At 58.5% G+C, this 67811-nt stretch overlaps 5 protein-coding genes across 7 annotated transcripts in view; 3 read left to right on the top strand and 2 right to left on the bottom strand.

The window, feature by feature from the left end:
* Positions 1-1861, top strand: part of SOX18 (SRY-box transcription factor 18) — a 1867-nt gene extending 6 nt beyond the window's left edge. The window contains exons 1-2 of the mRNA XM_045528148.1: positions 1-466; positions 662-1861. The exon at positions 1-466 is cut by the window's left edge and continues 6 nt beyond it. Coding sequence (XP_045384104.1) covers positions 118-466; positions 662-1458 — 1146 coding nt within the window. The 5' untranslated portion in view covers positions 1-117 and the 3' untranslated portion in view covers positions 1459-1861. The remainder of the gene's footprint in view (positions 467-661) is intronic.
* An 8074-nt stretch (positions 1862-9935) lies between these two features.
* Positions 9936-12751, bottom strand: C17H20orf204 (chromosome 17 C20orf204 homolog). The gene is made up of 4 exons (XM_045529424.1): positions 12647-12751; positions 10775-11050; positions 10499-10651; positions 9936-10319 (listed from the first exon to the last, which is right to left on the bottom strand). The coding sequence occupies exons 1-4, from the start codon at positions 12647-12649 to the stop codon at positions 10182-10184; spliced, it is 570 nt and encodes a 189-aa protein (XP_045385380.1). The 5' UTR covers positions 12650-12751; the 3' UTR covers positions 9936-10181.
* A 2888-nt stretch (positions 12752-15639) lies between these two features.
* PRPF6 (pre-mRNA processing factor 6) lies at positions 15640-50476 on the bottom strand. Its single transcript, XM_045529420.1, has 21 exons — positions 48789-50476; positions 47082-47250; positions 45292-45410; positions 43575-43653; positions 42911-43087; positions 42530-42685; positions 40104-40198; positions 39297-39453; positions 38398-38560; positions 34028-34146; positions 32694-32912; positions 30600-30722; positions 25666-25787; positions 23936-24074; positions 22650-22769; positions 22228-22404; positions 20912-21045; positions 20167-20258; positions 18844-18958; positions 16587-16713; positions 15640-15899 (listed from the first exon to the last, which is right to left on the bottom strand). The coding sequence occupies exons 1-21, from the start codon at positions 48857-48859 to the stop codon at positions 15747-15749; spliced, it is 2826 nt and encodes a 941-aa protein (XP_045385376.1). The 5' UTR covers positions 48860-50476; the 3' UTR covers positions 15640-15746.
* A 57-nt stretch (positions 50477-50533) lies between these two features.
* SAMD10 (sterile alpha motif domain containing 10) lies at positions 50534-54976 on the top strand. 3 transcript variants are annotated; one of them, XM_045529421.1, is made up of 6 exons: positions 50737-50793; positions 51416-51548; positions 52532-52713; positions 52795-52966; positions 53295-53435; positions 53595-54976. In XM_045529421.1, exons 1-6 carry the CDS (start codon positions 50785-50787, stop codon positions 53615-53617), a joined length of 660 nt encoding a protein of 219 aa, XP_045385377.1. In that variant the 5' UTR covers positions 50737-50784; the 3' UTR covers positions 53618-54976. The 3 variants fall into 3 exon arrangements, with proteins under 3 accessions (XP_045385378.1, XP_045385379.1, XP_045385377.1); XM_045529422.1 differs by lacking the exon at positions 51416-51548 and having other exon boundaries at positions 50534-50793; positions 53295-53395; XM_045529423.1 differs by lacking the exon at positions 51416-51548 and having other exon boundaries at positions 50535-50793.
* Positions 54977-57656: 2680 nt separating this feature from the next.
* Positions 57657-65665, top strand: ZNF512B (zinc finger protein 512B). Its single transcript, XM_045529412.1, is given in 18 exon segments — positions 57657-57716; positions 59599-59745; positions 60041-60183; positions 60539-60667; positions 60761-61419; positions 61512-61738; positions 61832-61903; positions 61989-62132; positions 62251-62375; positions 62458-62550; positions 62712-62810; positions 62891-63061; positions 63428-63622; positions 63833-63934; positions 64274-64336; positions 64832-64930; positions 65316-65441; positions 65443-65665. Coding segments are annotated over 17 exon segments (2697 nt in total). The 5' UTR covers positions 57657-57716; positions 59599-59621; the 3' UTR covers positions 65569-65665.
* Positions 65666-67811: the final 2146 nt, after the last annotated feature.

The raw sequence follows: 67811 nt of genomic DNA, 5'->3' as shown, positions 1-67811 counted from the left end.
CGCCGTCCCCAGCGCCAGCGCCCGCCCGCCCTCCGTGCCAGGCCCACGGTGCCCGCCGCCCGCCGCCCGCCCTCCGCGCTCCCGCGCTCCGTTCCGCCCAGGTCGCGCCCAGCTGGAATGCAGAGATCGCCGCCCGGCTACGGCGCACAGGACGACCCGCCCGCCCGCCGCGACTGTGCATGGGCCCCGGGATCCGGGGCCGCCGCTGAGCCGCGCGGCCTCCCCGCCGCCCCCGCCGCGCCCGCCGCGCCCGCCTCGCCGCCCAGCCCGCAGCGCAGCCCGCCGCGCAGCCCCGAGCCGGGGCGCTATGGCCTCAGCTCAGCTGGCCGCGGGGACCGCCAGGCAGCCGACGAGTCGCGCATCCGGCGGCCCATGAACGCCTTCATGGTGTGGGCAAAGGACGAGCGCAAGCGGCTGGCGCAGCAGAACCCGGACCTGCACAACGCCGTGCTCAGCAAGATGCTGGGTGAGCGGCGGGGAGCGGAGGGGACAGGGAGCGGGGCAGGGGGCCGCGCGGGGGTGGGTCAGGGCGGTCCAGGGACCCGGGGCCGGGAGGGGGGTGCTGTGCCATACCCTCGCAGAGCGCCCCGGGGCACGCAGGGCTCGCCTGGCCGCCTGCCTGCCCGACGGCGGCCCGCTGACTGGCGCCCGCTGCCCGCAGGCAAAGCGTGGAAGGAGCTCAACGCGGCGGAGAAGCGGCCCTTCGTGGAGGAGGCCGAGCGGCTGCGCGTGCAGCACTTGCGCGACCACCCCAACTACAAGTACCGGCCGCGCCGCAAGAAGCAGGCGCGCAAGGCCCGGCGGCTGGAGCCTGGCCTCCTGCTCCCGGGCCTGGCGCCCCCGCAGCCGCCGCCCGAGCCCTTCCCCGCCGCGCCCGGCTCGGCTCGCGCCTTCCGCGAGCTGCCCCCGCTGGGCGCCGAGTTCGACGGCCTGGGGCTGCCTACGCCCGAGCGCTCGCCCCTGGACGGCCTGGAGCCCAGCGAAGCTGCCTTCTTCCCGCCGCCCGCGGCGCCCGAGGACTGTGCGCTGCGGGCCTTCCGCGCGCCCTACGCGCCCGCCGAGTTGCCCCGCGACCCCGGCGGCTGCTACGGGGCTCCCCTGGCCGAGGCGCTCAGGACCGCGCCCCCGGCCGCGCCGCTCCCCGGCCTGTACTACGGCGCCCTGGGCGCGCCAGGCCCGTACCCCGGCCCCCTGTCGCCGCCGCCCGAGGCCCCGCCGCCGGAGGGCGCCGAGCCGCTGGGGCCCGCCGCCGACCTGTGGGCCGACGTGGACCTCACCGAGTTCGACCAGTACCTCAACTGCAACCGGACTCGGCCCGACGCCGCCGGGCTGCCGTACCACGTGGCGCTGGCCAAACTGGGCCCGCGCGCCATGACCTGCCCCGAGGAGAGCAGCCTGATCTCCGCGCTGTCCGACGCCAGCAGCGCCGTGTACTACAGCGCGTGCATCTCCGGCTAGGCCCGCCCGCCCTGCAGCCGCCGCCCGCAGCCGCCGCTCCGCTGAATCTCTGCTCTGCTCCGTCGCAGGTGTATGTTTTGGCGACGTGTAACAACAGCCCCTTAGGAGCCAGCGAGGCTACCGGCCTCGCGCCCCACCGCCCCTGCCACCTCCCCAGGCTTCCGGGCCACCTGCCCTCAGGGGACTCCAGGAAGGTGACCAGGGCGGTCCCACATGTCCAGGGCTTTCCCAGGAAGCCCCGGCCTAGGACCTGTTGGCTGGCCCCGCCAGGGTTAAGTTTTTGAAGCGCCTAATCCTTTTTCTTCAGTATATTTTCTAGAACCAGATTGTATTTTTTACTTTGCCTTTTTTTTATATACATAATACAGTATATTTAATTTTTAATTAAACTTTTAAACTTTTTCTTCCGAGGAGTTTCAGTGATCCAAAGCATCACTGTAGCAAAGGCTTTTTAACTATGAGAAATAATGACGTTTGTTTGCTGTAAGGGAGGATCCCGGAGCTGGGTCCCCTGGGCCAGGAGCGGCCACGCCACAGTAGAGCCTGGGCCGTTCCTCCCCAGGCTCCCTGAGTGGTGGCCGGCAGGAGGGAGAGCAGTTCCCACAACGAGCCCTGGACGCGCTCTTCCCTCCCGCTCTCCCACAGCCTGGCTCCCAGCTTAAACCCACCGCACTCGCCATCCTCCCGGGACACACGCCCGGACCCAGGGTGGGAGGCGTGGGGTCGACACCACCCTGAGGCCCCTGCTCCCCTCCTGTACAGCCCCTCTTTTAACTCAAGCCCACTGGGGCAAGGACAGCAGTCCACCATCCCCACTGGGGACCATCGTCCTCACCTCCTCCTTAAAACTTCCTCCACGCCCAGGGACCACCCAGAACCACCGCCCCGTGCACCGCGCCACTCCCACACTGCTGCCAGGGGTGAGTTGTTCAGCCTTGTGCAGAGATAGTGCCTGTGACCAGGCAGGAGGGCCCAGGCCTCACACCTCAAGACCTCAACTCTGAGGACCCATCACAGTAGCCCTGTGCCCCCTCCAGGAGGACTGGACACCCTCCTTCCACACCGACCCCTCGGTCTTCCCTACCCTTGCTGAGCAGTCCCCTCACTGCGCGACCCTCTGTGTTCAGGGCAAGCTGGAATAATCAGCCCCAGAAGTGAACCCCTGCACACGCACACGCCCCAGGCCAAGCACGTCTTCTGCACCAAGAGGAGGGGCTATGTGTCTCCCTCTTGGGGGACGGACAGTGTCCTGCCCCCCCACTCCCCCCAAGCATGTGCCCTGAGGGTGGTGCAGCTGGTCCTCACAACCCTGATGTGGAAAATCACTCACCACTCAGTCCCCCCCCCCCCCCCGAGAACATGGGTGTCTCTAGTTCTGCCTGTGTGTGAGTGATACGCCCAGGGTGGCCACCCACACGGGTGACTGCATGCGTGGCACACGGACATGCAGCAAGCCTGGGGCTGGCTATGCGTGTGCCAGTGTGTCCATATCTATGGCTCCACTGCCCGGAGGCACGGTGACCTCTGAACCAACATGAGCCCCACACCTCAAATGGTGGAGCAAGGGGGGTGCCCCTGGGTCCCCCTTCCCTATGCCATCAGCAGCAGAGCACAGAGAACTCAAAGGGACAGAGACACACAGAAAGGGACAGGAACAGATAAGCTGAGGAGGGCAGGAGAGGTACTCAGAGGTGCAGAGAGATGCACCAGATTGCGGAGGGACGGGGACAGAGGAGCAGCCCACAGGACGCTGAGGACAGGAGCCACTCCTCCAAAGCACACAGTAGGGAGGCAGGGAAGCCGAGACTGAAAGGGACACAGACAGGGTGGTCCCGTCCAGCCACATTTGGAAGGTGGGGGTCTGAGGCACCAGTGCTGACTTCCTGGGTTCATGCAGTGGGAGAAGCGCACACCACCCCTGGGTGTGCAAGCCCCACCCAGCTCCCGCGGCCCCAACTCCAGCTCTGGGCCATCCCCTGGAGCCCCAGGGTCAGCAGGCCCAAGGAGCATCCCTTCCGTGGGAATAGCTTCAGCCAGAGGGTGACCCAGCAACCAAAGTCTGCAAGTGGCAGCTTCAGGTGTGGGACCATCCCCCACCCAACCAGGGCAGGAGACAGAAGATGGGCACAGTCTGTCCTGCTGCCTAAATTCACCTGAACAGCCCCGAGGGCCCCCCTGCTTAGGCTGGGGCATCTTCCTTCCTGCTCCTATCCCAGAAGCACCCACAGACGCACAAACAGGAGTGCCAGACAGACAAACACAGCCTGGTGCAGGCCAGAGTGACCACCAGGACACTCCCCCTGTGGGCTCCTCACTCCATCCCACCCCAAGGGTCTGCCCCTCCAGGTCAACAGGGGTGGGAGGCAGCACAGGCCCATTGTCTGTGGGCGGAGGGGACAGAGCGGGGGTGCTCTGGAAGCCCCTCCCCCAAGGGCCAGGGTGGGAGGCCAGTAGGGGGGCCCAATGTGGCGGGAGTCCCAGCCCAGGGGCCGGAAGTACCCAGGAGCAGGACCAGAGGGGACATGAAAGGGGCCAGGGCAACTGGTTCTAATAGTAGCTTCTCAGCAGCAGTGGGCAGGCACTGGGGGGGAGGATCTCACTGCAGGACCCTTCCCAGTGCCCTGCCTGGGGAACCCCCTGTATCCCCCAAGAACTGAACAGCACTCCTAGGCAGGACCATAGCCCCAGGGCCAGGTGGCTCCCACGCTGGGCACCAGCTGCTCCTGCCGGGTCAGGCCTTAGTTCCTGGAAGTTCTAGAGGCCGGCCTGGCACTAGCCACAGCTCCCTCTGCTCCACTGCCTGGCCCCTGCCTGGCCCTGGAGTGACCTACCTGGGTGAGGTGCTCATCCCACCCCAGCAGGGCAGAACCAGAACGTGGGGGCTGGGAGTAGGTGTGGAACACCCCTGTCCCCGGCAGATACGGTCACCACCTTGGACACCCTTGGGGACACCAACACAGCCACACACCAGATGAAGAGACACACCTGACTCCAACAAGGCTACGCTGGGGCAGGCAAAGAGGGCACGTGTGGAGGGGGACCTACGTTTCCCTCTCACTCAGCTGGACAAACACCCTAGAAAACCCAACTGCTTAACTTACATTCTACAAAACCTACATAAAATTGTAAGTGTACAATTCAGTGGTTTTGGCATATTCACAGGGTTGTGAATCATCACCACTATCTAATTTTGGAGTTTTTTTCTTTTCAAGACACTGTGTTGCCCAGCCCGGTGGGCAGCGGCTGCTCACAGCAGGGCCGTGGTGCACTGCAGCCTGGCTCCAGCCGTCCTCCCCCCGCGGCCTCTGAGCAGCTGGGACTGCAGGCACAGCCACCACGCTGGCTTTAGTTTGAGACCTTACTCATCACCCCCCCAGCAGACCTTTCACTCCCCATCCTCCCTGCCCTGCCCCCAGTCTCCACGGATCTGCCTGTTCTGGGCTTTTCTTACAGATGGGATCACCCGGTTCGTGGCCTTTTCTGTCTGGCGTGGCTCACTGAGCTCGGTTTGCGAGATTCATCCACACTGTGGCGTGTGTCAGAACTTCACACCTTTCGTGGCTGAATAATATTCCATCATTGTATGGACATGCCACATTCTACTCATCCATTCGTTCATCCACCAGTGGACATTTAGATCGTTCCTACTTTTTGGCTAATAATGCTGCTATGAACATTAGTGTATAAGGTTTTGTGTGAACGTGTTTTCGTTAAAATTACAAATATTTGTATCTCTAATGACCACGTCTGAACAATTGGTTGAGGACCTTGAACCACATGCTAGAGTAGCTGCCCCCCAAAGGGGAGTCCAGAGAGGCTGACCTCCAAACCCAACAGGTCCCCCCAAACTAAAGCTGGGCAGGGATTGGCTCGATCCTCTACCCAGCCCACCCACTGCTTCTGCCCCAGGCAAGGGCGCTCTGGCCACCATGGGGAGAGGGCGGTGGCCCAGGACCTGGGGAGGGCCGGCTCAGAGTGCAAGCTTCCTCCTCCTCGCGTCTCAGTCTGCTCCGGGTCTGCCACCCCGGGCACCTCGGCTCCCAGGGACGCCCCACGACCCCGCCCCGTCTCCCACGACCCCGCCCGCGCCCCACGACCCCGCCCCGTCTCCCACGACCCCGCCCGCGCCCCACGACCCCGCCCGCGCCCCACGACCCCGCCAGCGCCCCACGACCCCGCCCGCGCCCCACGACCCAGCCCCGTCTCCCACGACCCCGCCCGCGCCCCACGACCCCGCCCCGTCTCCCACGACCCCGCCCCGTCTCCCACGACCCCGCCCGCGCCCCACGACCCCGCCCCGTCTCCCACGACCCCGCCCCGTCCCCCACGACCCCGCCCCGTCCCCCACGACCCCGCCCGCGCCCCACGACCCCGCCCCGTCTCCCACGACCCCGCCCCGCGCCCCACGACCCCGCCCGCGCCCCACGACCCCGCCCCGTCCCCCACGACCCCGCCCCGTCTCTCACGACCCCGCCCCGCCCCGCGCCCCACGACCCCGCCCCGCCCCGCGCCCCACGACCCCGCCCCGTCCCCCACGACCCCGCCCCGTCCCCCACGACCCCGCCCCGTCTCTCACGACCCCGCCCCGCCCCGCGCCCCACGACCCCGCCCCGTCCCCCACGACCCCGCCCCGTCCCCCACGACCCCGCCCCGTCTCTCACGACCCCGCCCCGCCCCGCGCCCCACGACCCCGCCCCGTCCCCCACGACCCCGCCCCGTCCCCCACGACCCCGCCCGCCAGCGCCAGAAAACAGGAAGCGGCGCGCGGCGGCGGCGCTGCAAGTGCGGAAGCGGCCGGCGGGCGCGGCGCTTATCTCGGGCCGCAGCCCCGACCCCTGGCCTCACGCCGGGCAGGGGGCGCCAGGGGCGGCCCAAGGACAGGGCCTGCTCACCTGGCGGGGAGCCCTGGCCGCCTCTTCCCTGAGCCACAGCTGTCACGATCAGCCGTGGGGGGGCTACAGGGCCTGCGACAGGACCCCACTGAGCCAGGGGTTGTCCCCCCTCACACTGGAGCCGAGGTCCCAGCGACAGCGACAGCGACAGCGGGAAGTGGCCCGGGAGCCGGCATCCGACCCCAGGAATCCCCCTCCCCCGCAGCACGGCAGGCCCCTCTGCCCTCTCCCAAGGCCTGAGCACCCCATTTCCCCCCAAAGAAGGACTCACTTCCCCCCGCAGGTGCGAGCTCCCTGCTGGTTCTTCCCGGATTTTAATGGGGGGGGGCAGGGAAGACGGAGCCATAGTTGTTTGTTTCTGTGTTTACAAAGCTGGGTCTTTTCCTGGGGAGGGGGCAGGATGGGGGCTGTCCCTGGGCCTCCCCAAGGGTCTTGAAGGCCACTGACAATGGGCCCCAGCACCTGGCACCACCTCCCCCCAGTGAGTGTGCGCTTCCTGGGGTGGGGGGGCTTGTTTGTCTCCAAGTCAGCCACAGCTGGAGCAGGGCCCCCCTGCGCACTTCAAGGCTCCAGACCTCACAGGGCCAGGCGTCCTCCAGGTCTGGGCACAGGTGTTTCCTCCTGGGGTCACTCACACGCTCCCCTGCCCTCTCCCCAACCTCAGACACAGGTCTGGCCTGTCTCCCCTGGGGCCTGGGCATGGCCAGCAGACAACACCGGCTCTTCCCACCTCCCTCCTGCTCAGCTCAGCCCAGTCCCGCACAGTTGGGGGGGCGGGGGGGGGGGGGCGAAGGTGCTGTCACCTCTGCGGAAGGAGAGGTGCCGTGGTGGGAGAGAGGAGCATGGGGGCAGGGGTGAGGAACACACAAGTGGCAAAGGCAGGATTAACTTTTGGTTCTGCAAATCCAGAGACTAGTTTGCCGGGTGCCCGAGTTCCAGATGTTCTTTCAAAGGCTCCCAGTCTGGGGAGGCCGTGGGACCCAGGCTCCCTTCAAAGCCTGCCTGGCCCCTCCTGTCAGCACTGCACGTGGGAGGGCCTGGCTCCTGGGCTGCGGGAGGTTGCACAATCATGGCCAGTGCCCTGCAGGGCCCATCTGCCACCCTGGCACAGCCCCTCCTTCTGGGCCACAGCCCCCACCTCTCTGGAAGAGCTGAGCCCTGCAAAGGCGAGAAAAGGATGGGAGGGGACATTACTGTGTAGGCCCCGACCTAGAAACATGTTTTGCAGAGGAAGAACCAGGCTCGAGCCACACAGGGAAAGCACCACCAGTTAGTCTGTGGACATGCAGGCTGGTTCGTGGCGTCTGCCCCTGTGGCCCTATGACTCTGTCCCCATGAGTGAGTGTCTTCCCATCTTTGGATTGGCCTGCTCAGTTCCAGCCAACACATACATACTGAGCAGCTCGTGTGGGACCTGGGCCAGGTGCTTCCGCCCTCACGAAGCTACAGAGGAGCTGTGGGGACGCATCCAGCTGAGTCTGGAGCGAGCACCTCAGGGTCGGAGCAGCCACCCGCAGCCTCCCTTCTAGTCTGTGGCTCCTGGTAGCTCTGAGCCTCTTCATGGAGTCTGCACCTGCCCCCAGACCTAGCCTGGCTGGCATGTGCCCACTCTGGACAAGCGAACTTTGTCCCAGAAGCCCAAAGCCCACCCCGCTCCCATCCCTCGTGCGGCAGGACCACAGGGCCAGGATGCAGGGGGTTCCTGCCCATCCATGTGGTCCCGGCCCAGGACTCGGAGTCCACATGTGTTCCCAAACTCTGAGGCCTCCTCCCGCCCCCAAGAGGCTGTGGTTTCTGTTTGAAACTTTCTCAGTGGTGGCTGGTGGGGGGCTGTCCCTGTTGCCCACCCACTTCTCCAGCCTCTGACTGCTCTGAACAGCAGGAAGGGAGCACTGTGGGTGGGAAGCAGACTTCGAAAGGCCCAGGAGGTCGTCCCCAGGTGCCAAGAAGAGAGTAGTGCTCTCCCCACGGCCCCGCACCGGGGCAGGTGCAAGGACAAGGAGCCAGCTGGCCCTGGGGAAATGGGGCAGTGGGAGGCTTCATGGAGGGCCTGTCCCCTCCTGCCCCTGTACCCAGGCCTGACCCCTGGACTCTGTCATTGACCCCCAGCCTCCAGCTCAGCTGCCCCTGCCAGCCCTTTTTTGCTGCCATACACCTTATGTTCCCAACCACGTTGGATTTTTTCCCTCCACCTGGACACCTGGCCAGACCCCAGCATGCCCAGAGATGTGAGCCATGCCCAGTCCATGCCCTCGTCTCCCAAGCTCCCTGGAGTACCTCAAATACACCTCCACTCCCTGTTAGCACTTCCAAAGTTCAAGATGAGGACGCACCCAGGTACTCAGGCCAGGACCCTGGGGTTGCCTGGACCTCCCCTCACCCCTTCATGCTCAGGAACACCAACCTCCTGGTACTTAGTGGGGGCCACAGCCCCTCAGCCTCACCTCACCCCCACCCACCACGCAGCCCCCCAGTCCACACAGCCGCAGGAATCTTTGCAGATGCCAACTCTAACATCCCTCTTCCCCTGAAGACCCTCCACTGCCCGCACGGCCTCAGGACAAGTCCAAGCTCCTCCCCCTCGTGCTTTGACTCCACTGGGGCCCTTGCACCCTGCCTGTCCCCTTCGCACCTCCCACACCTGCCCACACCGCCCCCCTGGAGCACGCAGTGCAGGAACTAGACCCACTAGGTGCACGTGCGTGGGACGTGGCCGGGGAGACTGCCAGGAGGGCTGAATCTGCAGGTGAGACAGGTTCTAAAGTCCAGGGAGCTCAGCTCTCCATCCTCTGGGCAGGGAGTGCGTGGCAGACACCACGCTCTGATCCTGTGACTCGAGGCAAGTCTTGAAACCTCCCTGTACCTCAGTTTCCTCATCTACAAAACAGGGACAGTCGTTCCTGTTGTGCAGACTAAATGCATTAACACACATGAGGGAGGAACCGTGGAGTGGAAAGCAGGGTCAGGATCAGCTTCTGTGGTTATTTCTTGCTTGTGCCGCTGGCCTCAGTGCCTCCTGGGCCCCTCTTTCTGGGGAGGGGCCAACAGGTGTCAGGTGTTCGACTTGCTCTACTCTCTGCAGCTGTGGATGCGGGGGTCAGTCCCACACCCTGCCCAGCAAATGTGGGGTTCCAGGGACCACACGGCAGATCCCGGCCGGCCTGGCCAGCCCTGCAGAGGGGGCTGGGCCGGTCCCTGGAGCCCAGGCCCTGGCCACCCCTTCTGAGGCAGCAGGAAATGGCCTTGCCGGGCTCCAGCTTCCCTTCAGGCCTGTTTCCTTTATCCGGTTGTTTTGCTCTTAATTCGCCAAGTTCAGCCTTCCCCTCCCCTCCATTTCCACCCCCTCCCCTGTTAGGTCCACAGCGGAGCAGGACGGATACATGACGTTTTAGGGGCCCCAGGAGTCCCCCGCCCCCAGCTCGGAGCCGACCCAGCCTGGGCCGCGTGCAGCGTCCCGCGCCCGCCCCCTGCCGCCCGAGGCTGGGAGGGCGCCCCGCCTCTGCCCAGGTGCGCGGGAGTGCCGCGCCCCCACCCGCCCCATCGCGGCGCAGGCCCACGGCCACGCGGGCGAAGGGAAGAAGAACAGGACCCGCAGCACCAGCTCCGTTTATTGAGGTCTCGCCCCGCGCGTGGAGGGCGAGCCACCTCCGGGACCCAGCCGCGGCCGGCGGGGCTCACGGCTCCGCATCCCGGGCCCTACGGGGAGCGCGGGCTGCGTCGAGGGAGGGGCTGAGGTCGCCCAAAAGGCGTCAACAAAACGAGGCTCCTCTCCAGGCTCTGCCGCAGCAGCCCCGCTAGTTCTCCGCCCGCGCAGGGCCCGGACGAGCCGCGCTAGGGTACCCCGGTGGCCGCGGCGCGCAGCGCGAAAAGCTTCTCCCAGCAGGTGGCGACGGCGTCCAGGGCGCGCAGCAGGAGCTGCCTTTGGCCGCCGCGACGCCGGGCCGGGCGCGTCTCCAGCCGCCGGATCCGCTGTCGGGGACCGGGCGGTCAGCGAGTGCGCACGGCCCCCGCGCCCACCCCCTGGGGAAGGGAGTCGCAGCAGGGCCGGTGGGTCCGACATGAGCCCCCAGGCCGTGGAGCCAGGAGAGGCGCAGCGGCCCTGCGGGGTCAGGGGAAGGTCTGGACTGGCTCACACCCGGGACGCACACCTGGCGCAGCGTCCTGCAGTGGCGCCGCATCACCGCCTCGGTGCGCACAGCCACGGTCCAGGCTGCTTTCTCCAGGGCCCCGCGGCGGCCCCCGGCCGCCGCCCCGCGCAGGGTCCGACCCAGGGACGCGATGGACAGGAGGATACTGTGCTCCTGGGGAGGGAAGAGAGGAAAGCGGGGGGAGGGGAGTGAGGGCGGGAGGGGCTGGGAAACGAGCCCCATCTGGAGGCCCCAGGCAGGGGCAGGCGGGCGTGGGCGGGTGCGCCTCCCCCGTACCTTCTGGGCGCCGCAGGAGACCCCAGGCCGTTCCTGCCGCCCTGAGCCCCCGGCTCCTGTCAGGTCTTTCCGGACGAAGTGCAGGTGTCTAGAGCCTGGCGAGATCCCTGTGGGCCCCGGCCCGACCCGCCTCATGGCGGCCTGCAGGTCCTCGAAGATGACCGCGCGATAGTGGCGGAGCACGTCGGGGACGCTGCAGGAGCGGGGCCGAGCCCGGCCTGGCGCGGTCCCCAGCAGCACCAGCAGGAGCGCCCAGAGCACAGACCTGGGGGGCCCCTGGAGGAGACGCCACGTTGGCCTCCCAGCACAGGGAGCAGCCCGGCCTGCATTTTGGTTCAGCCACCGTAGAAGGTGCACCCCGTGCCCGCACGCCGGGGATCTCAGTTGCATAAAATGGAACTGTCACAGCCCAGCAAGGGCTCCAGGCATAGGCCAGAACGGATAAATCCCTGAGACAAGAGATAGGCCTGCAAACCGGACAGCTCCATGCTCTGTGCAAAGATTTGCAGGGTGAGTGATGAGGGGCTGGGGAGGCCATTTCACTGAGACCTAAAGAGCCCCCCTCAGGAGACAGAAGGGACAGGTCCAGTAGCAGGAGGGCTTGACTCTGTGGTCTGTGTGCCAGTGAGGCCAGCAAGGGACGCTGTACCCACAAAACTGCCCAGGGCAGGGCCCACCTGGCTCTGTACAGCTGGAGTGGGGCCAGCTCTTAGTGGGGTACAGCAGGAAGGCCCCCCCAGTACAGCCTCACTCCTGGCCATGCTGACCCAACCCCGCAGCTCCCAAACACACTGGTCCCCTCTGGGTGCCCAGAGCACAGGCTGCACACGCGGGGGCTGGGGCAGACCCTCACTGCTCCTCTCTGTGGCCGGGCAGAGCCCACCACCAGCAACTCATCACAATCAGCTCACAGAGACGGGAACTGGGGTCTTCCTGCACCCCCGAGCCAACTGAGGCAGGGGCAAGGGCTCAGAGCTCCAAGCCACATACCCCACTGGAAGGGGAAGGCTGGGGAGACCCCAGAAAAGACAGGGGAGGAAGGGAGTCACGACATGAGGTCCCAATTTCAAAAGCCGCCTGCCCCTGTGAGCACCCACCCACCCAGGGCAGAGCGGACTGGATCACACAGGAAGCCCAAACACCAGGTGACAGCTGACTAGCCCCAGGTTCCCAGCCACTCCAAAGGGGCCAGCCCCCTAAACCTGCCCCAGGGAAGAGGCAGACAGCCAATCTGGGGCTGGAAAATTAATCATGCGAACCGACCAAGATGACAGGACTCGGCTTCCCAGCCCAGGCAGGGGAGGTAAACAAGCAGCACCCCAACCCTCACCTAGAGCCGAGTGTTTGGGGGGAGGGTCCTGCCCAAGCACGAAGCAGCTGTGGCTGGAAGAGCAGATACGGTTTGCCGTGGCCCCCTTCTTGTAACCTGCTCCCCCCAACACATAACGGCCAATTTGGTGAGTTCAAGAATTGCCACGTCACCCCCTCTGCCTGCTGCAGGTCAGAGGTCACAGTGAGAACAAGAGGCTGACCCTGAGCAGCCCAGCTGGCCTTGCTGAAGGGACATCAGCACCTGCAATGCCCCAGGTGGGCAGGTTGGCTGCCCGGGGAGTCCCAGAGGTCTTGTCTGCACCGCCCCCCCAGAGCTCAGCCTCAGCACCCTGAGGGAGGAAAGGGTGCCCAGCACCAGGAGACCCCTCCCGCAGTGCCGGGAAGGCCAGGGCACATGCACCCACAGCCGGCCTCGTGATGGGAACCAGCAGGGGATTTCCCAGCGGGGCGCAGGGGGACAAGCAGCGTCTCCTGGGCTGTGCTTGCTCCCAGCCACTCGGCCCAAGTAAGCCCCCTCCCCAGAGGCCCGCGGCCGCTCACCATAGGCCTCTCGGGGTCTCACCCGCCCTCACTCCCGCCAGCGGGTCACGCACATGATCCTGGGGTCCTCGGACGGGGGAGTGCGGCCACACCAGGCCCCACAGCCAAGGCCAGGCAATGCAGCAGGCGGCTTTTGAAGTTGGCTCCTCCAAGCAGAGGAGGGAGGGAGCAGGAGAGGGAGGAAGGGCCACGCAGTCTCAGCCCTGCCCCCTCTCTCTCCCCACCTCCTATCCAATCGCTTCAATTAATTTGACCCTGAAGCCCAGCAGCCACCTGTCCCAGAGGATCCAGGGCTGCTGTGGGTCTCGGATTCAGTCGCCAGCCCCAGGGAGACCCTGCTCTGCCAAGGAGCAGGTGGGGTGCCCAGTGGGCAGAGGGCAGTGCAGGGTCCAGTGGGGGTGGGGAGCCAGGTGAGGCTAGGGCCTGCCCAGTGGCAAGTACTGCCTCTCCCAGGCACCTGGCTGATAGGTAGAACCTAGCAGGCAGGCACTAACTGCTCACCCCACAGCTGGCAGGCCCTGCACCTTGCCAGGCCCTGCACCCTGACATTCAGGGGGTCCTGCCCCAGCAGGGCCTGAGATTTGGGACTTCTTGGGGTCCTCCCACTAGCCCAGCCTCACCACTCCTGGGCTGAGGGAGTCTTTGACCAGGGGAGGCCACATCCCGAGGTTGGTACTATGATGCCTGCCGTGCCACAGTGCCTGGGTGTGAGCACTGGCCCTGGTGGGCGGCAGAGAGAAGATGCCGCAGAACAAGAGCAACACTGGAACACAACCAGCTGAGGAAAAGCTGAGGTGTGCTCTCTCAGGGAGAGAGGCTGGTGATCCACACAGCACAGTCACACACGAAGGTGGTCCTGAAAGATTATAATCCTGGACTGGGCGTGGTGGCACACACCTGTAGTTCCAGCTACTGGGGAGGCTGAGGCAGGAGGATGGCTTAAGCCCAGGAGTGTGAGGCTGCTGTGAGCTGTGATCGCACCACTGCACTCCAGCCTGGGCGACAAAGAAAGATTATAATCCTATATTTTACTGTGTTTCTAAGTCTCAATGCACAAATACTGTCCATTGTGTTACAGCTGCCTACAGTATTCAGTGTGTCACACGCCGTCCAGGCTTGTAGCCTAGAAGCAGTGGGCTGTGCCACAGCCTCGGTGTGCAGTGGCCCAGGTGTGCGGCAGGCCCAGGTGTGCAGCACGCCATGCCATCTGGGTTTCTCCAAGTGCACTCACTCTACGTACAGTGTTCACACAAGAACGAGATCACCTAACAACTGTCTCCACTGTTAAGTGACATGATTGTAGTTTGACCACCTCAAAGTATTTGAGAAAAACCCCCACAGATGAGTACAGGTGCCCTGGAACGTTCCAAGGGCCCTGCAGGAGGCCTCATCAGAACGTGGCCTGACATGCTCTTCTCCCTGTGACTCCTCGACACCCACCGAGCATCAACCCTGCTTGGCCCATGACGGAAGCCATGCCAAGAAGCCAGGCCCAGGCGCAGGGCACAAAAGGCCACCAGCAGCCCTGGGGGCTGCAGCCAAGTCACTGCCCCTGCCTGGGCCTTAGTTTCCACATCTGTAAAGGGACATACTGGTTTTCAAACTCCAAAAGCTGTAGGACTCATTCTTCAGAGAAAATTCAAAGACTCCCTCATGCCCCTCTCTCTCCAAGAGAGATCAAAGGCAACTCCTAAGTTTCAGTCAAACATCCACGAAGCTCTGGCAGCCACTCCTGGGGGGTGGGGGGCAGGGAGGATGGACTTCCAGATCCAGACTATTCATTTGTGAGTTGGACCCATCCCAGGTTACCTGTCCAGCACCGACCAACCAGCAGTTGCTGACCCCACACAGGGGAGGCTGGTCCTTTGCCCTTGGGCTGGCCATGTCCTCAAGGTTTGCAGAACCACAGAGAAGGTGGACCCCACCTTCCAGTACACGGGGCCCCACCCCAGGTGCTGACGGTGAGGTGAATGCTCCTCTCGTGGGCACCCCCAGGGCTCCCCCAACCTCTGCCATTCTCATCTGTCCGTGGCAGGGCAGGGGCCACAAGGCCTGGGACAGGCCCCCCAGTGTAGAAGGTCTGAGCTGTGGGTCCGTGACTGACTGCCACTGCAGGCCCCGCCATCGGTACCACAAGACACACTGGGCCTCTCCAGGGCTACTCTCTCACAACGAGTGTCCGCGACCAGGGACTCCACCGGCTGGCCAGCCTCCTCTTCATCCCACCTGGCGGCAACCCCTGCCCCCTGGGCAAGCTGAAAAACTGTCCACCCACAGCCTCTGGCCCAGCCGTGACCTCCAGCCAGACCGCTCCAGCCGTGGCCCCCTTCCGAGAGGCTGGCTCCCGAATGAACACAAGCATGGATTCGAGGTCTGAGGAAGTCCTTTATCCTCACACAGCTCAAAGGCCGAAAAGAAGCCAAGTCGCCCAGACAACACAATTTTCAACCTAGAGATGAGGACAATTACAAATGCTTCAGGACAAAATCGCTGATTATAAATTGGCAAAAAGAAATTCACCTGCAAAAGTGAGAAAACCTCTTACTAGTGACGTGTTCATTCCACACACACTGGGGGGGCCTGTCGGGGGTGGAGAGGCACCCCCAGGCAGCAGTGGGCTCTGCTGTCTGCACTCAGGCCTGGGGGAGGCCCCAGCGGTCCCAGATCAAGATGGGGGACATTCTCTGCAGGTGGCAGTGGGGGCTCCTGCTGGCGCCTTGGGGCTACAGTTTGGTTCTCATGCGCTTCTGACCTGGTGGCTGCAGACCTGGGGCCTGGCGCCCCCACTACTCCCGTGTTCCCACACAAGGCTTTCACCGAGAGCGCCCGAGCCCCACTACCTTCTCCGCCAACCCTGGGTGACTCCTGGCTGGGTGGTGCTCCCTCCGAGACACAGGCCGCTACCCGCCCCAGGACAGTGGGAAGGCCAGGCTGGGGCGGCAAAAGCACGAGCTAGGGAAGGGCCCCCGAGACAGCCAGCAGGTCACCAACCCTGACAGCTACGTAAAAGCTCTTTAATGAAGGAGGACAGGGAGCTTGGAGGCCTCCCCCGTCTCTGCCAGGTGCCGCTCCAAGGCCCCAGCCCACAGACACTGGACAATCAGAAGGTGTTCTTGATGCGGCCGGCCACCAGCACCAGGATCTCCCCGATCTTCCTCTGCCAGTTGGCGATGTCCTTGGACACGGCGCACCACAGCTCCCCGTGCCGAGGCTCCGCGTTCTCGCAGCGCTTTCTCACCTCCCCCTGCTGCTCCTGGGGGCACACAGCACTTCAGGCAGGGCTCCTCCCTGGCCAACCCCCGACCCTCACAGCCTCACACCTGCCCCCACGCAGACCTGGCCCCAACAGCACCAAGCCCAGCTTGGGGGGCTGGGGGACTTGGGCATGCTTCCTGCACCAGAAGGCAAAACCGTCTTTCGCTGTCTTTCAGGTTTGTCCCTCCAGACAGCCCCTCCTCCTGGGGGGCGTGGACCACCAGCCTTGGCTCCCAGTGTGGAACTGAGCTGGGCTCCCAAGTCTGAGCCTCACACAAGAGCCCACGTCCACCCTCTGAGTTGACCAGACTCAACACGGTCTGGCTACTGCTTCCCAGCGAGGACCCCAGTCCCTGTGAGCACAGCTCTGACAGCACTTGGCTCTGGGGGCAGCGGGGACAGGGGGCTGCTGCCCAGGCTTCCCCAGAAGGCCACCCCTGGGCCGAGGCCCCAGTCACACACAACTCATTACAATGTGCTAATAGGCCACTTAAAATGGACCAAGCCTCTCAATTTCAGGGTATGGGGCCCCAAAGCTGTAACACAGAGGCTGCCTTGGGAGGCCACGGAGGCCCCGTGCCCCGGCCCTGCCTGTGCACCCCCGGTGCAGAGTCACGCTGGTCTCGGCCGTTCCTGGCTGGGGGAACCCACTGAGTCCCAGCGGGCACCGACAGCGGGGCCTCACCTCGGTGCCGTGCTGCAGCTCAAACTTGTAGAAGAAGGCCCAGGCGTCCCCCAGGTCTGAGTCGATCTTCACAGTGCGGTGGAACCACTCCCGGGCCTTGGTGATCTTCCGCTCACTCCAAAACAGCCTGTTCCAGGAGGGTGGTGGGAACCCAGAGTAAGCGGCCACGGCGCTCAGGGCTGTGCCGTAACCCGACCATGAGCAGTGGGGCAGGGCACCCGGGTCTCGGCGCCCCCTTCTCCCGCAGCCCAGGGAGGCTTGGGCTCAGGCCTGGGCCACGGGCAACTACCTGGGGCTGTTACCCTGAAGCCGTCCTTCAAGGGTCTAACCCGCTTGCTGCTTACAACAAAAAATCGCATACAGAGTAAGGTTTTCAAACTCCTTAAAATTATTTTTCTCTGGGTCAAATACAAGGAGATGAAACTAAACCTGACAAAAAGTTAAATTAAGACTTTGCAGTGTCAGCCTGCTCCTCAGTAAGACACCTGCTGGATCATTCTGCCCCTCCAGCCTCCAGCAGCAACCCTCAGGCTTCGGGTCCCACTGGGGCCCGGGGACCACAGCACACATGCCCACGGTGCCCGCCTGACACAGACACCTGAAAAACAGGCCTGCGGAGGACCCCCTGGCTGCTAGAGTTGGGTCTGCGTGGGCCCTCCCACTGCTGGAGCGGGCGGCACAGCAGAGTGCTGGGGTCCCCGACAGGCTGGGACTCTGCTGCTTCCACTCACCTCCCTGTCACCGGAGGCACCGCAGCAGACGAGGACACAACTAGGCCCTCCATGCCAGGCACCTGCTTGGCCTGGCCTCAGTTACCAAACGGAATAACTTCATGCTGATAACCTGATTGTTTTTTAAGCCTTGTGGTATTCTTAATTGCTTGGCGCTAGATAAACTGTGATTTAAGGAGCACAAACCCAGATAGCAGACACACAGGACACTGGCTTGGGAGCGGCGAGGAGTGACTTATTTACCTTAGCAGAGCCTTTTATGAGGTTTTATGGCTGCCCTATCAGAGTGTCACACGAAAGTCACTCGGGAAGGGAAGCACAAAAGCAGGACCCAGGGACCCCGGGCAGACGCGAGCCGGACCACGAGAGACCTGTCTCCTGCTGGGGCTGCAGGCACCAGAGGGGAGGTGCCCAGGCAGGACGTGAGAGCTCCAAGCCCAAGGGCAGCCACACCAGACCTGCAGAGACCGAGCGCCCGTGCCCAGGGCTGGTGGAGAAGGGAGTCTCAGCGCACCACCACGCATGGCGCCAGGCGTGCATGGGAGCTCCTGGGGCCAGACACACGGCCCCGCCAGGCAGGCTGCCATCCTGCACAGCAGCCTCAGGAGCCCAAGTGGGGACCAAGGTTCCTCCTGACAACCCCCTGCACCCCCCAACCTCCCAGCCCACCACATGCAGGTCCAGCTCTTCTCAGGCCATTTCCCTCTGTCTAGCAGCGGGCAGAGACCCTGTGAGTCAGGAGGGCTCTCGGGCCCAGCCACGCCTCACCCGGCCGTCCCACCCCCACAGGCCGTGGCCTGCGCTGCGCGTGGACAGACGCACCCTCTGCCACGCGGTCACATGCGCTACCCCCCAGCTTCCAGAGCTGCGTCCCCAGGGAGCCCCTGACCAGCAGCCAGCACGCCCGTGTCCAACACACGGCACGAGGCCCCTCGCTGACCTCTTCCTCCCCTTCGAGCCACGCGCCGCCAGAGGTGGCCTGCGACAGCCATCTCCACAGCCCTAGCACACGGGGCAGGTCAAGTCAACTGTTCTGGATTGTTTCTGGGGTCACAGAGCTGAAAGCGTCTGATTTCTTGCCCTAACACAGGAAGAACAAATTTCTTGGCTAAAGCCCCTTGCATTCTGTATGCTCGTTACTTAAATTCGGTGTGGACCAACACCAGCAAATTCATCCATCTCGGAACCCAGGCCATGTGCAGGTATAAACTGAACAGTGGCGGAGACAGGGAGAGCAGTGCCCCCCACGATGCCGGAACAGAGGAAGGGCCAAACACACCCAGGGGGACCCTCGGGAGCGGAAGGCCCCTCTCTCCCTGGGGGTTTGGGACGGAAGCCCAGGTGACCCTGGCAGCTTGCGTGCGTGGTCTTCTCTGCCTGCAGAGGCGCCACCCCGGGAGATGAAAGCAAACCGACTCATCCGCAGACGCCGAGGCCCAGCAGACCAGGGCAGCCCCGCCCACCCAGCACCTTCCGGACCACCAGGGAGGGAGGCACGGGCAGCCCCATGAGTACGCCTCACTCACTTGGCCACAGCCAGGAGCACGTGTGGGTCGTGCTCACACTTCTTCAGGGCGTCCACGCTCTTGGTCTTCCTCTGGGGCCTTGCCTCAAGGAAGATGGCTTCAGACCACAGGATACCTGAAATTCAGGAACGAAGACCTGCACCTCAGCTCTCGCCTCCGGTTTAAGAAACACACCCAACCTACACAGGCAGCCCTGCGAGGGGCCTGCAGCGATTCTAACCCCGACATCTCATACCATGGCTGGGGCCCCCCCGCGCCCCCCCCACACTGCTGACAGAGCCTGTGGCCGAGCGCTCCGGCCACGCAGCCGCCCGCGGAGGGACAGCAGCCCTGACAGCACAGACCCGACAGCCTGCTGGGGGCGCCCGGGCTGGAAGCATCGCCAGCCTGTGAGGGTTCACTCCCACTAACTCAGGGGTTTCACATCTAAGCATTTATCGTAACAAAACAGCCAGAAATACTAGTAAGACCTGTGTGGAAAGACAGTCAGCTTAGGGCAGTGTCAGATTAAACACTGGAGTCACCTAAACGCCCGACAGTTGGCCGGCGGGTGAGTGGTGCATGCCTGACACATCCACACAATTATACGATGCCACTAAAAACATTTACTGTTTTTTTCCTGAGACAGAGTCTCACTCTGTTGCCAGGCTGGAGTGCAGTGGTGTCATCACAGCTCACTGTGACCACATAGTCCTGGGCCCAAGGGATCCTCCTGCCTCAGCCTCCTGAGGAGCTGTGACCACAGGCATCACCACGCCCAGCTAGGTTTTGTACTTTTTGTAGAGACAGGGTCTCGCTATGTTGCTCAGGGTGGTCTTGAACTCTTGGCCTCCAGAGGTGACTCTCCTACCTTGGCCTCCCAGCATGCTGGGATTACAGGTGTGAGCCACCACACCCAGCCACATTTATATCCTTGAAGATTCAATGAGAATATAAAATTCTCAGCTTTAAAAAAAAGATACAAAATTAAATACGCAACATGACTTTAACTCTGCACAGTAACACCAAGTGCAACAATATAAACAGGCCAAGAGCAATGATCCTAAGCAGTGCACCTACAGGGAATCTCCATTTCCTCCTTTTCCCCCCAAATCTGTTCATCCTGCATTTCCATTACTTTGAGTAAAATGAAAGTTAAACTGCAAAATAAAAATAAATGGGAGCGCTTCAGAACATGGAACCAAACCGTCCCACGTTGAGACTAGAAATTAGTTCAAATGTCCTGGTGACCAGGGGCAGCTGAAACACCGGACTGGACTGAGTCACGGCTCCCAGGCAACACCACTCCCTGCGACGTCCGGGAAGCCAGGAGGCCCCGCTTACCAGAGTTGGGGCACTCCTGCAGCGCCTTGGCCATGAGCGTGTTGGCGATGTTCTTCAGCCCCGCACGGTACTCCAGCCGCACAGACTCCAGCCTGAGGAGACAGCCCGGGAAGCACAGTGTCCAGCACCAGCCCACAACAGAGCCAGCTGGTGTTCTGGCAGCTTCTGGGAAGCCTTGCCTGAGAGGGCCCCGGCCCCAGTCCCAGCAGCAGCTCGAACTCCGTTCTGCAGAACAGAACTCGTCCACCAGAGAAGCGAGGCGCCAGTGCCCACATCCTGCCAGCCCCACCGGCAACTGCCCCACGGCGAGACCTCCGACCCTGACGTTGCCCAGACGCAGGCGAAGGCAGCCAGAATAAGCACAGGCTGCACGGGGAGACCAGGCGCCACGCGAGAGGCACCCAGAGCAGCCCGTGTCCGGCAGCGTGTGCCACCTTCCCCCGGCAAACGCCCACCCTCTGCTCTCTCAGCTGCATCCCTTCCTCGTCCCAGGTGTCACTGGCCCCTCACTCCCCAAGGTGCCCTCATCAAAGCACCAGTCAAACCGCATCAGATCATCTCCAGGCCTGTCCCAGCATCTAGACCCAACTCTCCATGGCAGGAACCGAGATTCCTCATGGCCAGCACCGGCCACCCCCACCCCCAGGAGCCCAGAGACGGTGCCCAAAGACTCCCACACACGCAGCCAGGTGAGGACAGCCCCAAGGGTGAGCTGGACCAACAGCCCAGAACCCCTAGAACTCACCACAGCCCCGGATTCTTCGGGTTCTTCAGACGAGACTTCTCCAAAATGGCCCGTGCCCGGGTAAGCTGCCCAATCTTCTCCTCCAGCCGGGAGAGCAAAAGCCACAGGGGTGTGGAGTGGGGACATTTCTTCAACTGCAGCCAAGAAATCAAGTACAAGAGGAGCTCAGGTAGCGTCTATGAAGGACTGAGATGGCCGTGGCGGGCTTCTCACCTGTGGTGAGAGCACCTCAGGGCTGCCTGTGTCCAGGGAGAGATACCACTTCATGCTCTGCGTGTGGGGTGTGTATGTGGTTGTGCTGTGCACACATGCATGTGTGAGGGTTATGTGTACGCTTGTGCTGTGTACACACATGCATATGTGTGAGGGGTTACGTGTATGCTTGTGCTGTGTACACACATGCATATGTGTGAGGGGTTATGTGTATGCTTGTGCTGTGTACACACATGCATATATGTGTGAGGGGTTATGTGCACGCCTGTGTTGTGTACACACATGCATATATGTGTGAGGGGTTATGTGTACGCTTGTGCTGTGCACACATGCATATGTGAGGGCTTATGTGTATGCTTGTGCTGTGTACACACATGCATATGTGTGAGGGGTTATGTGTATGCTTGTGCTGTGCACACATGCATATGTGAGGGGTTATGTGTATGCTTGTGCTATGCACACACGTGTAAGGGGTGTAGGGGTTATGTGTATGCCTGTGCTGTGTACACACATGCATATATGTGTGAGGGGTTATGTGTATGCTTGTGCTGTGCATACACGTGTAAGGGGTGTGGGGGTTATGTGTACGCTTATGCTCTGTACACATGCATATGTGTGAGGGGTTATGTGTATGCTTGTGCTGTGCACACACGTGTAAGGGGTGTAGGGGTTATGTGTATGCCTGTGCTGTGTACACACATGCATATATGTGTGAGGGGTTATGTGCATGCCTGTGCTGTGTACACACATGCATATATGTGTGAGGGGTTATGTGCACGCCTGTGCTGTGTACACACATGCATATATGTGTGAGGGGTTATGTGTACGCTTGTGCTGTGCATACATGTGTAAGGGGTGTGGGGGTTATGTGTACGCCTGTGCTGTGTACACACCAGCCCTCACCTCAGGCATGCCACACCCTGCACTGCCCGAGTGCAACTTGCATGTGCACCTTTGCAGAAAGTGAGTGCAGGACTCAGAGCAGGGACCAGCCCCCAGTCCAGCATCCACAGCCTGTTAGCTGGCACCAGCGAGGTGCTAACCACCAGCCCCCGTCCTCCCGAGGGGTGCGGGGCAACCGGCGGGCCGCAGCTGAGGCTCACCCCCTGGCTGTAGGCTTCCCGGGCTCTCTCCATCTGCCCCTCCTGCTCTTCGATCTGCCCCTTCATCATCCACAGCTTGGGGAAGTCCTCGTAGGGCCGCAGCGCCTCCTCGCACAGCTCCTGTGCAGCCGCGATGCCTCCTAACACCCACTCCAGCTTCACGGACTTCATGAACACCTGCGTGGCAGACACACACACACCGCACACTTGTCCTTAGCACCTCTGCTCTGCCCTACTGCGTGCACTTGTCAGCCTCTCGCAGCTCTGTGTACACAGCAGGTGGGAAGAACACAGGAATACGCTCGCATCCAGGGACAAGGAGGGGTCTGTGCTTGGCCCGGCTTGCCTGCCCACATCTCAGCCCTCCCGTCACACACGGGCCAGGCTCCGGCCACACGCACACGCCTTGCACCCCGGCTCACCCGGGCGGTGGGTGCACTGCTCCGCGCCTTGGCCAGCAGCCTCCGGGCCCGCTCGTACTCGTTGTTCTCGGACTCCAGCTTCACGGCCGCCAGCCAGATCTCCTCGCTGTTAGGGTTGGCCTGCAGAGCAAGCACAGCCGCGCCCGCAGGGTCAGAGCAGGCCCCGTGCTCGATCACACTAATCAAAAGCAGGCGCCGGGAACCAAGCGGGCCTCGCTCTGCTGCAGGACTGGTCTGGCTTCAGACCTCTGGGCTGGGAGATGACAGAGCAGACCCCACCCCAAGAACCCAGACTCACCTGGACACACACACGTCCATTCCACTCTGGTACAGAGAGGAAGCCTCCGCAGCGCTCAAACAACGCTGGCAGCTACCAAGCCATCTTCTCCAGGACCCACCCAGACCCTCTCAAACCCCTGAATTGGTTGCTCACATCGTACACACGTGGACCCACTGCACCAACCCCACTCTTCTCCCTGAGCCCCCTGACAAGGAACCAGCCGTCCTGGTGTGTCCACATGGGCAGGACAGACGGGCACCCTGCGTGTCGCCCTCCGTGGAGACGGCTACACACAACCCAGAGTCCAGCGGACTCGCAGGCAGCGCCCAGACTGACCCTCACCTGCACAGCCGCCCGCTGGCCAAGGGCAAGACGACCACCTGGACAGGCAGCAGGCGCCAGGTGGGTGGAGGCAGCACTGCGACTGCGCAGGGCAGCAACCTGTCGCTCTCGGGCTTTTCTCATTCAAACAGGCGACTGAGAAAAAGGCCAACCCAGGCCAGCCCCTTCTCACGGTGTTTACTTAAGGATGGACAAACTTTATGGTGTCAGCCTGGGTGACGATAGCAGACTGACGTTTATATAGCATTCTATAGTTTATTAAAAAACATGCTGCAAAACTATTTGACCGACACCCACGTTGACATAAAGTATCACGGTATTACACATAACCATAAAAATAAGGTACTTCAAAAACTGCACACCTCACGACGACCGGGAATAACTGGGCCTGCGGGTGCAGCTGTTGGAATGTGGCTCCACATACTCACGGGGCCCTGGTGGCACCAGGCAGCCCACGTGCTATCCTGGGTTCTGTGTCCTAGAACAGTTCTGTGGCCACACTGAGTGGCAGGACTGAGAGGTAAGTGTCCACCAACTGGGCCCCCCTCAAAGCCCAGGTCCAGTGCACCCCAACTACGGCACGTGCCAAGGCACGCACACATGCAAGTTCTCAGGCACCAGCGGCACCAAGGCCAAGCTCTGTGGACGCGTGACCCTCACCCACCTGAAAGGCCAGAGCCAAGATGCTCCTTGCGGCGGGCACGTCCCCTGCCAGCCACTTGGACTTGGCGCCCATGAGCCACAGCACCTCCGCCTTGGGGCAGTGGGCCACAGCTCTCTGCAGCAGCGCTTCCAGGGACTCCCTGCAAGACAGGCGCCGCGGTCACCAGAGCCAGGGCCATAAACCAGAGCACACAGATGTGCATGGCCACGGTGCGGGCATGAAGAGACAGCTGCTGCTCCAAAGTCCAACGCTGTAAATGATTTACCAGAGTTTACAACGGGGAAGTGTGGGGAAATCTTCTCTCTCCATAAAAATCCTAAAAGCAACCACCGAGGAGGGTTCCACAAAGCAGCGCATTGTCTAGACGGCAGAGCCTGGTGGAGGAACTGCACAAGAGACCCTTTTACAGCCATGTGTCCTGGAGGCAGCGATAACTCCAGGGTCTGGTGACAGGGGAGGCCTTTTCATCTTGAACCCCAGAGTACACCCTGGATCCACCAATAAAGATTATGACCCCAGGTCTATTCTTCTGGCATCCAAAAAAATGATCTGATTGGAAGAAGGTGATTTTAGATCACTGCTGATCAAGACGACCGCCAGCCCTGGGTGTCAGGTGTGATGCCCTTGGACTCTCCTGCGGCCCACGGCCCCTGGGACACATCTGGCACCAACGGCCCCTCTGAGCCTCAGCTGAGCGCAGCAGCAAGACGAAATGAGCACGGGAAGTTGTGCTGTGTGGAGTGAGGCCTGACAGAGCACCAGCCCCAGACCACTGCCTCCCCTGCCCCTCTGAGCCAACCACGGAGAACCCAGCGGTGGGAGGGACCTGCCCACTGAACCAGGGGTCCAGGGCAGCAGAGCCTACTCCGGCCTCAGCCCACGCCTGGCACCATCCTGGTTGGCACTTAGCCCCAGGGGACTTTCTGCAGGGTGAGCCACCGGGGTCATTTCAAAACGTCCCCAAAGGAGTTAATGCCGAAACACCAAACCAGCTGGCAGGGGTGGGGAGAGGGACAGAACTTCGGCAGCACACGTGGAAAGACACCCTCAAGAGACTGAGATTAAACAACTCCAGAGAAGAAACAAAATGGGGGCTCAGCAGGCCCAGCTGCAGCGCCAGTGAAACCAGCAAGGCCTGTCCCAGCCCAGCACAGGGAGCAGCGCCCGAGGGCTTGGGGCGGGACTGACAGGGGTGCTTGGGGACGCCCTTAAGAGCTGCCCATTTAGAACAAGAAATTGCAATGCCTAATTTAATTAACATTTATAGCCAATAAGGCAGACCCAAAAGGCTTTTTCAATTAAAGAGTACAATTAAAGAAAACTTGCAGACCTCCTCTGAGCATAGAAACTAGCCAAAACTCAAAGCCAGCAAAGCTTAAATGGAAAACACAGATGCTGCCCTGGCCACTGCTGCAGGCATGAGCCGTGCTGGCCCCGGCCTTCACCAGCACCCCTGGCACTGCTTGAGCCACAGGGCACTCGGGCAGGCTCCCTCAACGCCCAGGCTTTTCAACTATGAAACAGCGATAATCCTATCACAGGCAGGGCTATAAAGACAGCTCCAGTTGAAAGTCCTAAGTGTCATAAAAGCTGCTGTCCCCACCGCTGGAGAGGGCCAGACCTCAAGGGTGCACTAGCAGATCTGCAGGGAGGAGGGGCTTAACATTAGTGCGGAGCAGACGGGACTGGAGGGTTAACTGGCCCACGGGCCGGCAGGTCCCACCACGTACCTGGTGCCATGGTTCTTCTCGAAATAAGCAGCTCGCAGCCACACGCTCTTCTTGCTGGGGAACACTTGCAGGGCATAGGCGTAGATGGCGCGCGCACACTCCAGGGCATTGTGGGCCACACACTAAAGCAGAGACGGACATGAGAACGGTGGCCCAGCACCGGCCACAGCAGGTAGCGAGATGCTCTCCCAGCCTGTGTGATTCTCAGTAATGGCATCTGCTAGCAAGTCCACCACACTGGCTGATCTAACTAGAACTACAACCCAGGATAGGGACACCCGAGGATGGGGACATGGACACCAAAATAGGAGCACGTGAGGCTGCCAGCTGGCCCCTCAGCCTGCAAGAGGAGCCAGCACAGAATACCAGTCACCAGCTGCAGGTGAGCAAGGTGCACACACGCTCATGCACCCCCACATGTGGGGCTACGGCCAAGGCACGTGCACATATGTGCACGCGTGTACACACACGTATGTGCATGCACACACACACATGGTAACTCCAAACCATGCACACTGGTTCCTTCTTTAGAAATTAGGGATAGTATATATCGTGCAGTATAAAAGTTACACTGATTTCAAATCTATAAAAGACAAGTGAATATAAAAAGAAAAAACCCATCCACTCAAACAGAACTACAGTAAACACTGTTCTACTTTCTCTAAGCTTTATATTTCTATACTGAAGAGTGATTTTAGGATGAGTGCAGTGGCTCAGGCCTATAATGCCAGCACTTTGGGAGGCCAGGGCAGAAGGACTGCTGAAGGCCAGGAGTTCAAGACCAGCCTGGGCAATATAGCAAAAACTCCATCTTTACAAAAAATTTAAAAATTAAAAAAATTAGCTGGGTGTGGTGGTGCATGCCTGTGGTCCCAGCTACTCAAGAGGCCAACGCAGAAGGATCACTTGAGCCCTGGAGTTTGCGGCTGGGGTGAGCTGTGATCGCTCCACTGCCCTCCAGCCTGGGTAACAGAGTGAGACCTGTCTCTTAAAAAAAAAAAGTGACTTTACTTCTTGGTTAGCATCAAATAACAAAACAAGAAGGCCAGTCACCATCTGCAGAGGTAAAACATCCAGGTGCTAGTCCAACTCATCTCTCAGGACGGTGGTGACACCCAGAGCCCAGAACAGGCTCAGACACCTACTTCCACTCAGCCTCACACTGGGCACGGGCACCGCTCTCCACACTGCAGATGCAGGACCCATTTCTGCACCAAGGGGTCTGTATCCGAAGGTACGTGAAAGGCCATTAGGAAGTGGGACAGCAACAATGTTTTGCAACTGTGAATGCCAAAATGGTGTGGACCTGGACTGGCAGCTCACAGCTGTCCAGGCCCCCACCTGGGGAGGGCACCCAGGCCGCCCAAGACCATGCCCAGATGGAGGACGGTGACCCTTCCTATGTTCAAGGACTCCCAAGGAAACTTCTACCCAAGGAAATGGGTAGAGGGAAGGAACAGGCGCAGCGCTGTAACTAGGGTCTCCTCACTCAGACCCCACGCCTCTCGAGTTACAGGGCCTCAGTCTGACTCAGCCGCCAGAGAGCAGGAGGGGCCCTGCCTCAGGCAGTGTGCCCACACCAGGGGTACCGCAAGGGGTCAGGGGAGGATGCCAGCGAGGGGCGGGCCCTGGGCAGAGCAAACTGGTCTGCGTCCCTCTCTGTGACTTCTGACCCGAGTCCTGGGGGTCAGTTACAGAGCCTTTCAGGCCCACCATGGCCTCCTGTGATCTTCACAATCGCCTGAGAATGGCTTTACCACCCCAGAGGACCGAGAGACACTGCTCAGGGCCTTGCATGGGGGCCGGAACAGGCCCTGGGTGGGACTCTGAGAGGTCTCGCCACACTTCAGAGCACAAAAGACACCAGTTCTTACCCCAGCACTACAAAGCAGGGTGAGAAACAGCTGTGCTCGCCCCAGGATATGTGAAAAAGACAACAAAAAATAAGAGGAAAACTAAAATGGCTCTTGGATTTCTGCTCTCATCACTTCTTTCCTACAGGGTGAGAGTCCCACAGAGTGTTTCCAAGGCTGTCAAAAGCAATAAAGAGGCCGGGTGCGGTGGCTCACGCCTGTAATCCTAACACTCTGGGAGGCCGAGGCGGGAGGATAGCTTGAGCTCAGGAGTTTGAGACCAGCCTGAGCAACAGCGAGACCTTGTCTCTACTAAAAATAGAAAGAAATTATCTGGCCAACTAAAGTATATATAGAAAAAATTAGCCGGGCATGGTGGCACATGCTTGTAGTCCAAGCTACTCGGGAGGCTGAGGCAGGAGGATCGCTTAAGCCCAGGAGTTTGAGGTTGCTGTGAGCTAGGCTGACGCCATGGCACTCACTCTTGCCAGGGCAACAAAGCAAGACTCTGTCTCAAAAAAAAAAAAAAAAAGGCAATAAAGAAAATAACAGAGAAGCAAAGCATTGAACTTTGCATTCAAAATACAAGGGTTTTATTGAGGATTTTTTATTTGTTTATTTTTTAGAAACAGAGTCCTACTCTGTTGCCCAGGCTAGACTGCAAAGGCATAAGCATAGCTCCCTGCAACCTTGAACTCCTGGATTTAAGTGATCCTCCTGCTTCAGGCTCCTGAATCACTGGGACTACAGGTGTGTGTCACCATACCTGGCTAATTTTTTGTAGAGATGGGGTCTTGCTATGTTGTCCAGGTTAATCTCAAACTCCTGGCCTCAAGAGATCCTCCCACCTTGGCCTCCCAAAGTATTGGGATTACAGGCATGAGGCACTGCACCCAGCCTGGAATTTTCTTTCAATATAAAGACTATGTGGACTTTTGTTAAATTATTCTTTATAATTTTTTTAGTCTTAAATACTATCAATACATAATGCAAACCTTAGACCAGCGTCTTAATTCACTTAAGGAACTAAACATGTAGTGTGCACAAGACCATCTGCAGGCCGTGCAGCCCTGGTAGCAGGATCGGCACAGCCAGCACCTGAGCTCTGGGTCAAGCCACACGAAGGTGTGAAGCGACCCCAGGTGCAATTCGCACGAATGGTGCTGACAGAGGGGCACAGTCCCACACGCCAAAGGAGGAGCCCTTGGTCTACCTGAATGTACAGAGTGAATATAAAAAAACAAAAAGAGAACTTTTCATAACTAAAAAGAAGAGCTGTTTGTTAGTGTTCTTTAGAATTACGGAGGCGAACAGCAGAAGGAAGAGCTAAACAAGGTGAGCATCACCCCCCTTGGCAGAGGCTGTCCACACTGCAGACTGCGTAGACTGCAGGGGATGCCGCGGCAGGGGACTGGCTCTCTTCATAATGAAAACAAAACTACTTGGCATTTGAAACGATGAAATTATGTTACTTTGATTAAAAATAAAAATTTACTATTAAAAAAAAGAAGTGAATATACACATAAATGAAGAAGAAAGGAAAGCTCTCCATTAGTGTAGAATTCCAACTAATAAAATATAGGAGAAACTGTACTTAGAAAAGCAACATTCGCCAAACACCATGGTAATACCTGATTCAGGCCAAAAAAACATCATTAAGGATCCTCAAACTAGTCAGTCAAAATTTGGCAAGAAACAGAAAATTTACAAAGTCTCAAACTGTCTCCCCATAAACATTTACTAACAAAAAGGGAAAACCAGTAACCTTACAGGGAGTCACCTGGCCGCCAGCACCTGAGCCGGCTGCTCGGAGCTGAACGGGAACTTGCACCTGCACACGCCACGCCGAGAGGACCCCGTGGCCTCCTCACACGGGTGAGACCTCCTTCCACCCAGCAGGAAACGCCACAAACACCCAGATCAAAGAGGATTCTACAAAATTAGTGGCCTGCGGTCCTCAAAAAATTAAAAAAAAAAAAAGAAAGAAAGAAAGAATATGCCTCAAGGGACATAAAAAAATTTTGGACTCGTGAAAAACAGAGAGAGGCTGGGCTCTCCCGCAGACTGACCCGTGGGGGCTCCGCACAGAACACGGCTACACTGACAGGCCGCCGGGGCGCGGGGCGAGGCCTACGGTCTGCATGTTTCGCAAGAGCCCTGTCCCAACTCTAACTTCCTGATTTTGATAACTGTCATGTGAGATGACAGCCCTTGTGTGAGAGAACGTCTTCTTTTACAGAAACACATGCTGCCGTGTCCAGAGGTAAAGGGGCATCACGCCTACGCTCACTTGCAACACCTGAGGAAAACGGGACAGGGTATGTGCTCATGTGTGAAGAGAGAACACAGCAAATGTGGCAGAACAGGTCAAGCTGGGTGACGATCAGAGAATTCTTTGCATAGCTTGACAATATTCCTGTATGTCTGAAATTATTTTCATTTCAAAATGAAAAGCTAAAAAAAGAGGGCCACATCTGCATTAAATATCTTAAATATGTTTATCGATTTTGGTCCCCTAATCTTTCTCTGGAAACCTAGTGCACAGAAATAATCTCAAAGAAGGCAAACATTTTGTACGCAGAGTGTTTTCTCAGGAGCCATTCATAGCAGGAGTGGGGAAGGGGCCACAACCTAGAGGGCAACAGCTGCGAAGCTGGTGAACCACACCCGCCTCCCAGGCTGGCCCCTTCACCGTGGCCTGGGATAATGTGCTGGGAGCCCACTTAGAAAGAACTCAAAACGTTAGCTCGTCACTTAAACTTAGACTAACAGAAAACTGTGTATTCCTTTCAATTGCAACTACATTTAAAATAAGTGCATTAAAAAGATTTTTATTTTTTATTTTTTATAGAGACATGGTCTCAACTATGTTGCCCAGGCTGGTCTCGAACTCCAGACCTTAAGTGATCCTCCTGCCTTGACCTCCCAAAGTGCTGGGGTAACAGGTGTGAGCCACCACGCCCAGGTTTTTTTTTGTTTGTTTTCTAATAAAAAGATTTTTGAAATAGCCTATTAATAGATGCCTGCCATTCCCCACAGAAACTCCACGATGGGGACAAACATCCATGTAGCCAAACTCACGCTGTCAGCATCTTCCATCCAGGTGTGCTTCCGGTCCTCCTCCTCAATGCCAATGCCAATCACAGCACGCATGACCGCCTGGCAGGTAGCTACACTCCCCGCCCTGTCACACTCCTCGGCATCCTGAAAGAGGGACGAAAACCTCATTTCTGATGTTGTAGTCAGAGCTGCAGGTGCCTGACACGGAGCACGCCATGCCGGGTGGTGAGAACCGAGAGACACCGGGTGCCCGGGGATGACACCGCTCACCTGGCCGTGTCCAGGTCACGGACGTGTCTGTCCCTGCCTCCCAGTGCATCAGTGCTTGATAAGCACTGAGCAACTGAAGCCGCATCCATTCCCTCAACAAACTGTAAGCACCTACTACGTACGAAAGGTTGTATTAGGCCACTCAGTGGCTATGCTGAAGAAACTTCCAAAGTAATAGGAGCAGAAGACAAGTCCAAAATCACTTGTATTTGTTGGCTGGAACTCAAGACCTGAAACTGACAAGACGAGGAAACACTCTGATCCAAACAGATCAACCTGTCGGGCGGGGAAGCCCTGTGCACAAGAGGTGAGACAGCAGCCCGGGCAAGGGACAAGTTCCAGAGGCATTTTGTCGGGCAGGCCAGCCAGCAGCAAAGTACTCCTGACCTCAGGAAAGCAGATTTCAGGGCGTCCAGAGAGAAGCCACATGAGGGTCCACAGCATGAGCTACAGAAGTGGGTCACTGCAGATCTGAAGAAATAAAGTAAGCGAGGCCAGGCATGGTAGCTCATGCTTGTAATCCCAGCACTCTGGGAGGCCGAGGCAGGAGGATCACTTGAGGCCAGGAGTTCAAGACCAGCGTGAGCAAGCAACACAGCGAGACGCTGACTCTAAAATAGTATGTTTTTTAAAAAAATTAACAGGCGTGGTAGTGCACGCCTATAGTCCCAGCTACTTAGGAGGCTAGGGCAGGAGGATGCCTGAGCCCAGGAGTCAGAGGCTGCAGTGAGCTGTGATGACGCCACTGCATTCTAGCCTGGGCAACAGAGTGAGACTTAGTCTCCAAAAAAAAAAAAAATCAAAGTCCTTCAGGTAGAAGGAAAATGATGCCGGTCACAAACCTGGACTAACACAAAAGAATGGAGAGCATCAAAATGGTTAACAACATAATTAAAAAAGACTAAAGAAATAAAGGGGTTGAACAGATCGTTAAATTTTAGCAAGACAAATAAGCTGACGCCTTGCACCTGAGATTTTTAGAAAACAAATCAAAACTGCCCAAACACAGGAGAGGGCCACATGGCTTAACAAAACATGCCTGGGATGGGAAGCACAGGAACATGAAGTGGCATTAAAACCCAGGCAGCCTCCTGAGGAGAGGACAGTCACAGAGGAAGAGGACAAAGAGGGAGCAGACAGTCACAGAGGGAGAGGACAGCACTGCCTTTCGCCCGGGGCAACACCTGGCGCAGGATGCAGACGGCGAGGCGGTTGGGATCGCCTATGGCAACTGCGGCAAGGAGGCACCAGGGCAGGGAGGGTGCAGGGAGGTGTGAGGCCACCTTCCAGGACAGAGGGCAGAGGTGAAGCGGGTAGAGGGGCCCTGGGAGAATGCAGCTTCGGGAAGTCACAGTGTCAGGCAACAAAGAAGCGCTTTCCGCGTGGCAGAGCCACACGCCAGGGAGCTTGCTCAGCGGACGGCTGCTTGGAGGAAGACAACAGAGGGGACCCAAGACCCAGTGGTTAGGTCACATGAACTGAGAGAACTCCCTAGCATTAGGTCTATAAAAAAGTTAGAAGGCAGGGAGGAGGGAAAGAAGCCGTGAAACTCTCTGTCATTCTCTCCAGGGAACACCGTTTCTGCTAGCAAAGAGTGTGGTCTCCCGTGTGTGCACAGGGAAAGCGCCTGACAAGCACTCGCCCCTAAGACAAGCTCCAGGTCTGGAATCTTCCTAGAGTGCTGACAAGTGGCGCATGACCAGATCGCTTACACCTGTGCCTGCCTCTCCTGCCAGCGCGGGACTCCCCAGAGCCACCCAGCAGCCCCTGTCCTACGTGAGACTCCAGCGTGCAGGAGGACACGTGCTTCTGAAGCAGACCCCACAAGGCCTGGCTGCAGCCCACCTGAATCCACTGCTCGCGGTTGATCTCCACACCGTTGGCCCGCAGCGAGGTGATGGCTCGGTCGATGATCTTCTCCACCATCTGCGTGTTCCCGTTGGCTTCCTCCAGCTTGGCAGCCGTGATCCAGATGTGCCGGTCTGTGGGAATGTTCTCACGCGCTTTGTTCAAGACTTTGCGGGCATTTTCGTAGGTCTCCAGCCTCGCCAGAGCAAGCCAGAGCTACAGAAGACACCGGCAGAAAGAAAGAACAGCACACTGACAGGACAGCTCCGAGCCAGACGGGGAGCCCACAGCAAAGGCCCACAGCACCGTCACAAGGCTCTTTCCAAAAACCTGCAAGGACCGTGCAGTGGTGGGTGCCTGCAGGCTCAGCCACTCAGAAGGCTGAGGGGGAGGATCGCCTGAGCCCAGGAACTCGAGACCAACCTGCGAAACGTAGCAAGACCCCAGCTCACAAAAAAGGGCATCAGTGAAAGCCCGCAAGGACCATTTAAACGGAGCCCGTGAAATGTGCACAGCCATGCTTCTCACCCTAGCCACTGTTCATTCAGCTTCTGGACTTATGAGCACTTAGTGACTCTGGCTAGCAGGAAAGTAGGCAGGATTCTCGGTCAAATGTCCACAAACACTGGTCACACGCACACAGCGTGCCAGACTTGACACCAGGTGCTGGACATGAGCTGGCGGGACGTGGCTGCTGCCCTCACAGACGAGCGCTCAGCCTCCTGCGGCTCCTGCCCTAGGCAGTGTTGACGCTGCAGCATTCCACCCCAAATGTGTATGGGCTCTATTTATTTTTATGTAAATAAAATAAGATTAATTTTGTTTAGAGAATTTCACAATACCCCTTAGGATAATTAAAGACATACTGGGTATTATAAAACCAAGACTAATAATCACTGCACAGAATGTTGTGAACTGAAACGCTTAAAGCTAAAGAAATCCTACTAGCTTTGAGGCAAAGAGCTGACCTCATGCTGGGCTGGCAGAAAGACAGAGCAGTGTTTTCTATCACCCTGCCACTGCCGGCTCCCATGACAAACTCTGGGCTGAATTAGGAGGCATGGCCACTAAAAGAGTGCCCAACACGGTGTTCTGCAGTGGTCAGCGACAAGCTAAGATTCTCTCCTGCACTTCCACCCGGGTGTGACTCACCGAAGCCACTGTCCGCCTGGCCTAGCAGCTGTTAGGGAACGGCATCCTGGGACTCCACACGGCCTTCTACTCCCAGAAGCCGCAGCCTAGGTGAGCTCAGTGCTCCACTATGCCACCAGCAGACACTGACCTTGGGCTCAGGCTTTGGCAGGGGGTGGCCTTGAGCTCACCCAACTCACCTCCACGCTGGTGGGGCAGCACTCCACAGCCCGGCTGAGCATGATCCTAGCATCTTCAGGCTCTTCCAGCTCAACAGCTGCTTTCCATAAGCGAACTGAGTTTGGAACATGCTCAAGAGCTGGGCAAGGTCAAACAAGAAATCAGGTCACAGGAAGGGAAATCAAAGAGGAGGCTCACGTCATGAGCAAGCTGCTGCCAGCAGGGTGAGGCAGACCCTTCCCTGGTGACAGTCAAGGACCACATACCCACCCCTCAATGGAGCTTTGTAGGTCTGGGGAGACACAAACAAGACAAGTGCAGAGCGTCCGCTGTGGCAGAGAGCGAGGGAGTATCAAGGATCGCCAGGGTCACTTCAACAGGACTCAGCACACAGCAGCCACGTGAGCGTACCTCAAAAGTATGCTGAGCAAAAGGAACCAGTCCCCAAAGAGTCTACACTGTCTGGTTCCTTTTATACGAAGTTTGAGAATAGGCAAAACTAATCTTGGTAAAGAAATCAGAAGCTGGGGCCAGGCGCGGTGGCTCACGCCTGTAATCCTAGCCCTCTGGGAGGCCGAGGCGGGTGGATCGCTCGAGGTCAGGAGTTCGAGACCAGCCTGAGCGAGACCCCGTCTCTACTAAAAATAGAAATAAATTATCTGGACAACTAAAAATATATATAGAAAAAATTAGCCGGGCATGGTGGCGCATGCCTGTAGTCCCAGCTACTCGGGAGGCTGAGGCAGTAGGATCGCTTAAGCCCAGGAGTTTGAGGTTGCTGTGAGCTAGGCTGACGCCATGGCACTCACTCTAGCCGAGGCAACAAAGTGAGACTCTGTCTCAAAAAAAAAAAAAGAAGAAGAAATCAGAAGCTGGCCAGGCGCAGCGGCTGGCACCTGTAATCCCAGCACTCTGGGAGGCCGAGGCGGGAGGATCACTTGAGCTCAGGAGTTCGAGTTCGAGACCTGCGTGAGCAGGAGCAAAACCCTGTTTCTACTAAAAATAGAAAAAATTAGCCGGGCATGGTGGTGCATGCCTGTGGTCCCAGCTACTTGAGAGGCTGAGGGAGGAGGATTGCTTCAGTCCAGGAGTTGGAGGTTGCTGTGAGCTAGGCTGACATCACGGCACTCTAGCCTGGGCAACAGAGCAAGACTCTGTCTCCAAAAAAAAAAAAAAAAGAAATCAGACGAGTAATTGCCAGGGATTAGGGACAGTGTGTCACTGTGTGGGGACTGACTGGGAGGTACCAGGGACCTCTCTAGGGTGATGAAAATGTTTTCTGTCTCGGAGTGTGGGGTACGTGGGTGTATGCACAAATATTTAGAAAAAGAAAAATGACCAGTGTCAGAAAGACCTCATTATTACATGTTTTCCCTTAAAATAAAAATACTTAAAACTTAAAAAAAAAAATTTAAGAGCCACTAGAAGGGACTCCTATTGGACAATGATGGAATGGGCTGGAGGCCAGTAGGAATAGTAACTGCTACCTGGAGACAGCATCAGAAAGAAAATAACTGCAATGTGTTCAAACCCATGAAATAAAAAATATCAAAGAGTTCATGGCCAGGCGCAGTGGCTCATGCCTGTAATCCTAGCACTCTGGGAGGCTGAGGCGGGAGGATCGCTCGAGGTCAGGAGTTCAAGACCAGCCTGAGCAAGAGTGAGACCCCATCTCTACTAAAAATAGAAAGAAATTATCTGGACAACTAAAACTATATAGAAAAAATTAGCCGGGCATGGCTGGCGCATGCCTGTAGTCCCAGCTACTCGGGAGGCTGAGGCAGGAGCATTGCTTGAGTCCAGGAGTTTGAGGTTGCTGTGAGCTAGGCTGACGCCATGGCACTCTAGCCCGGGCAACAGAGTGAGACTCTGTCTCAAAAAAGAAAAAAAAAAAGAGTTCATGACAATGCCAACAAAAGATCATTAATGACTTTGGAGAACACTGGGAAATACCCCATTATTCTGACAGTTGAAAGGAGAACAAATTAAGCATCTATTCTGTAGAACACAGAGGGAAGTTCTCTTTAAGAAGAATTCTGGCAATAAAAGCAAAAAGAGTGATAGAATTGTAACGTTTTGCACACCCTCATGCAAGAACAGGTGCAGGCAGGTGACCAGCCACTGCCCTCAGCCATCACCTGACAACACACGTCAAGGAGCCACGCGTCCCTGAAGCTGGCGTGGAGACACGTATTCCGCACCCTACGTGTAGCTCTGAAGATGTGACCCTGCAGAGGCCAACATGATTCCCCGACTCCACTGACCCCACAGGGAGGACACTTGATGGACTGAGCACTGTGCTGTCCCTGTGCCCCATCACACACTGGTGACGGCTACTAGAAGATGCCGTACTTCATGAGCCAGAGCACATGGTTTCGCTGTAAAAACAACTCCACTTGCATATTTCTGCATGAACTAGCAGGGGAACACAGCATTCCCCACTCATCGAGTGAGGGGCAGACAGGGAACAGCCAGGGGCCTGGCCCCTCCGGGGCCCCCTGCCCGGTGAGCTCACAGGCAGCACCATCCCCCGTCCTGGAAAACCTCCCCCTTTCACAGGGACGACCCTGAAGCGCAGAGATCAAGCGCCTGCCCCAGGGCTCAGATCAGCACCCAAAACGCCTGCTCTCCCAACAAAGGACTGGAGTGTCAGCTCTGCCCAACGCCAACCCAGAGCTCACAGAGACACATGCTCCACCAGGGCTCCTGGGGGCTGGCAGGTGTCCTAAGGCACTGATAGAGGTGGCTGTTATCTTCATTTCAAAAACGAGACCTTCAAATACCAAGCTTTGCCCAGGAACCCCAGAAAAAAAGAATGCTGTTTGAGAAATACTCGAAGGAAAGGGGCAGGCCAAGACCAGGGTTAGGAGCAGCGGCAAAGGCCAGCCTGGTGATTCAGAGTTTGTTCCACCTTAGCGCAGCTTCTCTGCGAGAGAGCAAAGCCAGAAGGCTGCTCCCCAGGCCCAGGGCGTCTTCGCAGAAGCTCCCTCGACACTCCCCACCTCCGCAAGCACGTTCCCCTCTCCAGATCTGAAGCCAACTGGAAATGAACCCAGACCTCGTGGTTAGCAGGGAGTGGCCCCAAAGACATTCACGACCATTCATCAAACTGTGGCAGGGGGAATTCAGTAGAGCTTTCCTAAATAAATAATGCTAATTACCCAGAGTTTAATGTGCTCTCCATCAAAGAACTGTTTTCCTGGCTGAAAAAGATAAGAAGCTGATTTCTACAAATGGAGACAGGTGCTAGCGCTCTGCTCCTGGCCTCGCTGTGAGGGATGGGCTCTGAGCACTCGATGGGTCACCAGGCTGCCATCAAGAAAGCAGATCTGACGGAGGAGAGCTCCTTCAACCGGATGCACACGCAGGCACACGCATGCACAGGCTACACACAAGCAGACTTCATTCCAGCCTCTAACGAACACAGACAGTAAACGGGCAGAAGCTACATTTGATAAGTTTCCTACCGAAGAGCCCTGCCCTGCACGGCCCGGATGCCCAGCTCACCTGCCCCAACGTGACCCACATCTACCTGGTACTTCACTTAAACACACATGTAAAGAAACAAGAGCCAGAAACCTCACTGAAAACTGCCCTGGATTCTATAAAATGTACCTCATTTTACCCAGGCTACAAATTCATGTAGAATAAGCCATCTGCACAGGTTTACTCCGACTGGTGCCTGTTCTGGAACAACATTCCAAAAGGGCATGGACTATACGGTTCTGGTGGAGGGAGAAACCGTGCTCCTTTTATGAATCCAGAGTAATGAATAATAAACTCCCCACAAAGTTCCACCTTGGCAGTGATCCCTGGATAGAATCAGTTTTCCAGGCAGGCAAACCATTCTTCACTTCTCTGACCATGGGCTGATGGCAGAGGCTGCAGGAAATTGTTCAACCAATGTGCAACTCTGGTGTTTCCTTTGCAGAGAAAATGACTAACACCCACCAAGGGCCTCCTACGTGCCAGATGCTGGCTCGGCCTGCTGCTTCCTAGAGATCATCTCACTTAGCCCTCCAGAGACCCGAGAGGTAGGTTTTGAACTGGTACTGTTCTCATCTTGTAGATGGGCAAAGCCAGCACCACAGTGACTGCCTGACGCACTCCAGGCCACACAGCTGGAAAGAGGCGTCTCAGCCAGGATAGGAACACCCCTTCAACATCCCTCCCCCGAGAGGGGTCCAAGGGCAGAAGGAACTCAGCCCAGGATAAGGCCTGGAAAATGTCACTGGTTCCTCAACCACTCTCACCGAAAGCCCAAGCCAACAGCAGAGAAGCGGCTCCCAGGAGCACAGGCTCCAGGGGTGGAGACAGCACGCCGCCCTCAGGGGACCCACAGTGCCCAGGAGCACCTGCCTGCTGACAGGCACCACCGAGGAAGGCTCACCTTTCCGAAGAACCCGCTTCTTTGCTCGAATGTCTGTTTCCAGCTCTGCTGCTCGAATGTAAATCCTAACAGACTGTGGGAGATGACGGACAGCTTGGGCCACCACGGCCTTGGCCGTATCCCCGGGCTGCAACCTGGCTGCTTCTAGCCAGACGTCTTCACTCTGTTAAGCCACAGAAAAGAGCAGTGAGGCTGTGGGCAGACTGGATGCCACGAGGGAGGCAGGGGCTCTGGGGCAGATCCTGCGGCCCCCAGACTTCATGACAGTCAGCCAGCTGGGCCTCAAGAGCGTCCACGCCAGAGCTGTCCATTGTGCCAATGCTCAGGAGTACAGAGCCTGCATCTGAATGAGGAACACGTATGACACTTCATGAAAAAAATACAACTTGCCCAGCAGAACAAGTCCACAGAGAAAGCAGAGACTGCACATCTGCCTGGGACGTTCTGATCTGCACCGCGTGTCTGGGATAATCACTCACAGGGCCTCCTTCCCTACCAAGATATCCGAGTCTGCACAGTAAAGGATATGGGCACTTACAGGGTTTCATGGTACTTTCTAAAGCTTGTCTAATCACTCCACCTCCAAAAACAAAAGTGTTAGATTATTCTTTTAAGAGTCCTCACCAGCCATTAGGTTTCTTGCATTAGCGGGGTGAAGAGCTAACGTAAGCTCCTCCTAGTTAAGGTTACCCTGCCACTGAACAGTGGCATGGCCTCACCCCATGGGAAAACGAACAGGACAAAAACCGCTTTCCCACCTTCCGCATCCTCCCCCGACTGTCCTGCCATCTGTAGTTTCAACACTGCAAGACAAACAGATTTGCTCTAGCTTGAGCTCACTCCCGCAGGGGCTGGCAACCGTGCGGCACTCCAGGAAAATGCCCTACAATGTGCCTCACCTTGGGGCACATCTCCGTTCCCTTCATGATAAGGTTTCGAGCTACTTGTAGCTTCCCAGTGACTTCTTCCAGGCGGGCTGACGCAATCCAAGCTGGCGGGTGATGAGGGTTTGTCTCCCGAACAGACTTGAGAAGCAGTCTCGCCTTCTTGATATCACTGCAAGAGTGTGAAAGCACTCAGCATCAGGCCATGCTGCCAAGGGTGCGCCCGAAACCCAGAGAGGAGGCGCCCACTTCACAGAAACAATGTATGAGCTACTAATCCTAATGTCCCAAGAGATACAAACCAAATCAAGACTCCAGTCAGCACCATTCCAAGCCCGTCTGGCATCCCTGCAGACAAAGTCTAGGAACTAAAGGTCCAGACAGCACACCGGGGCACAATCACAAGCTACTTTCTAGCCCAGCACAGCCTCAGACTTGGAACGTTATTTGTAAAACATTTAATGTACACAATGAATGGATACAGATGTATCTTAAATGGAAAACCAAACTAATCCACTATATATTTCTTAGAACATCTATGGCCCATTTTGGGTTTTTTGGATCTTTTCTGTGTGTGAGACAGTGTCTCCCTCTGTCGCCTAGGCTGGAGTGCAGTGGCACAATCACAGCTCACTGCAGCCTCAAACTCCTGGCCTCAAGAGATTCTCCCACCTTGGCCTCCCAAAGTGCTGGGATTACAGGTATGAGCCCCTGCGCCCGGCCCTATGTCACATTTTGTCTGCATATTTCCCAAATAAAATCCAAAACATTCTAGGCAACTAGAGTTCCCATCCCAACCCATCGATTCTGCAAAGCACTCACTTGATATCCCCTCCGTGGGTCGGGATCATAGAATTTAAATCCGTCAGATAGCCTTTGGGGTCAACTACAGTCTGTCCGCTCACCGAGTCAGACACCTGCAAGACGGATCAAGCTGAGAGTCAGCTGGATGTGACCAGGGACATCTGAAACAAAGTGCCCCTTCCCACAATCCTGACTGCCAGTGGGTAGTCAGAAGGAAAAGGAAGAAAACAACCTTAATGTCATCCAGATAACAGTTTGTGAAAATAAACAAATTTCTTCTATAGGAAGAAAAGATTTGTATCTAAAAACCCCAGGAAAAAAACAAAGTAGACATTAAAAAACTCTAAGAACAAGTGAAATCCAGAAATCATAAAGCACTGATAACTTCTACTAAAAATAAAAACTTACATATAGCAGTTCATTATACTATAAACAAACAAGAAACCCAATTTAAAACACAGGCAAAAGACATGAATAGACATTTCTCTAAAGAAGACATACAAATGCTCAGCATCACTACTGATTAGGGAAATGCAAATCGGAACCACGGTGAGACACTACTCTACATCCATTAGGATGGCCATGTTCAAGGACAATGGAGGAAGGAAGCAAGTGTTGGCAAGAACGTGGAGACCCTGGAACGCTCGGGCTCTGCAGTTGGAAACGTAACACGGTGCAGCTGCCGTGGAAGGTATCACGGCAGTTCCTCGAAAATTGAGACGTGAAACTGCCACACATTTCAGCAGTTCCACTTCTAGGTATAGACCCAAAAGAATTGAAAACAGAGTCTCAAATATCTCCACACCCACGTACATACCAACATCATTCACAATAAGCCAAGAGGTGGAAGCGATCCACGTGTCCGTCGACAGACAGATTAGCAAACTGTAGTACAGATGCACAGAATATTCCTCAGCCTGAGAGAGGAAGGACATTCTGACACATGCTGACACATGGATGAACCTTGAGGACATTATGGTAAGGAAAATAAGCCAGTCACAGAAAGACAAATAACGTCTGATTCCACTCATACAACGTCCCCAGAGTCATCAGACTCACAGAAACAGACAGCAGAACAGTGGTTGCCAGGAGCTGGGCAGAGGGGACGAGAGTTAGTGTTTATGGTGAGAGTTTCAGTTTGGGAAGACGAAGAGAGTTCTGGATTTGGATAGTGGTGATGGTTGCCAACACAAATGTACTTATGTCAGTGAATACACACTTAAAAATAATTAAAATGGTAAATTCTGTGTTACATAAATTTTACCCCAAAAAATTACTACAATAAAGTTTTTGCTAAAGAAAAAATGTCTATATTCCACAAACAAGTCTGACAGAGAAACAGTAAAAAACAACATGCAACATAAATGGCAACTGTGTTAAACCTGAGGAGGAAACAACAAAAGAGGCCTTTCACAGACGGCCTGAGGCTCCCATACCTGGGAAGACAGTGGACTCCACCACTAACTGAAATGCAAACGAAATGGAGGCTCTCTGAGCGGGGGAGGAGGAGCTTGCCTCTCACACTGGCAAAAATGACAGCAAGGACATGCCTCTGACCCAGCAGTGGCCCATGCCAAGGGCATGATCACACTGGCACACTTATCCAGTTCAATGACAGTGAAATGACACATTTTGGAAAGTAATTTAACACTAAGTAAGTGTATGTGAAATTTTTCCTTAAAATATTTTAAAAACAAGCTCCCACCCAGCAGCCCGCCCCAGTCCTGGGGTGATCTGTACGGAGTGTAGCCCTGGACTCCTCCTACATACGTACGTGCCAATACACCTGTGAAGGGACATACTTTTCTTCCCACACACAGAACATGATACACATTACTCTGTAACTGGTTTTGAGGAGTTTTTTTGTTTTTTGCTTTTGTTTTTTTAGAGACAGGGTCTTACTCTGTCACCCAGGCTACAGTGCAGTGGTGTGATCATGGCTCACTGTAGCCTCAAATTTCTGGGCTCAAGCAATCCTCCTGCCTCGGCCTCCCAAAGCACTGAAAGTACAGGCCAAACCCAGCCATATTTACTTTTTATGCAAAGAGGAAAGGACCTTAAGCTTCATCAACAGGGCACATGTGACTTGTCCTGAGTGTCCTCATTACCTACAGTGGCCCCCGAGTTCCCAAGGGTGGGCAGACGTGACACAGGGGGCCAGCCCTTGGCTTGCGGCAGTCTGAGTACACTGGGCCCACGCACCCTATAGGGACACACAGACCCAAATGCACACAGAATCTCGACCACCCTTTGTAACGGGACAGGAAACCTTACGTTGTCACAAGTCTGCTTATCTCGTGACAAAGCACTTACAATGAAATTTTCACATTTCTGTTTTGAGTTTTTTGGTTTCTTTTGAAAACAAGCATATACTGATTTTATGACCAGGAAACAAAAATTCCGAAGAGCCGTCTGTGAGAAAGTGCTGCGTGGCCCGTCCTCACCTGGCTCAGCCTCATGTCCATCAGGGTGTTCCTCGCCTGGCCAATCTTCCTCATGTCCAGCTCACCTGTGCCAGGTGTCATCAATCCTGGTGTCATTCCACCTGGGTAGGGAGTATTCAGTCCACCTGGGTAGGGTGTATTAAGACCTCCGAATTGCTGTGGGGAAGGGGGAGAATAAACTGCTGGCTTGCACTGTCACGCCAAAGAACTTGTTCTCTCTGAAATCTTTCCACTGTGGCCTGACATGTCCCAGTTTTGCAGACAGACTCAGCCACAGCACAGCCACTAACCCGGAGCACTACTCCAACACTGCCCACCATTCCCACCACGGCTCTGTCTAACCAGACTAAGGGAGCCCCAGTTGCCTTCTTGGATGCTCACAGTTTGTCGGGGATCCACTGAAGTATGGTTCTCTCCAGTCTGTAAGTGTTTGGCAAAGAAACTGTCGGGAACAGGGGTCAGCTTCTCATAGCGTGGGTTCCGCTGGCGTTTGTTTCTGGCATCGCCAACCTCAGGGATGCTCAGCCACTCTTCTTCTGTGACTTCCGCCAACTTCCTCTGGAGACATGCAGCCCCGAAAACATTAATTCTCTAGCAGAATTTCACATGCACAGGTAGACCCATGGTCTCCCTCGCCCCTAGCCTCCTGATCCCCACACTTTAGAAAAGATTCTGATGCAGAAATGATTTTCTACTTCACTTAGAAAAATCAATCTATCAGATCTGCTCTACATCACTAAAATGTAAATTATTCTGTCAAAGCCTAGAACACATAGCTGAGAAAATCTTATGTAAAAATAGAGTCAAAATTACAAACAAAATAAGTTCATTTGTCCCACCTTTTACAGTAGGGGGAGGAAAGGGGTTTTTTACACACATAGATACATAATTAAACATACTGAAGCAAAGACCTTCTTCTAAGCAATAAGCCTGAATGAAACAAAAAGCAAGTTAGTGAAGTCTCGTCAATTCCACACCGGGAGAGTCTCCTCTCTGCCACTTAGGGTGAGAGCATTAGAAACAGCATGCCATTCTGTCCACTTACTTTGAGATCTGAGAATTGCTGCTGGATTTTGGGGCGTTCCATACGGTATTTCTCAATTTCTTCTTTCTCCCTTTGCTCCCTAGGAAATAAAACATGTGCATACAGTAGAAATAGTGGATGCCAATTCTGAGTAAAGCTGCTTTATTATATTTCTTAGTTAAATCATCAAAAAGGACCATTCTACACTCTCAGCAGCTAAATCAAATATATTTTAATGCCAGGTGTGGTGGCTCACACCTGTAATCCCAGCACTTAGGGATGCTGAGGCAGGAGGATCACTTGAGGCCAGGAATTCAAGACCAACCTGGGCAACATATCGAGACCCCCCCATCTCAACCCAGAAAAAATTTTAAATTGGCCAGATGTGGTGGTACGCAGCTGTAGTCCCAGCCACTTGGAGCTACTTGGGAGGCTGAGACAGAAGCATTGCTTGAGCTCAGGATTTTACAGGGACCGATGATGATGATGATGCCACAGCACTCTAGCTTGGACAACACAGTGAGATACTGTCTCAAAAAAAAAAAAAAAAAAACCTTAATACGATGACTGTCCATATGTGCCCATGTCACCTGCTATTTTTTAAAACGAATTAACCTCAAAAGATTGAAAGAAAATCTTTAAAATGCAAAACCATTCACACTTAATTACTACAGACATAAATTCATGCACTTTGATTTAATAATAAGCTTTTTAAAAAAATTCCCCAAAGAACTGTATTTACCTCTTCTACAATGATCTTGAAAAAATAAAAAACCCTACATACATCATGGAAAGTTACAAAATTACATGTGTAAAAAAACAATAGAAACAGGAAAATAAACCGAAATATTAACTGTTACTTTCTGAGCTTATAAATAAATGTTGCATTCTTATCCATATATACTCTGATTTTCTTAATATTCTATAATGACAATATTTTCTTTTTATGATAAAAAATACTAAAAGATTACAAAGCAGTATGTTATTTCACTTGGCAGCATCATGTGTTCACTTCACATAAATTTCCTTAGGACATGGACAGGGAATTCAGAAAGCTGCCATACAAACGGGTACCCTGAGGTACATCAATACAACAGATTTGCTAAACTGGAATTCGGAACAAGACGCCCCCCTTGGAGGTCTGCAGAGAAAGCTGAAGGCCCTGCGGAGGAGCAGGCACCCAAGGACAGAATGCTCGCCCACGCTGGCACCAGCACCACCCGGCCCGGCCTGCTCTCTGCATGCTCCCTGTAGCTTGCGTCACCCACGGCCCAGCTTGACTCCTCAGGGTCATGTCCCCACACTGACATGCGGAACGAGCTTCCCAAACTACAGCCACCTACCCATGAGAATTTAATGTTCATGTGCCATCTTTATTTCATTTCCAGATTATTAATACTTGATTAGATTAATCAACACCTCTAGGCCCACCTCAAAGATGATAACTCTGAGATATAGTGAAAGTCACCCCCGAAATTCTGCTGACTTCTGGAAAAGCAGACAGAGCTCTTAAGCTCCGCACTCCAGCGCCCAGGCCCTAAGGCTGCTCCACAACAGCCCAGCGCTCGCCCCAGTGTGGCTGCCGCAGACCAAGACCCCAGTGGGCCTTGAAGCTGGGCAGACACACATTGTTTTTACTTTTGCAACTTTTCTCCAAGCATAAAACAAGTCAAGACAAAGCATTTTTTAAAAAGTTAAAACACAGATAAACACTGTGAAAGGCAACAATTTGTTTTACCTTCTTTCTTTTCTTCTTTCATCCATCCTTTTATCCAGAGCTGCGTAAATAGCATCTGCTTCCTCGTCATCTTTTTCATAGGGCCCACTTGAGAAGAGGCTTCCAGCATAGCCGTTGAACTGAGAACCAAGAATGGAACCAACCGTAAGTGCCCACTAATGGAGGAGTGGATAAAGAAACTGTGTGGGTGTGTGTGGGGGGGGTGTATTATATACCATACATACACGCACGCACGCACGCACGCGCATGCGCACACCATGAAGTACTACTCAGCCATCAAAAAGAATGAAATAACAGGGCCAGGTACAGTGAGTCACACCTGTAATCCCAACACTCTGGGAGGCTGAGGCAGGAGGATTGTTTGAGATCAGGAGTTTAAGACAAGTCTGAGCAACACAGCAAGACCCCATCTCTACAACAAATAGAAAAATTAGTTGGATATGGTGGCGCATGCCTGTAGTCCCAGCCACTCAAGAGGCTGAGCCAGGAGGATCACTTGAACCCAGGAGTTTGAGGTTGCAGTGAGCTATGATGACGCCACTGCACTATAGCCTGGGCAACAAAGCAAGACCCAGTCTCAAAAAATATACAAATATAAAAAATAAAAAGAATGAAATAATGTCTTTTGCAGCAACTTGGATGAAACTGGAGGCCATTATTCTAAGTGAAGTAACCCCAGAACAAAAAAACCAAATGCTGCATGTTCTCATAATTTATAACAAGGAGCTAAGCAATAAGTATGCATGATCGCACAGAGTGACTTAATGGATATTGGAGACTCAGGAGGGGGATGGCGGGAGGGGAGTGAAGGATGCAAAGTTACCTGTTGGGTACAATGTACACTACTCAGCTGACGGACACATTGAAAGCCTAAACTCTAATATGCAACTCAGCCATGTAACAGAAAGCACTCATACCCCCTAAAATCTGTTGGGGAAAAAAAAAACAAACCAAAAAATAATAATTTCCTGGTTTTAACAAATGGTAATAATATTAAGGTCATATAAGATGAGGGAAGTATTTGGAGAAAGTATGTGAAAAAAAAATTTTTTTAACTTTTTTTGGTACTATTTTTGGAAGTTCCCGCAAATTTAAAATTATTTCAAAATTAAAATTTTTTTTCCCTTTTTTCTTTTGAGACACAGTCTCATTCTGTCACCCAGAGTAGAGTGCAGTGGCATGATCATAGCTCACTGCAGCCTTGATCTCTTAGGCTCAAGTGATCATTCCACCCCAGCCTCCCAAGTAGCTGGGACTACAGGCATGCCACCATGGCTGGCCAATTTTTTTATTTTTTGTAGAGACAGGGTCTCCCTGTGTTGCCTAGGCTGGTCTCAAACTGCTGACCTCAAGCAATCCTTCCACTTCAGCATCCTAAAGCTAAAATCCTTTTAAAAATTTTTTCCTCAGAGAAAAGATGTCATTTGTTAGAAGACATGTGAAGAAACCTCAACTGACTGAACGCTGATTAACTAGGAGGGCAAGCACTAACCTAAGAACAGCAAATATCACTGATCCCACTTTAAGTTTACATCATTAAAGACTGGTCAATACAAAACACCAAAGCAGTGGTCCTAATATTTGCAAGTATCTCTCTCTTGAAGAGACAAAAAAAAGTGCACATTTCCATTCTTCCTGCTCCCCCCATGCTATCCCATGAACAGCTAAAATATTAAACGCACGGCCCCCTGAGCCCCTCATCACAGACGCCGACAGCACGCTGGGGTAGGAAGTTGGGGAGCCCTCCCAGGGACTGGCTGGAGGAGCCACAGGAGCCCAGCACAAGTTACCTCGTCATAGTTGGTGTCGTTCAGATCCTCATCGTCATCGTCAGCAGCCTGATTTTTCTTCATCTGGTCCCCGACGGTTCTCTTGCCTGGCGGTGCATGGCGATCATCCACAGGGTCGTTGGCATCCCGCGCCGGCCCGATGTCTGACCGAGTGGTAAAGCCAGTGGCCCTGCAGGAGACCCCAGGGCACCTGTTACCTGGGAGACCCAGTTCCTGTGCTCTCCTTCCACCTCCAGTCATCACCTAATAACATCTATCGGACACCTCTGGGGAACCTCCAAGTGACAGTGCCAGTGACAGGGAGCTGCACCCTGAAGCACTACCTACCCTGAGGAGGTTACCAAGGCAATCTCTCTCCACCCCCAGGTTTCAATCACCTTTCCCTCCACATTGAACCAGGCTGTCAAACGCAATTTGGCCCAAACTGAGCTCCTCTTCTGTGCCTACCCTACAGCTGCTCTGGGCTGTTTCAGCTAATAGCACCACCGTCCCAGGTGCCCAGGAAGGCACCATGACATCACCTTTGCCTCCCTCTCCCACCTCCTGCATCCTGTCTGCCCCTCCCCCCCACCAATGATTCTACCTCCAAAATCTCTCCTTCCCAAACCATGACTCCCATCACAGGTGGGACCAAGTTGGCCAACCCTCTTAGCCTTCCTCTACTTCAAACCATGCTCTGCTAGACGATTCTTCCCAAAATGCAGCTCTAGGGAATACTGAAGTGTCACTGTCCTTCCGATTCCTCCAGGAGCTCTAGCCTGACTTTCACGGACCCTCTGACCTCCCGCAGCTCCACCCATGGATGTACATTCCACCTCCAGTGCCCTCCTGATGTTCGCTGGCTTTCCTCTGCGGCTTGCCTTTCTGTTAACTACCCACACATAAAACGTCAGTGTCTCTTCTACCCTGCCACATTCCTATATCCCTAAACCCAGCTCACCTTCTACACTTGACTCAAATGCTATACTCCATTGTACGTCCTCTAATCTCTCGAAGCCCAAAGTTCTAAATCTGTTCCTCTCTGTGTACTTACTTATGCTAATATCAAACCTTCCCTAGTAAAGTGCAGGTCTTTCTGAAGATGCTGGCCAATATGTGAGTCTTGGATGTACCCCACAGATTCTAATACAGTACCACCGACTCTAATACAATACCACCGACCAAAGAAACCCAACGGTTTTCTAATCAAATGAATAACCAAATAACAATGACTGTTTATCCAACAACTTGTGGTGGCCATGTGTGGTGGGCGGGGGGGACCCAGGCACAAGCCTCACAGATGCCATCCCTGGCCCGGTGGAGCTGAGTTTGAACAGCATGTGATAAGCAACGCTATAGGGAAAGAAGGGGGCACTATGACCAGCCGCACAGAGGAATCCTGCGCAGACTACACGGAAAGGATCAGTTATGCTTAAGAGGGGATGAGGGGGTAGTCACGTGTTACTATCAGAGACTCATCTACTCCTCACAGCCAGCCTGCATACGGGGCTATTACCCATTATAAGAGACCAGAAACCTTGGGCTCGGAGCCAATACGTAACCAAGCCCCAAGTCACATCTCCTAGGTCGCAGGCAGGACTCATAACCAGAGCTGTCCTGACCCCAAAGCCCGCTGCTTCCCGCAGGAATTAAGCCCCCCCCACCCCCGAGCGCGCGCACCCCGCCCCGCCAGCCGGTCCCGGGCCCTCGACGCCCGCCGGGCCTCACCCCCGGCCCAGGCCCGGCACGTAGCCGAGAGGCGCGGGCATGCCCAGGAACGGCTTCTTCTTCTTGTTCATGGCGGCGATGACGACCAAGGCTAGGAAGGGAAGGGACCAGGCCGCGGCGGAGGCGAAGACGCAGAGACGTCCCAGGCTCCGGTTTCCGAGGCCCGCCCGAGGAAGCGGTCGCGGCCGCCGCGTCACCGGCGCCCCGGAAGCAGAGAGCTCGGTCCGCGCGAAGCCCGCCCACCCTCGACTCCCGGGGCGGAAGTCCCGACGCGCGTCTTCTGACGACTTCCGGTCGCGGTCGCGGGGCGGCGATGCGGCGTGCGCGTGCGCAGGAGCTCCCGGCCGTGTCCGAGGGGGTGACTGGGCATACTACCCTGACAATCGTTGGGGGACCCCAAAACTGAGCCTTGGGCGTCCCTGCTTCCTGGGTGCTCGTGATGCATTCCCGAGGAGACCTGTGTGAAGAGAACCCACGGTCCCCTCCCTCTCTGAACCAGCCCGGCCTCCCACCCTGCCCGTCGGAGCGGCCCTGACCTGGCAGGGCCTGATGGCTTCTGCGCAAAGCTGCCACCTACCTAGTTGTGTGCAGCTCGTGTGTTGCGGTTGCAGGCACACTTGTCTGTGCGTGCGTCCTGTGTGCAGGCTGCTGCCCTGCGCTTTTAGCACTCAGAGTCTTGGGCCCCAATTCAGGCACCTGTCCCTGGAGGTAAACATGGGGACTCCCGCCAGACCACAGGCTCCACCCACGCCCCCCACCAAGTCTTGAATATTCTGGTCAGGGTTATGGTGAGGGTTAGGGTTGGCCCAGCCACATCCCGGGCTCCTGGAGAGCTAATCGAAAATAAATGAATGCAGCCAGACCTGTCAGGGTGAGGGTACATGAACGTGCTGGTCACAAGCATGTGGGTGAATTGTGTGTGCGTATTAGTGGGGTGTGTGTACAGGTAAGATCACGTGCGCTCATGTTTTGGGTGTACGTGCATGACTGTATTCTGTGCGTGCGATTCTGCATGTCTACATGCACAGTCTGCTTCTGCTGTGAGACATCCTCCAGCCCTCACACCTGGGGAGAGCATCGGGCTCCTGGGCAGAGCAAGGAAAACTCAGCCGGCTGCAAGCCTGGCCTTCTGCGGGACCAGGCAACCACCCAGCACTTCTCACTGAGGTCCTGTGGAGAGACACATCCCTCCCGCCCTCCTGCTGCAGCCTCCTTGAAGTTCTCTCTCCCCCACTTTGTTAGTGAGCACTGTATCACCACCCCTCCCCCCAGGCACTGAGCCAGATTCTGGGCTGCAGAGGGAAGGGGAATTCAAAGCTGGGGAGTAAGTAAAGGTGAAGCTGGTTCCTCTGGGGAAGCAGGTGCCATTTGAAAGAGGGAGACCTCCTGAGAGGTCTGGAGAACAGCTAAATGAGTGAGTAAATTAATGAGGTAGGAGAACGGAGGGAAGCGTTTGGGAAGGGGTTGATCTGGCTCTTGGCCTGGACTCTGGTGGGCAGAAGGCCCCAGGAGTGGGTAGGATGCCCCCCACACACAGACGGGACTGACAATGACAATTCCTCACTTCCCCGGCTCAGAGCTTCCACCCCCGCTCCCCCGCCGCAGGTGCATAGAGACTCTCGTCCGTCCGCGGAGTCCTGCCCAGGTGCGCATGGACACCCTTTGCCCTGGCAGACACCCTTTGCACACGCAGACCCGCGCGCCACCGACACACCTCGGAGCTCCCGGAGCGCGCCCGGCACACAGGGCTCGGCAGCAGGTGCCTCGCCGCGCAGACTCGCCGGCCGCGGGGACCGGCTCAGGCGCGGGGCCGGCTGGGGCGGGGCGGGGCGGCGGCGCGCGTTCCCCGCCGGCCACACCGGCCGCCCTGCACTCGGCGAGGGGCGTGTGCGCGGGCCTGGCACCGCGGGCCCCATGTTCACGGAGCTGAGGTCCAAGCTGAGCCCCCCGCGAGGCCGCGCCGGGGCAGTGCGCGCGGGCTTTGGGGAGCGCCGGGATGTGGACGGTGAGCGGGGCTGGACAGGGGCACGGCGACATCGCGATGGGGGTCTCGGGGACCGAGAGGCGTGGGGGGCGGGACCGGGTGGGCTTCGAGCAGCGGCGGGGAAGGAGCTGGGGGCGTCCTGGCCTAAGGAGGTCCCTGTAGCCTTTGTCCTGCACTGGGGGGCGGGGGGCAGCCTCAGGCCTTGAGGATCAGCTCGCCCTTGGCTTGGGGTCAGCGGGTGACAGGCTGGGGCTCCCGTCTCCAGGCTGGCACCGCACTCGGGTCACCTTTTCCCTCACGCGGAGAAAACCTCCCCAGCCCTGGCGGTGGGGCCGAAAGGGGGCCGCGGTCACAGCCCAGCTCGGGTGCCCCCGCCCCCTTGCCTTCTGGAATTCTGACGTTGGGGCTGGGAGGGACGGACCGACGGACGGACTGGCTGAGCTACCTCCCCGAGTGCGAGCAGAAAATAGGCGGGGCCTGCTTGGCCCGGGCAGGTGCCGCGCGGGCGGAGGCGTCCGGCTGGTTCCCCGGCAGCGGCAGCGGCGCACCCCCGCCCCGGTCCTGCGCTCCGGCCCCTGGAAAGACCTGAGACCACCGCGCCTGTCCGCTGGAAGGTGCGGGCTTAGAATAAGTCTTTTTCCAGGGCACTAGAGGCTACCTGGGGGCGGTGGCCCACTGCCCACACCCTCTGCTGACCGCAAACCCCAAAATTGAAAGAATTGGAAAGGGGGGTGCTGAGTCTCCGGAGTCCCGCAGGGCCGGAAGGACAGTAGGATGTGAGTTTCCCCCATTACTCGGACCTCCTAGACTCATCACCAAGCATCGCCCCCCGGATAGAGGGGGTGTCTGCGTCTGGGAGGGCGGTCCTCTCACTCTACTGCTGGGGTGGGGGCAGAGAGGCAAGGGCCTTGACGTGGGGACCTCGTCCCGCCCTGCCCAGTCAAGGCCTGGGTGCTGAAAAGGTGGGGGCAAGCCTGTGCCCACCTTCCCGCCTCCTCCCAGGCTCTGTTAACTTGTGGACACCCTACAGAGCCTTCGTTCATTCACAGCGTTTCTCAGGTACCTCCCGTGCACCAAGAACTCAGCAAGGCATGGGAATCCCACCCTGGGACCTCATCATGGGGCCTGCCCCTCCCAGACTCATGTCAGCAGTCACCCCAGAAACGAAGATAAAACTAAAACATGATGAGTACAATGAAGTTGAAGTAGGAAGAGGGACCCCAGGGCATGGCCATGGGTCCCTGAGCACATGGCTGCATCCCTACAGACCTGTGCTAAACAGCCCGTGCCCAGTGGGCACCCACCGTCCACACGGTGCTGTCCTGAGCCCGCAGGCCCTGTGGGAGGTGGCACAGCAGGAAGGGCCAGCATGTGTTCGGGGAATGAGTTCCACTTGTCAGCTTGCCCAGAGTTCAGCCTTTTTGTCAATGAGTCATAGCTGGTGAGCACAACATGGCAAGGGCCAAGACTCAAACACCAGGGTAAGGTCAGGGTGGTCCCAGGATAGCCCCCCTTGCCTGGCTGTAGGCTTGTACGGGGAAAGGTGTTTCCAGTTCTTCATCTGTGGGCTGGGTAGGGTCCTCAAGACAGCGTCTTCACATTTCCTTCTGCCTTTGGGGGCTTGGGAACCCCTCCCTGGGGAAGTGACTCGGCTCGCCTCAGTGGTGGAGCGAGATGGGCTAGGCAGGGAGCTGGCTCTCGGGGGGAGGAGTCTCTGGCCCTGCCCTTGACTGCTCTGACCAGTCACCCCCGCACACAGCCACTGCCCACTTCAGCTTCTGCCGGACCCTCCTAGAGCACACGGTGTCAGCTGAGAGCATCCCCTGCCACCTGCCTCGGACGCAGGTCACCAGCCTCACGTGGCATGACTCCCGCAGCCAGAGGGCAGCTGGCAGCAGGCCAATCAAGCTCCTGCAGCAGCCGGGCACGGAGACTGCCCAGGTACCTACCTCTCTGCCCACCTCGGTCCCTGCCTGCCCTGCCCACCACTGTCACTCTACCTGCCACCCTCCTCTCCTGCAGGGCCGGCTGTACTCTGACCACTACGGCCTGTACCACACAAGCCCCTCGCTGGGTGGCCTGACGCGGCCTGTGGTCCTGTGGAGTCAGCAGGATGTCTGCAAGTGGCTCAAGAAGCACTGTCCACACAACTACCTCGTCTACGTGGAGGCCTTCTCCCAGCATGCCATCACCGGTATGGCAGGACGGGCGGGGGAGGGGCCAGGATGCCTGGGAGAGCCCCTCCCCCACACTCAGCCGCCTTTGTTTCTCTTGCTATTGTTTCCATCTCTTGTCTGTTTCCTCCTCTCTCCCAGTCTCTGTTATGTCTTCGTCTGCCTTTTCCCTGCACGGTCTCTGTCTTTTTCTCTCCATTCCTCCCTCTGCCTCTCTCCCTCCAAGTCTCTTTCCCGGATTCTCTTTCTGTCTGAGTCTCTGTTGCCCTCTCCTCACCCCTTTCTCTCTGGGTCTCTGCCTTGGCTCTTGATGCCTCTGTTGGCTCAGCCCCTCTTCCCTCTCTCCAGGCCGGGTGCTGCTGCGGCTGAATGCGGAGAAGCTGCAGAGGATGGGGCTGGCACAGGAGGCCCAGAGGCAGGAGGTATTGCAGCAGGTGCTCCGCTTGCAGGTGCGCGAGGAGGGGCGGAGTCTGCAGCTGCTCAGCCAAGGTCAGTGGGAGGGGCCAGGCGGCCTGGAGGCTGGACTGAGAGGCCCCTCTGGGTGCAGGCGGGGTGGGGTGACCTCAGGAGAGTGCCTGGGGGCCCCATGAGGGCTGTGCTGCAGGCGGTGCCAGGGACCCCAACCTTCTCACCCTTATCCACCTGCAGCTTCCTTCGGAAACATGTCCTAGCTGCTGTCCAGGCTTGAACCCCAGACCCCAGCACTGTGACCAGAGCCCACAGCCAAGGATGAGGCAGAGCTGGCTGTGCAGCCCCTCGTGGACCCTGCCGGATGCCCTGGTGGCCAAGCCTGGCTCAACGGACAGGCGAGACCAGGATCACCACCTCCCAGCACCTCTGGTTGGGCATTCCAGGCTGTGCCCTGGGGCTGGGTGGGCAGGGGGCTGCTTGAATGTGGCTGCTGCCCCTGGGACCTGAGCCCAAGCCTGCCCCCAGTGCGCCGGCAGCATGCAGGGCAGCCACTTGGAGCCAGAGCTGGTGTGGACGTGCCCCGGACTCCCAGGGGCTCTGTTTATTTACATCCCCGACCCACAACATCTGTCCCCCACCACCTGCTGAGCCACTCACTCGTCTGCCCACCCCTCATCCAGTCAGCTCTGAGCCCTCCCTTGGCACTGCCAGCTGGCACAGGTGGGATAAACTGCCGTGGCTCCCTTTGCTTGTGCCCTTCCCTTCCTCCGCCAGGGCCCAGCAGGCCCAGCCCCCCTTGAGAATAATGGTCATCAATTCCCGCCCAACCAGGCACCATGCCGAGCACTTCACTCACTCATTATTTATGAATCCTCACCACAGCCCCGTCTAGTCATGAGAACTGAGGCCGAGAGAGGTCTGATGGCCCCAGCTCCAGGGACAAATGTGGCACAACGAGGACAGTAGCCCTGTCCAGGTGGCTCCACGCCCAGTGTCCACCAGGCTCAGCAGTGCTCCCGATCCCATGTTTGGGGAAATCTTGCTTTTGCACCTCTTCCCTACTTCCACCTCCAAGGCACAGTTGTGCACAGGCATGCCCATGGTGGCTTTCCAGGAAGACCTGGAGTCCCAGGAGAGGCTGTCCTGAGGGCTGCTCCCCCATGTCCACCCAACAGATGCCTGAGCAACCCCTCCCTGGGTGGTTTGGGGCTGGTGCTGCCTGGCAGAAGGACAGTGGGGTGGCCACTGCTCCCTCTTGCTCCTCTGCCCTCTCCAACTCCCCTTGGGGACTCTGAAAATCTCAGGGACAGATGAGGCTGAGCTCCCAGTCCCCTCTATGTGCTTTGAGCTGGCCTCGGGACTCGAGGCTGGTCATTGTAGGTCCCGAGTGGAATTTGGACAACTGGCCTGCCCTGGCCCTCCCACCCCTGAGCCCCCTGCGGGGAGCACCCTGCCCACCTGTGCCATCAGCCTTCTTCCAGACGGCCCTCCCTGGCTCTGCCCCTTTTCTCCCTCCCCCGTCTTGCCCCGCCCTTCGTGATCCTGTCTCGTCTTCCTTGTTTTGCGCTCACTTTTTTATACTCTGAGAAAAAATCAGAAATAAACCCAGTTCTCAAGTGCCCAAGGTGCTGGCTCTGGGAGGAAGGGTGTCCTGCACCAGTGGCCACCAGGGGGCAGTGGCGCCGCATCCCGGAGGGGCGTCCTGCTCACCCCAGGACGTCACCCGGGACGGGAGGCAGAGGCTGGAAATGGGGGACCAGAAGCCAGTGGGCAGCACCCAGCGCTGGTGTGTGGGTCTCCTGGGCCACATGCTGGGTGGCTGGAAATAACAGAAGTTTATTCTCTCACAGTTCTGGAGGCCAGAAGTCCAAATCCAGCAGGGCAGCGTGTCCCTGGGGGCTGGGGGGGGGGGGAGGATCCTTCCTCGCCTCTTCCAGCGTCTGCAGGCTGCCTGGGGACTCCCGGGCTCAGGGTTGCTCCAATCTCTGTCAACCGCTGCTTCCTGTTCTGTCCCTCTCAAATGTCCCTCTGCCTCCCTCTTAATAAGGGGACCTGGATGCAGCCCCAGCTGGGCAAGACAGGATGATCTCCTCTTCTCGAGATCCTTAATCCCATCTCCAAAAACCTTTTATCCAAATAAGGTCCCGTTCACAGGTTCAGGGATTTGATACGAACATCTGCCAGGTGCTCACCACTCAGCGGTGCCGGACATAAGAAACACACAGACTGCAGCACACACTGTGACACACACACACACACACACACACAGCAGTCAGACACACAGATAAGGACATGGAGGCAAAAACCACACGTAGACACAAATGCACAGAGACACAACGACACTGACATCAACAAGCCCCAATACGCACACACAGGTGCTGTTGGCGAGACAGACACAATGACACCCTGACATGCCGATGCAAAGATACATAGCAAAACCCCCCAAACAGATGTAGCTACACAAACACCAATACTAACACACAGACATGCAATGACTTCCTAACATGTCGAAACACACTGTATCACACAACACCCTGGCATCTAGATACACACACAAAACAATCACACCCATGACATACAGGTATTTACACACAAACAAACCGCCGACACCCTGACACTCAGTCATGCCACAGCCTGGACACAGGTATGCGAAGATCCAGACACGCGGCCCCCATGCACCCTGATGTCCAGTCACCTGGATACTGACACACAGACAGGCATAAATCCCACCAAGCACAGAACACACAGACAACACGCTCTGCACCGTGATGTCCAAACATGGGTGCTGCTGAGCACGCACCCACAGACACTGACGTGTCCCACATGTGGACAGCCAGACATGCACGGGGAGAACTGACAACCTTGGACCCGCCTCAGGATATACACACTGACTCCCCCCCCTCAAAATCCTGCCGGTCCTGTCCCAGGGGTGGGGATGGTCAACGAGTGAAGGACACGGTGGCGCTGGCCCCGAGGAACTCCCCTCTTCCTGCAGGGGCCCACAGGCTGGCTCACACCAGCTTGTCTCTGGCGTAGATTTCCGAGGAGGTGACGACTCCTTGGCAGACGGCCTGTTTCCATGCGAGTGCTCTGTGCAATCCTTGAGCAAAGCACGTCCCAGGGGTCCCTTTGAGAGAAGGCAGAAAGCTGCCCTGCTCCCATGCAGTGCGGTAGAGCTTGCTCCAGAGGGGACAGGGCAGGGGACAGCTGGGCAGGAAGGGCCCTAGGGAAGGAGGCGCACCTTGTAATTCCATTTCCCAACTCACAGTGTCCAACCCACACCCATGTCAAAGAGTCCAAAGTGTTTGTGGAATGTAAAAAGGGGCCTTAGAAACTTAAAGTCAGTTTAAACTTTAAAAGTAATATAAATACGTGATTTTAAAAAAGGTGATAGTATTGTGGGCACAAGATGAAAACCCAAATTTCCCTCTCTCTTCCCTCCCGAGGCCTGAGTTCCTCCAGGGAGATGGGTGCTGTGAACAGGTAACAATGGCTCTCTTTGGGGGATGGCTCTCGTGGGTCCCTTGCCAGCTTCCTGGGGGGTCTCCCAGAGAACACATGCTCTACCTCCTCCCTAGTGCCCCTTGGGCAGAAGCACCTTTCTCTGCTTCGTGGGCTCCAAGGCCCGTGGGGCCAGTGCCCCGTCGGCCCCAAACCGCGCAGCCCCCGCGGGGCTCGGGGCAGAGAGGAGCGAGACGTTGGCTGCTGGGTTAGGGTCACCGCCTCCAAAGCTGGGAGAGGTCGGTCCACACTGGTCAGCGCCCCCGACAAAGCCCCACGGCCTCAAGCTGCCCCGGCACTGCCAGGAGCCAGGCGATCCCCTGACAGCGGTCACAGCAATCCTGCCCCGCCGGCCCACGGGCCCCAGGGCCAGGCCAGGGTCCCGGAGCACGGCGGCCTCCCTTGCCGCACCCGCCCGGGGCCAGGACGCGGAGGCATCGGGTCACCTCACTGCGTGCGCGTCTGACTTGGGGCTGTGCCCAGAGCCCCTATCGTGCCTCAGTTTACCCCACTGTCCACAAAACGCCTCCCGCCCTGCGGGCAGCATAACTGCCGCTGCGGACGGGGGGAGGCCGGCCTGGCAGAGGCGACGGAGGGGGAGCCCGGCAGAGCAGGCCTGCCCGACGGGCCCCCTCCCCCAGACCCAACCCTCCCCGTCGCGGAGCGGCGGCAGGAATACCGCGAGAGTTCGCCCCCCTCCCCCCACAGTAAAACTGTCAAAGGTGGGAGGGGCGGGAGCGCGCATGTGCGCAGCGCGGCGCGCAGCCTGCGCCGCCCGGACCCCGCGCCCCGCGCCCCGCGCCCCGGCCCCGGCCCCGGCCCCGGCCCGGCCCGGCCGCGGCTCCCTGCGCGCCGCAGGTAAGCGCCGGCCGCGCCCCGCCGGCCCCGCCGCAGCCCCGCGCCGCGCCCCGCCCGGCCCCGCGCAGGCCGAGCGCCCGCCCGCGCCCCCCCGCACCCCGCCGCCCGGACCCCGCGCCGCGCCCCGCGCCGACGCCGCCTTCCCGCCTCCTCCTTCTCCAGAAAAAGTCGCCATTTTGGTTCACTGCTTCGCCCCCCCGCCGGCGGCCCTTCCGGGGCCAGGCCACGGCCCGCGCCTGCACCGGCCGCAGGTGACAGGTGGGTGGCGCGGCCGGCCTCGGGGCGCGTCCCGGCCGCCTCGTCCGCGCGCCGGACCCGGGCCCGGGTCCCCGGCGGAGCGGCCTTCGCGGCGGCCTCGCCGCCGGGCTCTCCCGCGGTCAGCGCGGCTCCTCCCCCGAGGGCTTGCGACCCTCCGGGTCCCCGCGAGGGGACGCCCCTTCTCGTCCTCGTGCGCGAGTCGCAGGCCGGGTTGGAAGAGAGGAGGGTCTCTGCCTCTCCAGGCCAGCCCCGGCCTCAGACCCCTGCTCCGAATTCCGCGCCCAGGCTTCGGGGAAAGTGGAGAGGGGCGCTCGGCCGGCACCTGCGCCGCAGGCCACTGGGGCCGTCAGAGTCTCCTTTCAAACTTGTAAAGTGAGGACTTTCAGGGAACTTCGTGTCCTGGGCCTCTTCCTCCCCCCCAAGCCCAGGACCTGGCATCCCCCTTGGCAGTGGGCAATGACTGTCCTGACCTCCGACCTTGGCCCTCTGGCCCTCCTGGACACAGCAGCCCCTTCCCGTCTCCCCTGATCTAAGTTAATTGGAAACTACCAGGAAGGGGTCGTCTGCTCACATGACCTTTCCAGTGCTTCCTGGGACCACGGCCTTCTGTGGCTTGGGGTGCTGCTGTGGGAGGGTCCAGCAGGGCTAAGCTTGGAGTCCCTCTGCTCCCCAGATCTCAGGGGGTGTCATCTCCAGCAGAGCCGGCCACAGAGGCCCAGCCTGGGGTAGCAGGGTGCTCTCTCTGGCCAGCGGCCCGGCGGACTCGAGCTTGGCCTTCACTGCCTGTGCTCACACGGCTCGTCTGCTGTAGTGGTGCCGGTGGGTCTGCAGGCAGGGGACGGTGGGTCTGCAGGCGGGGGCCGGTGGGTCTGCAGGCGGGGGATGATGGTGGGTCTGCAGGCGGGGGACGGAGAGGCTCTTAAGTGTGGAGGTTGGGGGAGGTCAGCCAGCCAGGGGTGGCCAAGGGCTAAGCAAGAGGTCTCCGTGTAGGTAGAGGGGTCCCTGCTGGAGACCAGGGCAGGTGGGAAGGTTCAGCTGGAACAGGGACCAGAACTGGGTGTGCTGGGGTCCTCAGTCTGCCCACTGGGGAGGCGGCTGGGGGCCCACCCTGGCCGTTTTCCCTCTGTGTCGGGGGAGAAGAATCCAGGGATGCCCACCCAGGTAGGCTGGCATTGCATCAGGGCTGGGCGGGAGGAGGTGAGGGTCGTGTGGGAGAAGGTGTCCCCCAGTGCTGGGGCAGCCTGTGAGCCAGCGGCCGTCACTGGCTTCATAATTGGCCCCCAGAGGGATGTTGTCACCTCTCCTGGGGACACCCCCCCCCCCCAGCATGGGGAATGGGGTGCGTAATCCTCGGCACACTTTGGGACCGTGTGTCTGGGACAGAGGGCATCTGGTGAAGTTGCCGAGGGTCTCAGGACCCGATTAAGTGCTTCCAAACTTATGCTGCTTGGGTTATCTCGGGGACCTTGGCTGGGAAGCTCCTTCCCCAAATTGCAAGCTCCGATCCCTTTCCTTCGTGTGTGACCAAAAACACAGGAGGGCGGGCTCCCCTTCCCTGGCCAGAGAGAGGCCTGTCCAGGGGGCTCCACGACATGTCCTGAGTCGGGTCTGTTGGGCCTCACAGGTCTGTCCAGGTGCTCTGAAGAGATGACGGATCCCTTCTGCATTGGAGGAGGCCGTCGGCTCCAGGGGTCCAACAGGAGTGGACCCGGGAAGGATGGTGGCCGGAAGGAAGTGCGACTTCCCATGCTGCATGACCCACCGAAGCTGGGTGAGAGGAGTCAGGGCCAAAACAGGTTCTAGGCGATTGTGGGCAGCAAGCGATAGGAGTGGGCCCCCTTCCTGGGCATCCAGTCCGTGGACACTCAGCCAGGCACTTGAGTTCCTGAGGGCCTTCCTGGGGTGGGGACTGTCGTGGACATAGCCCAGGGCCTAGGGTTCCTGTCCGAGGCTGGCCATGCTCTCCCCGCTGCACCTGGGTGTTGGGAAAACGAGGCTCACTCTGGACCTTGCAGCTCCCGGGTGGCAGGCATGGCCTCCGAGCCCGGGTGTGTCGTGTGCTGCAGGGATGCCAGTGGTCCGCAGTGGACAGACGGTGCCTGGCCAAGCCCCGCTCTGCTTTGACCCAGGAAGCCCAGCCAGCGACAAGATGGAAGGGAAGAAAAAGGGGCGTCCAAAAGCTGAGAATCAGGCTCTCCGAGACATTCCTGTGAGCTCCCTGAGGGCCGGGGGAGGCATGCTGAGGTCTCCTGCCCAGGCCACTGCCCTGCCCTCATTTGCCCTCTGCACATAAGACCCCAACTCCATGCCTCAGGGTGTGGGCACTGGCCTGGCAGGCTTCACGTGGCTGACGTGTCATGAGGTCCTAGTGGATCGTGTCGGTGGGGCTCGTAGAACAGGTCTGGTGCGTGGCCACTGTGTCGGTGGCTTGCGTTCTGGCTGCATTCCCAAGGTGGAGCGGCTCGCGTGGGGCGGGTGCTCTGCAGGCCCAAGGAGGGCTTGGAGGCCGGGGCGTAGGTGGGCTGAGCCCTCAGGTTGGCAGCTTGGCCTTTCCTCACACCCAGCTCTCCCTGATGAACCAGTGGAAAGATGAATTCAAGGCACACTCGAGAGTGAAATGTCCAAACTCGGGGTGCTGGCTGGAGTTCCCCAGCATCTACGGGCTCAAGTACCATTACCAGCGGTGCCAAGGGGTAAGGGACAGGGGGTTGGGGAGCAAGAGGCCAGGGGGTGTGTCTGGGCAGAGGCCCTCGGGGCCCCGGCCCACACCTGCCCTCCCTGCCCAGGGCGCCATGTCAGGTAGGCTGGCCTTCCCCTGCCCTTTCTGTGAGGCCGCGTTCACCTCCAAGACCCAGCTGGAGAAACACCGGATTTGGAACCACATGGACCGACCCCTGCCTGCCCCCAAGCCTGGGCCAGTCAGCCGGCCGGTCACCATCAGCCGGCCTGTTGGGGTCAGCAAGCCCATTGGCGTGAGCAAGCCCGTCACCATCGGCAAACCCGTGGGTGTCAGCAAACCCATCGGCATCAGCAAGCCTGTCACGGCCAGCAGGCCTGTGCCGGTCACCAAGCCCGTCACGGTCAGCAGGCCCATCCCGGTCACCAAGTCCATGCCAGTCACTAGGCCCGTGCCAGTCACCAAGCCCATACCAGTCACCAAGTCCATACCAGTCACCAAGTCTGTGCCGGTCACCAAACCCGTGCCGGTCACCAAGTCTGTGCCAGTCACCAAATCCATTCCGGTCACAAAACTTGTGACAGTTACGAAACCTGTGCCTGTCACCAAGCCAGTGACGGTCAGCAGGCCCATTGTGGTCACCAAGCCAGTGACGGTCAGCAGGCCGATCGCCATCAGCAGACACACGCCACCTTGCAAGATGGTGCTGCTGACCAAGTCTGAAAACAAAGCTCCTCGAACCACAGGGAGGAACAGCGGTAAGAAAAGGTATGGGCGCTCGTTCCAGGTTGGGCTGCTCCTCGGCGTGGCTTGGGTGACAGGGCGCGGAGTCAGGCCCTCACCTCACCTGCTCCCCGCAGGGCTGCGGACAGCCTGGACACCTGCCCCATCCCACCCAAGCTGGCGAGGCCGGAGAACGGGGAGTATGGCCCGTCCACCATGGGCCCGAGCTCGGCCTTCCAGCTGAGCGCAGACCCCGGCGGCGGCTCCTCGCTGCTGGGCAGCAGGCCCCCGGGGGGCAAGGAGGCACTGCGGGCGGCAGGCCCCGTGTCCCTGCCGGAGGAGGACCCGGAGCGCACAAGGCACAGTAAGAGGGCCCTGGGGGCGGTGGCGGGCCAGCCCCCAGCCTCATGATGGTTATTTGACCAGAGTCTCGGTCCCTCTTTTCTCCCCGAGTCAGGAAGGAAACAGAAAACACCCAAGAAGTTCACAGGGGAGCAGCCATCGATTTCAGGGACTTTTGGGCTCAAAGGTGAGACCCCGTGGGCATCTCCAGGGTTGGGTGTGTCCACACGTGTGCCGGCTTCCTCAGACCACGCCCTGCCGTTTGTGCACAGGCTTGGTCAAAGCCGAGGACAAGGCCCGAGTCCACCGCTCCAAGAAGCAGGAGGGGCTCAGCCCTGAGGACACGCGGAAGAAAATTCCAGCCCCCGTCACTGTCAGCAAGGAGCCACCGGTCCCCGTGGCCCACCCAGCCCCAGGTAGGGGCTGCCTGGCCACCGTGGAGGGACGGGGGATGAGTGTGGACCCTGGACTCTGCGCCTGCCGTGCAGGGCGCCGGGGGCACCCCAGCCCCTGAGGCCCGGCCCTGCCCCACAGGTGGCCCTGAGGAACAGTGGCAGCGGGCCATCCACGAGCGAGGGGAGGCTGTGTGCCCCACCTGCAGCGTGGTCACCCGGAAGACCCTCGTGGGACTCAAGAAGCACATGGAGGTGTGTCAGAAGGTAAGGCTGCCTCCGGAGGGACCGGGACGGGGACCCCCAGGTCCCCAGGCCCAGCTTCTCACGGGCCGGGCCGCGTCTGCAGCTGCAGGACGCACTGAAGTGCCAGCACTGCCAGAAGCAGTTCAAGTCCAAAGCCGGTCTCAACTACCACACCATGGCGGAGCACAGCGCCAAGGTATGCCGCCCGGCCCCCACCCCATCCCGACGACCTCCGACTCCGCGCTCCCACTGCAGCCCCCCTCCCACGCCTAACCTTGGGCGACGGTGGCCCCACCCCCGGGCAGGGCGGGGTGGGGCAGGGTGCGGTGGAGGGTGCTGAGGCTCGCTTGTCCCCAGCCCTCCGACGCCGAGGCCTCCGAGGGGGGTGAGCAGGAGGAGCGTGAGCGGCTGCGCAAGGTGCTGAAGCAGATGGGCCGGCTGCGCTGCCCCCAGCAGGTCAGTGGAGGGGCGGGCGGCGGAGCAGGGGCTGGCACCTCGCCGGCCACTCACCTGACCTCTGGCCCCGGGACCCCCAGGGCTGCGGGGCCGCCTTCTCCAGCCTCATGGGCTACCAGTACCACCAGCGGCGCTGCGGAAAGCCGCCCTGCGAGGCGGACGGCCCCTCCTTCCCCTGCGCCCACTGCGGCAAGACCTACCGCTCCAAGGCCGGCCACGACTACCACATGCGCTCGGAGCACACGGCCCCGGTGAGCGGCCTGCGGTGACCCGCGTCCTTGTGGCTCGCACGTGGGCCCGTGCCGTAGCTTTGTTCTTTGCCACGTGTGTGTTCCCGCGCCCCTTGGGTCCTGAGCGTGTATGTGCGTGTGCTGCCTAACGCATGTGTCCTCCGTCCCTCCCTGCGGGAGGTGTGTCCCCGTGGGTGGGAGGGGGGAGCCTGGAACCCTGGTGCCTCTGTTCCCGCAGGCTGCCTGTGTCACCCGTGTCCCCAGCGTACTCGTGCGCCTCCCGGGTCCGCGTGCCTTCGGGGGCCCGGCCCGCACACCACGCCGACCCTGCCCCTCGCTGACTTTGCCCGTGGCTCACTCTGGCTTCTGTGCCTTCCTGCCCTCCAGTCCCCCGAGGAGCCCACACACAAGCCCCCCGAGGCGGAGGATCTGCTGGGCGTGGAGCGGACCCCCAGTGGCCGCATCCGCCGCACGTCGGCCCAGGTGGCCGTGTTCCACCTGCAGGAGATCGCAGAGGACGAGCTGGCCCGGGACTGGACCAAGCGGCGCATGAAGGACGACCTCGTGCCCGAGACCGCGAGGGTGAGCACCTGCCCCGTGCTGGCCCAGGCAGTGACCGCGGTCGTGCCGTCTGCTCTTCGAGCCCGCAGCCCCCTGGTCTCCGGGCAGGACGTGCCTGGTCCCAGAGTTGGCTGTGACCCAGGCCAGCTGCCGCTGGGGTGTGGCGTTGTTAGAGCAGCTGGGGTGTCCCCCGGGCCTTGGGCTCACCCCTTGCTGCGCCTGACTCCACAGCTCAACTACACGCGGCCGGGCCTCCCCACGCTGAACCCCCAGCTGCTGGAGGCGTGGAAGAGCGAGGTGAAGGAGAAGGGCCATGTCAACTGCCCCAACGACGTGAGCTGGGGCCCAGGGGGGCGTGGGGACGTGGCTCAGGGACAGAGAGCACGCGATGGCCCCTGGGCAGGAGCAGGGGCTGAGATAGGGACCTGTTGGGAGGTGACCAGCCACTTCTGGCCCTGGGCCCTTGCGGGGTCCTCAGAGGGAGCCTCATCGCCAGAGGGGACCTTGACCTCAGGCCCGATGTGCCCAGCCTGCCCACTCCCAGGACTTTGGGGGTCAGGCCCCCCTACCGCCCCAGAGAGAGGCCTCAGAGCTCCCCGGGCTAGAGCAGGGGTCCGCCTCTGTGTGGGGTGCCCACCCGCGGGCCCCCGCCCACGCTGCCTCCCCCCGCAGTGCTGCGAAGCCATCTACTCCAGCGTGTCTGGACTCAAGGCCCACCTCGCCAGCTGCAGCAAGGTGAGCCCGGGCCCTCCCTGCCAGGCGGGTCCTCAGTGCTCCCAGCTGACCCCACCAGGGGTCCCCACATGGGCACAAGACCCCACCCTGTCCCCACAGAGCTGCCTCTTCCACAAGCCCAGAGACTGGCCAGTGGTTGGTGGCCAGCCTAGGCTACCTCCTTGTCCCCCAGCCCCAAGTCAGCTGGTCCCGAGTCCTGGCCTCTGGGCCCTTGTGGGTGTGCGTGTGGGTGGTCACCCTGACTGGGCAAGAGGGCGCACTGGCTCGGGATAGGGGACCCTTGGCAAAGTCCACAACCCTTCTCCTGGGCACTTGTCTCTCAAACCCTCTCCTCGCCTGCCCCCCGCTGCCGCAGGGCGACTTGGCGCCGGCCTCCTTGCTCCTGTCCCTGCCCCTTTGGCCACGGGGAGGGCTTAGAACAGACCTGGGTGCTGTGGAGCCTCCAGGGTTGGGCGGATCTAACCTCTGGGGACGGGCCTGCCGGGTGTGTTGCAGGGGGACCACCTGGTGGGGAAGTACCGCTGCCTGCTGTGTCCAAAGGAGTTCAGCTCCGAGAGTGGCGTCAAATACCACATCCTCAAGACCCATGCGGAGGTGTGAGAGCCATTGCTGGCCGGCGGTCAGGGGCTACCGCAGCAGGGCCCTGGGCGGGGGTCGGGGTGGTGCAGAGCTCTGTGGCCCACGTGGTGTGTGTTTGAGCCAGTGACCGATGTTGGGAAATCCAGTAGTCTCCTCAAAGTGGCCCCTTGCTGTCCGGGGGAGCTGTGAGGGCGGGCTGCACCCCACCAGGCACCCTGGCAGGAGCCCCCGCTTTGGTGGGCGCCAGCCCCTCAGTCACCTTGTTGCAGTTGCCCGATGGCTCCGGAGGCGGCTGGGTCTGCAGCTTTGGGGCCAGGGTGTGGGCTCTGGGGTCACACCTGGCTCAGGTGCTCAGTGGCTTCCTGTCCCCAGGTCTTCATCGCTGCTTTTCTCTCCCCAGAACTGGTTCCGTACCTCAGCAGACCCACCTCCCAAGCACCGGAGCCAGGACTCGGTGGTGCCCAAGAAGGAAGAGAAGAAAAACCTGGCAGGCGGGAAGAAGCGGGGCCGCAAGCCCAAGGAGCGGCCCCCCCGAGGAGCCAGTGCCCAAGCTGCCCCCCCGCCGGGACGACTGGCCCCTGGGATGCAGAGACAAGGGGGCCCGGGGCGCTGCTGGCCGGAAGGGGGCAGCTGGCAAAACACCTGAAAAGTGAGCTTGGCGGGAGGGGGCCTGGCCCCTGCCCAGGCCCTGCCCAGCCGCCATGCCCCACTCTGCCCAGGCCGGGGTAGCTGGCTCTGGGACCTGCTGTCCTCTAGTTCTCCATCCCTCCCCCTCCCCCTGCCCGTCCGTCCAGCGGGCGGGCAGCCACTCACCCCTCCCCGCAGGTGGCCCTTACCCTGCTCAGGGCACACCTGGGTTGGGCCCCCGGGGCCGGAGCGGAAGTGCAATAGCCGGACGTCAGCCCTCCCTGGGAGAACACGTCAGGGCTGCAGCGTGGAGCGGGCACGTGGCCTGCGGGTCCTCGTGTCTGCTTCCATGGGCCCTGCTGGATCCCACCTTGGCTCCCCCAAGGCTCAGGCGTCCCTGGTGGCCCCTGGCCCTGGGCTGGTGAGGGCACCTGCACAGCCCTGGCAGCCGCCCTCTGGGCCTCGCCTTCACCCGACACTGGAATCCGGTGCCCCAGCTACCTCCCAGGACAGACCCCTTCCGGCAGCTGACCTGGCAGGCGCCTGCCCTCCCTGGTCCGCCACCTCTGGTTCCTCTGCTTCTGTTTTCTACCTCTCCAGGCCTGTCCCCCGCCCCACCCCTCCTCTGTCGTGTCACCCTGCTTGGCTGTGCCCAGCCCCTCTGGCCTGTGTCTCGGGGCAAGGGAGGGATTCTGCTTCTCCCACCCACAGAGTGGCAGGAGCAGCGGCTTGAGGCTCCTGGACACAGCTGCCAGCCCCGGGGGTGAGGGGGCTCCGAGTGTGCTGTCTCCCACCTTCAGCTTCTGGACATGGGCACCTGGGTCGGGGCAGCCTGGTGGGTGCAGACAGCCTAGTCTGGGTTCTGGGGCCCACGGGCAGGAAGCTGAGTGGGAGCCGCCTGGCTCTGAGGGGCCGCTGGGTGGAGACAGCCTTCCTTCTGCCAGTCTGGGTGGCCCAGTGGCCACACTCCTGTGGGAGCCCCTTGCCCCCCATTTCTACCTGCTCCTTAGTTTCTGGTTGTGTTTCATTTGGTACAGGAGCAGGCCAGGGGAGGGGGCTTGGCCAGGGTCGTAGTAGACTGGTGGGGCTCCCAGGTTGGTGGGGTCTGCAGGTCGGGCATTGGATGGGCAGGGAGTCCGGGGGGCCTGGAGGAGGCTGCACAGCCTCTGGCTGCCTCCTGGGCCCCCACCTTCCAACCACGGCCTTGCAGGGAGGAGGGTGCTCAGAGGGGTGGGCTTGGACGGAGGCCGTTTTCCAGGGGGTGGGCTGAGGGCTCATCCTTGCCGATCCTGGATGATGTGAATTTTGATATTTGCCCGTGTGCGTGTGTCTCCTGGGTGTAGTGGATGCCAGTCTTGTTGCTGTGACAAGTAACAACCTTTTTTTAAATTCTGTTTTTTATACAAAAACTCACAACAATCTGACATTTTGGTGCTAAGGGTTTCCTGGTGCCGACGTGGGGCTGGGGGCTGGGCCAGGGTCTGTGCTGCTGCCTGGGCACCCCGCCTGCCCCCAGTGCTCACCAGGGGCTCCAGCGGGGCTCAGCGCTCCTTGCCCTGCAGGAGGGAGACGAGATCCGGGGGAGCTTCGGGGCTGGGGTTGCTGTGCTCTGACCCTGGGCAGCCCTGGCGTGGTGTGCTGGGGAGGGGAGTGGGGACGTGGACCCCCCCTCACTCTCACACACCTTGACCTGGTCAGAGGATGGGGCTTGGACAGGTGGGGCGGTCCAGCGGCAAAGGTCGAAGGGTGGGTAGGGTTTGGGGCAGGAGGGCTTCCCGTCCTGTGTTCCGGAGCTTCGCTGGGGGGTGCGGCTGGTGGGGGGGGGAGGTGGGGCCAGGCCGCGCTGCAGGGGCAGCCTCAGGAGTGGCGGGGGGAGCAGGCGCTGGGCCGGAGCTTAGGTGCACTTTGTCCTTGTCACCAATGGTGGGGCAGGTTGGACCCCAACACCTCTGCAGGGTGTGGCCGCCCGCCCCAGCCTCTCAGGTACTTGGCCCTTGGGGAGAGGGGGAGGGGCTCTGGCCTTTGCTGGGGGACGAGTGTCCGGGATACCCCGAAAGCCCACAGGTTGTCCTGTGGGATGGGGGCCCTGGATGACTTGATGTTTAGCACTTTAACCCCCTTCTTTGTAAAGTAGGTGTGGGGGCTGCTGCCAAATGTGGCTGTTGGGTCTGAGCGCCCCCAGGTGCTGGCAAGCCGGTCTGCAGGGCCCTCCTGAGAGGGCAGGAGCTCCCGGGGGCTCGGAAGGATCCGCCCCCTCCGGCTCCGTCCC

Source organism: Lemur catta, chromosome 17 (assembly GCF_020740605.2).
Source record: "Lemur catta isolate mLemCat1 chromosome 17, mLemCat1.pri, whole genome shotgun sequence".
Classification (NCBI taxonomy): domain Eukaryota; kingdom Metazoa; phylum Chordata; class Mammalia; order Primates; family Lemuridae; genus Lemur; species Lemur catta.
Note: the sequence above shows the minus strand (reverse complement) of the source record. Positions and strands in the feature narration are given on the sequence as shown.

Coding starts and splice junctions, on each gene's coding strand:
- C17H20orf204 (XM_045529424.1), bottom strand. Junction 10,652..10,774: donor TCTCCTGCGGCGCCCAGAAG/GTACGGGGGAGG, acceptor TTCCCTCCCCAG/GAGCACAGTATCCTCCTGTC. Junction 10,320..10,498: donor ACTGCAGGACGCTGCGCCAG/GTGTGCGTCCCG, acceptor GGTCCCCGACAG/CGGATCCGGCGGCTGGAGAC.
- PRPF6 (XM_045529420.1), bottom strand. CDS start 48,859: ATGAACAAGAAGAAGAAGCCGTTCCTGGGCATGCCCGCGCCTCTCGGC. Junction 22,770..23,935: donor TCTTGGCTCTGGCCTTTCAG/GTGGGTGAGGGT, acceptor CTTGCTCTGCAG/GCCAACCCTAACAGCGAGGA. Junction 22,405..22,649: donor GCAGTGCACCCACCGCCCGG/GTGAGCCGGGGT, acceptor TCTGCCACGCAG/GTGTTCATGAAGTCCGTGAA.
- SAMD10 (XM_045529422.1), top strand. CDS start 50,703: ATGTTCACGGAGCTGAGGTCCAAGCTGAGCCCCCCGCGAGGCCGCGCC. Junction 50,794..52,531: donor GGAGCGCCGGGATGTGGACG/GTGAGCGGGGCT, acceptor CCCCGCACACAG/CCACTGCCCACTTCAGCTTC. Junction 52,714..52,794: donor CGGGCACGGAGACTGCCCAG/GTACCTACCTCT, acceptor CCTCTCCTGCAG/GGCCGGCTGTACTCTGACCA.